The sequence below is a fragment of the Lotus japonicus genome, chromosome 1 (assembly GCF_012489685.1).
Source record: "Lotus japonicus ecotype B-129 chromosome 1, LjGifu_v1.2".
NCBI lineage: Eukaryota > Viridiplantae > Streptophyta > Magnoliopsida > Fabales > Fabaceae > Lotus > Lotus japonicus.
In genome coordinates, this window is record NC_080041.1 from 85,308,150 (window position 1) to 85,369,097 (window position 60,948).

Consider the following 60,948-nt stretch of genomic DNA (forward strand, 5'->3'; position numbering starts at 1 on the left):
TAGTTTGCTGTCTAATTTTCTGCAGGAATATATGTCTATTTTTCTTAAACTCACAAACTCTTAGAATTTCTTAACATAGTAACTCTGAAGAAATACTAACATTAAATTAAAAATAGTGGCATGATGACAATACCAGTATAAAAAACTAAATAAAATTGTTAATGTCAAGAGGCTATTCAACTATCTACATTAAATAAATAAAAAATAAAATGTATTATATTGAACCATGCATCTATTATATCTCTATATAAACAAACCAGTGAAATCACTCACAAACTCATATCTATATCTATGTATATAAGTAAAGCACACTTGAACCATTACATTAAATACATTAGTAAAGATTACATGTATTATAATGCATTAAGTAATAATAAATTAACTTTGTAATAAATATATTAAATAATAAAATTAAAAACTTAAAAAAGAATTGTATTATCAAAAGCTATTCAACTACCTACATTAAATATTCACAAAAATACCTATATTAAATAATAATAGTTATAATTTTAAAAAAATAACTTGAGTTGACAAATATTAAGAATTAAAATTAATTAATTATAAAGGCTTAATAGCTCTTTTGGTCCCTCACTTATCACAATTTTGCGCTTTTGGTCCCCAATAAAAAAATTAGCACTTTTGATCCTCAACATTGCTTAATTCTTTGCAAAAATATCCCTATTTGAGACTAAAGCGGCAAAAGTGTGTAATTGTGAGGGACTAATTTTACTAATTTTTTTCTAAAGGGACCTAAAGCGCAAAATCGTGATAAGTGAGGGACTAAGCGAGCTATTAAGCCAATTATAAATAATATTTATAATTAATCTATCTATCTATCTATCTATCTATCTATCTATCTATCTATCTATCTATCTATCTATCTATAAATCTATATAAAAGTGAAGTTTTTGCAACTTTGAGGGTAAGATGGGAATTCAATAAATTAATGCACATGAGTGAATATTTTTCCATGGGCATATATGTAAATTTGTGAGTAATTAATTATGAAATCAATCTTGACCGTTGATTGCTTCTAATCCTAGCCTTGCATCATTTTCTTATGAAATACTTTGAGTAACCTTTTCATATTCTTGGTTTTTTTTTGTTACTTTTGTAACTCTTGATTGTGGTTACAAATATCAGCAAGAATCTCTTCATTTTTCTCCCATAAATTTTATTAAGTTTTGAGTCTTTCCATTTCCTTTCAAAATATTTTCATCTTTCCCATCTTGATCTCCCTAACCTCTATTTATATGCAAGAAATCTCTCCCTCTGGATTCTCCAACAGCACCATTTCTGCGCAAGAAGATCTTCCATCAGGTTAGAAAAAATTCTTCTTCATCAACCACTTCTTCTTAGGCGTTAATGTTCTTCTCCATCATCATCGTCCATCCGGTAAGAGCCCACTTTTCTCCTTTTATCTCCCTTTTGATTTATTTATTCTGATTTCATAATCATTTCTTCTTCACATTTCGTTCTCAAGCTACATTCTTCTCAACTGATCTTCATTTTTCCATTTATTCTTCTCCTTCCTCATCTTTCACTGCGATCAGATTCAGTGTTTATTCGTAATATGCATACAGTTATCACTAATTCAATCGGTAGAAATTACCCATTTTACTGTACTTTTGTCATTGATGCATGTTTTGTTCTTATTCTATGAATTATTAACATTATTATGATCTTTTCTTTTCTTATATTCCATTTTTAAAGTAAACTTCCTTTACTTCCATTGGTAACAATAAACTGTTAAAGTCGTCTCATTTTAATTTACTTCAGTTAATGTAAGTTTCGTGCTTTTTAATTTTCATTGTTTTACTATCAACTAAATCAACCAAATGATTGTCTTTTCATCTAATCTAATACATTGTAGCCTTTGTTCTCCTTTTACATGTAACTGATTTCGTTTCAATTTGTTCTTCTTTCAGATTTTGCCTCTATTGTTTCCATTCTTCCAATGTACTATCTTGAATATATGTAAGTTTCTTGCATTTTATGTACTTTTTTATTGTTTCATTGTCTCCTAAAAATGACTCTTTAGGTAAGCACAATTTTATTTTACTTTCTGCTGTTGATTGCGGAGAGGAAGCAGAGGTTTTGTCTCCCAACATATCCGTCTCGAGAAAACGAAGCGAAAAGGAAGAAAACGGTGAAGGGCAAGCTCGCTCTCTCCAACTATGGTAAGAACAATTCTTCTAATTTTTCTACCATTTGTTTTGTGGAAAACGAAGCGAGAGGGAAGAAATCCACAAAGAGCAAGATCGTTCTCTCCAACTGTGGTAAGAACTTTTTTTTTTCCCTTCTTTCTGCATTTTGACTTCAGAGATCAGACTTATTTTTCTACAATTTATTTTTCACATTAGGTTGTTGTCTTCTTTATTCTCATTTCTCCTCTTCCACTCCAGTAAGATACAGTCTTTATTCCTCAATTAAATTTTTTTCACATTAGGTTTCTATCTTCTTTATTTTATTCCTCATATGGGTGCAGTGGATTTCAAAAATGAAGTATCCCCGGGCTCAAGAAGTTCCTCAATATTATAATTCATTTTATTCTCTCCTCATACTTTTATCTCAATTGATTCTCTCCTAATTATTTACTAAACATCTCTTCTACTTTCTATTAAAAAGATATTCATTTTAATTTTTTATGGCCAAGAATTGCCACTCATACATTTACAAGTTTCAATGCCCTCATTTTGGAAGAGCTCTCTAATAAGGTCAAATGTGACATCTTTTTCATTTATATGTGGTTATTGAGGAATTTAGTGGTTACATATTAGTAATTAATGTCAGTTAGGAAATTCCAGAGGGCATGATTAGTTAGTTAGGATATATACAAGACATTAATCCTAAATAAGTTGACAGTTTAAACATTAAATTTGACATCAATGCCAATAAAAACTTTCCACTAACCCTTTCCACTACAACAATTACAAGTACTAACTTTCCACTAACTCTCTTATAAGTCTAACTATTTTTCTTCTCTATTTGTGGCCATTCAATACACAAGTTGATTTTATTGTTGAATGCATATATTGACAAGAGTGAGAAAGGGAAAGACCTAAGTCAGGTTGTACAACGCCTATTGAAGAGGACGAAGATGGGGGAAGAGTTTGAAGAGGAAGAAGAAGAAAAGGATGATTCTGAGCAGTAGGACAACAATAGTGTCGTAAATGACTTTTCTTTTTCCTCAACTTTCTTGATATGTTGTTTTCAAGTGTTGTTTGCTATACTTAATTTAAGGGTATGCTATGAACATCATGTTATTGCATCAGAAAGTTTAAGCTTTCTCAATTTTTGTCTAGCCAACATTACAATGTATCAATTATATTCAATATTAATTGCGTTATTCATGGTGAATAGACAAAGACACAACTTTATTATTGAAGAGAGATTTGTTTTTTTATAAATTGAAAGACAGATTTTATCATACTCTAAGAGGGTAACGGTAAATTATATCATTTTTAATAAGTGATTAATTAGTTGGTTAAATGGTATTAGTTTATGGTTAATTATAAGGATAGAGTGGTTAAATTAATTTGATGTTTGAAGATAAAAGATACTCTTTTTGCTTCATCGGAAAACAAGAATAGTACATCGTACCCTAATAAAAATTTAGTATTTTTCTATTGTAACATCTATCTATCAATAAACTATATAAAAGTGAAGTTTTTGCAACTTTGAGGGTAAGATGGGAATTTAATAAATCAATGCACATGCAACAATAAAAAATTTACTAACCCTTGCGCTTCCACTTAGTTTTTTTGTAACTGTTTAGTTAATATTATTTACACATCAGATAAAAATAAAATATTAGTTAAGAAATTCCAAAAGACATGATAAATTTTCTTGAGGATTATAATATCGGTTACAGAATTTCACAAGACGTCGAAAATTATTATCAAATTTATACAATACATAAATAAATATTAATATTATTCTTTAGCAATTAATTTTGAGATTTTAAAATTAAATTTGATATGAATTTCATAAGATATTTTATTGGTGTTTAGTTAATATTATTTACATACTAATTAAAATGTTTAATATCAGTTACGGAAATCCATAGAATATGTATTATAATTTTATTAGGATTATAGAATATAATAAATAATATTATTATTATTAATCTATAAAAAAATTGTTACAACAAAAAGAGTTGTAACCTTCCTAATCCATGTAGTTAATGAATGAGAAAATTAAATTAATAAATACAAAACAAATCCAAATATATTTATCCCATTATACTAATTATTGTCTTATTCTATTTTTTTCTTATATTTCGGGAAAGCCAGAGGGTCAATCAAAATGTCAAGTTACATTCTCAATGTTGTAATCATTTTATTTGCAAAAAAAATATTAGTATAATCATTACTTATTCAATTTCTTTTATCAGCTCATATATAATATGAGAAAATGGAAGATACACCGTTGGTGTAAACATTTTTTTACACAAACATTCAATTGTTTTCTGTCACATCAGAAACTATAATTGTAATTTAATTAAAATAAATGAAAAATATAATCATTTATCCCACGTGGCATACAATAATTGGGTAACATTGAAAATGCACATCCATTAAACTCATATAACATTTCATCTCACTAAAATAAAAAATTAAATTGTTATATAAAAGACCAAATTAAATAGTTCAACATTGGGGTGGGATGGGTAGCTCACTTGATGAGCTAAGGAAAATGATGGGTATTGAAGGGTGAAGGGCTAGAGGCGAACCCTGATGAAAGAACTAATTTACTAACAATTAACAACTAACATTTTCCTATCAAAAAAAAAGTTCAACATTAAAATAAACGCAAAAAACATAAATTAGTATAATTATTACATTACTACAAAACAAATACAAACACATGTGACACACAAAAAAACACTACAACATTTAAGTTAACTTACATCTAAAATTAATTTTAATTTTTTAATTCATAACTTTGTTTTTATAAACCTAATAAAGATAACATTACTTTATTAAATTTTAACTCAATAAACATAAAGAATACCCCGTGCAACGCAGGGAAACAAAAGAAATTTTTTCCTCTAAGAAACTAAATTAGATAGTGCAACATTAAACACAAAGGCCAAGAATAAATAAAATAGTTGTTCTTCTATAAAATAAAAGCAAACACATTCTTCATTGAAAACAATTAAAAATTCGTGTTTTTATATAATCAAAATTATTTTTGTCTTTTTAATTCATAAATTATTTTTAAATAAACATAACACAAATTTAAAATTTTCGTACAATAAATAAGAATTAAAATCTCCCGTGCATCGCACGGGTAAAAGGACTAGTATATAAGTAAAGCACACTTGAACCATTACATTAAATACATTAGTAAAGATTACATGTATTATAATGCATTAAGTAATAAAAAATTATCTTTGTAATAAATATATTAAATAATAAGATTAAAAACTGAAAAAAAATTTATATTGTCAAAAGCTATTCAACTACCTACATTAAATATTCACAAAAATAAAAATATTAAATAATAATAGTTATAATTTTAAAAATAACTTGAATTGACAAATATTAAGAATTAAAATTAATTGATTATAAATAATATTTATAATTAATTAATTTAGATAAAATATATTTAAAATTAATAAATATTTTTATTAAATAATTATTGGTAGTTAAAATTATCATAGAGTAATTTTTGTATTTAACTACATATATGATGATAAATAAATTAAATATGTTAAAAACTAAGTTAATTAAATTAGGAGATATATATTAAATATGTTATGCATGACATGTTAGTTATCAAAGATAATAGAATAGCTTAGTTAAATTTATTTGTCAAAATAGTTTAATTTAAAATTTTTGGTCGATTATAGTTATAATTTTGATTTAAAATATGTTTTCTACTAATATTTAATATGAGTTTATAACCTCCTATGAGGTTTATCATTGTTATACAATAGACTAAAAATGTAGTATACAATGAAGTATTTAATAAACTTCCTAAATAAAATTATATTTGATATAGCTACAATATTTCTTCTCAAGTGTTAACTAAGTCCTTATAATAAGTAGTATGCAATGTAATATGCAATATTTGATGTAGTATGCAATGTAGTATATTTCATGTAGTATGCAATATTTCTTCTTAAGAATCTTTTTAACTAAGTCCTTATAATTTATTTGTGTTAACCATATGTATCCTCTACTATGGGAATCATGTACTACTCAAGTGTAGTGAAAGTTAAAGGTCTATTATAAAGTTCATTCCTTAAGAACGGAATCTCAGGTTGAACGATTTGTGTTTTCAAATTGTCTTATGAGGTTTTATAATTTTTTACTTTCTATAAAACTATAAAAATTTATGGAATAAGATAAATTATTATCTTAATTCATAATTAAGTTAAAAAATATATGCTCTTACAAACTACATATTAACTAATTAAATACTCATTATGCAATAAATAGTATAATTTTTATATGTGTCACTAAGAATATGTTCGACATTAAACTTTCATTAGCACACTTCTCATAAAATTTCAACTGAAAACACTACTTTCATGGCTAAAACATGAAAGCAAGAGATAAATACCACTTTATAAAAGTCTTTTTACCTTTATAGATGATTTTACACAAACACAGACTAAATTATTAAGCTCTAATTATATATTTTCATCATTTTAATTACTTAATATTGACAGTGCATCATCACTATTTAAACATATAATCACCAAATAAATTGAAAATAATTTTTATTAAACAAACATAAAATATAAAACATGTGCGTGAGGAGCTTAGTTGACAACGCAGGCTGAGTGTGCGTGAAGAGCTCTCGCGTTCGATCCCTACACAATACACTTTGGGGAGGGATGAGAATCCTTAATTGTGACTAAATCTCGAATCTGTCGGTATATCCAAAGAGTGACCGGTACCAAATGTTTATACAAAAAAAATACTAAAAAATTAGTGTACAATAAATTCTTTATTGAGCTTCATTAATGTAAGTACATTACATATGTTTATCATATTCTTAATTATCTACTATTCTATAATTTTTCATATTATCTAAATTATTTTTACAAATATTAGACACATAACTTAAAAATAAACTCGTGCAACGCACGGGCTTAATTTCTAGTATATATAGTAGGACAGTTCTATTGTGGATCTATGTTAAAAACTGATTTACTAATGGACCATGTCTTACAACAACATTTATTATATATCTTATTTGTAATTCTTATATGCTAAAACCAATTAACAAATGGGTCATGAGTACTATTGAGTCATATTCTTTTTGATAATACAAAATCAATCATATATACTATGAGATTGTTCTTTTACCAACAAGGCTTGGCAAATAATTAAGGTTTAATTGCACTTTTGGTCTCCCAACTTTGGTCTTCCTGCGAAAATCGTCTCCAAATTTTAAAATTAGCAAAAAACGTCCCTAACGTTTACACCCGGTTGCAAAATTGGTTTTCCGTCCAATTCCATCCAAAAACTAACGGAATATTCCTCAAAAATTTAATCTATGAAACATTCATCATCTTCATATTTAAAACCCAAAAATTCATAATCTTCATCTCATTTTTCCTTCATCTTCATATAAATGAGTAAATCAAAATTAAGTTTTCTCATCTAAAAATATTATCCAAAAAAACAAAAATCTTCTCTCTCATGTAGTCACGCTCTCTCCCTCTTGCACAAAACTGAAACAAATTTCTCCACAAATATCATTATTCTCCAAAACTTGCAAATTGACAAACCAGATCTTGAAAAATACCCACTTCTCCATTAAAATTCTCTCACTTCTCTATGCATCTAGGTCTGGAAAAACTTCAGAGGCATCACAGACCCAACAGATCTGGAAAAATACCCACTTCTCCAAGTTTTCGTATGCATCACAAGTGAGGACTGAGGAGGAATTTCGTGAATTGATGATTTTACTCAACTCTGAGTCTCTGATTAGGTGAAGGTGAGGGACGAATCTTCATCAATTCCAATTCCAGATCTAGGGCCCAAATTGAAAAACCACCATTGAAAGAGAGAGAAGGTTGAATATGAAAACTGTCGATTTCATCAAATCCCAGGAACAAAACTCAATCTTGTGGAATCTGGAAAGGTGAAGGCCGAGTATTGGGTTTGCTGTGTTAAAAAGCTTCAAGTTTTAATATTTCTTATTTGATTTGGGTTGAAAAGCTTGAAGCTTTTGTTTCTGTGTTTGAAGGAAAAGAGAAGTGAGAAGGTAGAAGGAATGAAGACCGGATCTGCTTTGGGGTTTTGGGGTTCTATGGGTTTTGTTGGTGGTTGGGGTACGGTGGTGGCTCGGTGTGGGTGAGGTTGGGGGTGGTGGCTCTGTTGTTGCTTCTTCATTATTTATGGGTTGCTTGGTTCTTTGAAGAAGATGAACATTCATCAATTTCTAGGTTTTTGTTTTATTTTCTTATTTTTTTTAAATTTTTATCCCAGAATTCGTTAAATATTTGATGGAATTGGACGGAAAACAATTTTGTAACCGAGTGTAAACATTAGGAACGTTTTTGCTACTTTTAAAGTTTGGGGACAATTTTCACATGAAGGCCAAAGTTGGGGATTAAAAGTGCAATTAAGCCAATAATTAACCACATAATTATGTGCATCAAGTTTGTTGATTCCGTGGGCTAGCTCAAGACATGTGTAGGAGCTAGCAATGGTGATTAATTGAGGACGAAGTCTTCCGTGTAGCAATGGGTAAAGTGACACACCGTATGTCACTGAAAAACTATAAAAATTAACCTATGACAACAGGTCAATTACCGGGTATGTATAAACTGATAATTGCTATTAAATCCATAGTATAATTTTTTGATATTTACACATTAGTTCAATTAACAATGTTACTGTGCACTTGTATCTCTCTCCATTTCATTTCGACATTTCCCCTCTTTCGATCCTTTCTTCTTCTCGATCGAAATTAGGGTTTACGCACCACCACCACCTCCATCTCCATCACCTTCTTCATCCAGATTCGCTCGATTTCCAGATCCACGAAGCTTCTGCTACTGCTGCTTCTGCTTCTTCCACCTTCCCCTTTCTTTGGTTTAAAAGGGGAACAATGAAGGGTGTGGCCCGTCTCTTACAAGACTGTGCAGTGCATTCAATTATTTACATTGCTTCCTGAAGCTTAGCTTATTGGAGCTTAGAATCATACCTCTGTTGTCTGGTGATGAATTCTTTGATGACGTAGTGGACTTAATCGGAATAGCTGGGCAATTGTTTGAGGTACGAATTGTGAGAAATTTATTTTGAACTCGGTAACGTTAATTCCAAAAACAGAATTTATGCGGTGTGTGTGGGAAGTAGTAGTTCAGCGGGTATTGGTTAAGGGCATTCTTGAGGGGGGAAAATGATTTGCAAGAATATTTCGTTTCTACAGCTGAGTTATAGGGTTTTGATTTAGGGGTTCAGTAGGTGGGTGTTCATTTAGGGTTTTCGAAAGGTGATTATCTCTGTTTTCTTAGCTGGCTGTCTCTCCCCTTGTTGCTGTTGACTTGTGGCTCTTAATCTGCAGCTTTTCAAGAATGAAAGTGCTTCGTGGGGTTCTGTCTTATTTTAGTGGAGTAGGATTGTTTTAAGAGGTGGAGGTTTTGGGATGTATATGTGAATCTGCCATTTTGATAGCAGGTGGAGCAGCTAGCTCTTTGGCATGTGAAGTTTTTTGAAGTTTTTTGCTCCCCTGGATTTTGTTTTACTGATTCAATTCTTTGTTGCTGCAATTTCTTTTTTTTTTCTTCTCTTTTTTAATGGGTTGGGACATCTATTATGCTCTCGGTTATTTCATTTGCTTATAGAAAAAAGATTGTTGTTTGAGCAGAACAACCAGAACATTTGAGCTATTTGAGCAGCTTTCCTAGCAAATGGAGGGCAGCCACTGCCCACCAGGATGCAGTGAATACTGTCAAAATTGTTGATCATTTTGTTATTGAACGAACTGAAAAGAATGACAGTGTTACTGCTACAGCAGCTAACGGGCCAGTTCAATGATTTGTTGATTTGGTTATTCTAGTTGTAACATAATTTAGAACCCATAATTTAGGTAGCTATTCAAAGAAATGAAAAGGAAAAAAAAAGCAGTTTCCTCTAGTTATTACAATCTATGTCCTACAGCTTCACCACTTGTGTAGTTTACTATGCATATATGCTATTTTTTACTTTCTCCTAAGATAGACCGAAGCTGGGGAGTGCAAAGTTTATAGTTTAATTGTGATGGTATAATATGCATCTGGCCCTGATGGAGGTGCTGGTGAGAGTGACTCTAGAAAACCAAATGTAGGATAACTCTTGAATAGAGTGTAGGTTAACTCATGAGTAGGTGAGCAATTAACAGAAGCACTGTTGAATTGGAAGTTTATAGACCCAAGCTTAAACCCCCAAGCTTCCTCAACGATGGACTTGAGAGTAGCCTTGACACTCGATGTGCCAGGGTATCACATTCTTGCCGTCCCTGTTACTATTGCTTTGGTGAACTTGTGAACTTTATTTTTCAATTAGATTATTTTAATTTTAGCTAGCTCTTATCAAATTGTGACTGAGCTTTGAGATAAGTGCCTAGTGATGGGAGGGTCATTTTTTATACCTAAAAAAAAACATTGTTCTTTTATAAGCATACCACTTGACCAGAAGCAAAATTTATGATACACGTTTCGAGTATATCTGGCATCATATTTAAAGCGTCTGTGAGTGGGAATTGTGCTCAATTGGAATCCTATTTTGCAGATTTAGTACAAGAATTTGGGAATTGTGATTAATTGGGTCGTGTAAGCTGGCTAGCTTTTGGCTGTATGAAATCTGGTCTCAAATTAGGTGGCTTTGCTTGGTTTAAGTTATTGGTTGATAGAAGAAATTTGGAAGTAAGAGGCACAATTAGTTAGCATGTGTTGGCTATGTCTGCTACACTGTATTGTTGGGTTTTAGTCCAAGAGTGCTAACTGCTATTTGTTTTTGTTTATTCTCGTTTCTTTGCCAATGTCTGCTTTCTTCCCTTTGATTTTGTGTAAAATGGCAGAGGCTAAATAAAGGGACGATAGTATGTTTTTTGTGAATTTTTTTGTTGACAATTTATTGCTGATCTAGTTATAATCCATTGATCTTCTTCTCTTTTTGTCATGCAGTCAATGATAACTAAACGGAGAATGTCTCTAAAGATTTAATGTCTTCTAATACTGAAGTGATGTTGGAGGTAAGTTATATACAATATTCACTATAATATTGTTAGATTTGTGTTTTTTTTATCATTCTTTAGATAAATTGTGCTAATTAGAATAATAAATCCACAGGGTTCTATTAATGAAGATGGAAGGGATTTGTATGACGGTGCAACAGAAGATATGGAATATTCATGTGATGATAACAATGTAGAGCAATCTGAAAGTGAATCTTATGATGAGGAGGGAGATGATGAAGATCCAGGGACTGATGATGCATCGGTTTCAGATGAGTCCATTCGTGATATGGATTATGAACAAAATGATACTGATTGTTACGATGATTTGGAGGAACCATATGGGGATTACCAAGATGAAGATATGTCCAACAATGTTGAAGATCGTGTTGCGATTAATTCACTGAATGACATACTTGCTATGGACCTGAAGAATTTAGTACCCGTTGATATGATTAACTATGATTTTCTTGATAGTGATGTTGCATATCTATTCTACCACTGGTACGGGAGAGCAAATGGCTTTGCTGTCAGAAAAAGTAGAAAGGTACACAGTAGTATAGATGGCATTCTTTTGCAACAGAATTATGTGTGTCACAGGGAAGGAAAGCGTGAGGACAGGGGTGTTACAATGGAAAACCGTAAGCAGAAACAAAGAGTGGATTTTAGGTGCGGGTGCAATGCTAAATTTAGAGTCCATATTGATGCTGAGACGCAACGCTGGTATGTGAAGCTGTTTAACGATGAACACACTCATGAACTTGTTGAAGATGAAACATGTGGGATGATTGCGGCTTATAGGAAAATGACTGATACTGATATATTGCACATGAACAACATGTTAAAAGTTGGTATAAGGACCCCCCAAATCCATAGCTCACTCGCTAGTCAGACGGGTGGCTACATGAAGGTCAGCTGTTCCAAGAAAGGAATGTATAATGTACAAGCACGCGAAAGACGGGTGCATGCTACTGATGCTGGAGGTGCATGCAAGAGGACATCGTGGTTAGCAAGCAAGATTTATTGCGTCACGTATGTCAGAATCTAGGATTGCAAGCACCATCGTGGTCGCGGTATGACTCGAAAGAAAGAAATGGGGTTTCGTTTTACAAGTACACCGTATCTGTGGCATGTGGTTATCCCGGGAAACCAATAGTCATGTTCAGCAAGTATTGCGCCTCACATGAGGATGCTTGTGAGTCTGTTTCATTTAAGATGTTGCAGTTCGTGCTTCGTATGCATGGAAAGAAGGTGAAAGACTACAATTACCATTTCTTGAAGGACATGGATGCATTGTTGAAACATAAGGATGACCAAATCGCATGCATGCTTAATGAGATTGAAGTTCTGGCTGAAGAGAATAAAACTCTCAAAACATGTCTTGGATTAGGGAGATAGTGTGGTATGTTGTGTAGCCATGTTTGTGCTTTGGATGATCTAAATATTTTGTTTTATCCTGCCGGTCTTACTTTAGTTGTGATGTTGTTTTACCATCCCATACGTGTATGGCTTCATGCATGCAGTTATGTTGCATCATTTTGGCTTTTGTTATGATCTATGAATGATATGCAAATTGGATCTAACTTCTTATTCTTTATTTGGATCTGCAACTTATTATTATAGTACTTGGAAAATTTTGTCACCCAAAGCACAAACAAAAAAAGTGATTGATTTTATACTATATTACTGCATTTGAACTTCATAATGACCCTCAATATATGAACCCATTTTTGATCATGAGGGAATTTTTTTTTGCAGTAAAGATGTACTTTATAAGTTTTTGATGGTTTAAATTAATTGATCTCAACCATAATGATGAACGTGTGATATTTCTGCCAAATTGAAACTGCAGAAAGTGTGATTTAGGATCCCCCGGCAACACAGTAGAAAATCCAAGCCATTTGACACACGCACACCAAACGTCATGGACTACAAGTGCAAATTACGTCCACAAGCAATGAGGAGGATACAAATAAAACAGATAAAATCCAACCAAATCCTTCGTGGCACGGTTCCATACTTTCTGAGCCCATTAATTAGGTTCCCTCCAAGCATGCAATTGGATTTCATACCCATTCATAGAAATTGAAGGGCCAAAATTCTGCAATTTGGTAACTCATCATCTAAGACAATGAAGAAAGCTACCGAACCAAATGGAGAAAAGCAATTCTAAAACATGTAGCAACTCATCATCTTCCATCATTAATCATTTCTGCACATAACATGCCAAGAATACCACCCACAACACAGAGAAACCAATCACGATGATATAGCTGTTCCCCACCATGTTCCAGTCAATATATTGCAGAAGGAGCAAAGTATTTCTTGAGCAAAATCCCAAACCATGTCCCATACCAAAAGAAAAATAGAACCCACCCACTTGAATTCATTGCAGAAAATTGCCTAGCAATTTTAAATCAAATTATTTGGTCCTGCTTAATCACAATCTATACATAAGACAACAACACTGCAAACACTAGCCAACATCTTTATCAAACATCAGCATTGTACGCAATCACGGATGCACAAACGCACAACAGTTTAAACAAAACGAAGGCACAACTGTTACAAATGCCCAACAAACGCACATCAAATTTCGATAGCCTAAGGGGAAAACATTACAACGTTCAGATCTCGCCAAACGTTAAAACACAAAGCTCCTTCAAACACAATTCATCAACATAAACATAAAAAGCTCCTTACAAAGTTCTGCTGCAATGCAAATCTACTACATATCCTAAACATAAAAAATACAAGAAATCCTAAACACAGTCTGCAACAAAGCCTACCATCTTCTGGATTATCTAGTGCCGTTGTTGCGCTCGAAACTATAACGCCGCTACGACAAACAATTCAAGTAACGTAACCATGCAGAATTTGCGTCCTGTCTGGAAACAAAAGCACAATATGCAGCTCCAGTATAACCATGGATTTGTGCATGACACTCAACCCAGGTCGAATACAGGCCCGGCTGTCGGCCTTTAAAGACCACATATGTCTTGCTTGGCCTTGGTGTTCGAATTGCTACAAAGTTGGACGAGTCAGACATGATAGTGTTAATTTTAAGTTCTTCTAAATCAATGTGATGGTGCACTAGATGTGAGTGCACTTCATGACCTACTTATAGTGGACAATCCTGTAAAGAGCTATACAAGCAAGTTTATTGTTGGTAGGTGTGAACATATACACAAACATTTACACTCTCAACCACCAAACTCAACTAACATCTTAAGAATTCACATCACAGCAAATGTGAGCCACATGTAGCTCCTGACAAAAATTGAAGCCACTTATTCTCCCAACCCAAATCCGTGGCCTAATTCCCTCTTTCCCCAGTTCTGGTAATGAATTATATTTCTTAATTAAGTAATATTTAAACAATTTTTTTTTACATAAACCCAAAATGTGGCTCCTGACAAAAAAGAATAACAAAAAACCAATGCTGCAAGACCAACCTTTTTCTTTTATTTCCTCCCCTCTACCCTCCCCTGGGTCTTATATAATGGTAACCCTCTATCCTAATCAAATGAACTCAGATAATTAAGGCATTCACTAGTAAGTACAACTGTTGCACTATTAATTCAGCCACATGGCTTCCTTCAAACTAGGTCTCTACCTTCTTGTGTCTGTCTTTGCCCTCCACCTGCTTCCAAGTCCAGTCATGTGTGGAGGTAATACAAAAACCGGTCCCTGTTTATTTAATATTTGTCATATTACTTTGTCTCTAGCTAGATTTATATTTTTGCTATGTTAATTTGAGACCACTTGATACAAAATATTACCTGATCTGCGCCTTACAAAGGCATTGGTCCTTCAATTTTGATGCTTGGAAGCAAAGAGAATGGACACCATTACAAAGCTGATCTGAAAAAGCAACATGTTAGATAAGTAAGAGTGTGTTTGGATGAACGAACTTTCATCTTAGCTTACGAGAAAAATACTTTTACTTTTTATTTAGAAGTATCTGTTAATATCTGTTGGTGAAGCTCTCTTTGCCTGTTAGTCCACAGATTGCTTCAGCTGGATCGTGTTGTCTTCTCGTTGCCATTTCGAATAATCTGTTGTATATTGCGAACCTTGGAGACTCTATTTCCACCATTTCCTTCATTCTCTTTCTCATCATCTTATTCAAGTTACTTAAAAGATCAACTTCTAGCAACTTTACAAATTAAAGAATCTGGTTTAACAGAAGTTCCTACTGTTATAAAAAATGCTCCTGTCATATAACCTCCACTAACACCCATACACAAACTAACAAGGAAATGGAGAAAGCTCTTGTTCATGTTTTACTCAATTTTGTTTTTGAGTATATATAACTTTCAGCAGCAACACTAGAATCCGGTTCTAGAATCCCCTTACTATATCCCCCTGATCAATTAATTTATTAATTATCAGATTGAATTCACATATTTCACTTTGATAGATGGTTATAATTAATGAAAAAACTCCAAGCTATCAAATCTTTTATTTTGTGTAAAATAATCAAATATACCACACAAAAGATTCAAAAAAAATTGCTTCATCATGATTTATACAAATTAACGAAATCATAGATCTAAAATTAAATATCTGAAAGCAAATATTACCCAAACCAAAGAGACGAACCAAAGATCAATGAATCTGGTATAGCTTGGTGAAGATCTTCCCAGGGCGCTTGTTCCCATCAACAAAGGAACAATCTTCACCTCTTCCATGCTTCATCAAACCCCTCGTATAGCTCATATCCAAGCTCACATACTTCACCAACCCCAATTTCTGAATCTCCTCAACCACCCCCAATTCCCCGATCGAAACCACACTGAAGTCAGTCGGATACTTCGCCGCCGGGTTCCGCCGCTCGATCCACAGCCACCCTTTGGAGCATAGACGAGATTCCAAATAGGCGCGGTTGTGGCGAGGGATTTGGGGTTAGGGTTCGGAAGAGGGTGATGAAGAGAATGAGGAGGGAGAAGAGGGAGCTCCGGTGGTCGACGACAGCTTCACCTTATGCTTCCCCCACCGTGGTTCAATCCTCAGGTTACAATTTCAAAACCATTTTACAAAATGGTTCTTTCCAGTTTCTGGTTTGATGAGTTCCAAAAAAAAAGAGTTTCTGATTTGATAAGTTTGATAAATAATAGACCCAAATAATACACCTTACTTAGATTGAAGCTAGGGGTTAATTTGCAATATTATACATTCTGTTGAAACCTGAAGTACAATTCTGAAGCCTTTACCCGGTAACAGATCTACACCATCCATTTTTATATTTATTTATCCAAGGGCTACTATTCAACTGTACCATGGTGGTGCACCACCGAAGCCAAAACCTTAATTGAGAGTGTTTTTTTGGTACAGATTAATTGAGAGTGTGATATGAAATGAGAATCGAAATGATGAAAGAAAAGGAAAATAGGAGCAGCTTTGTTTCCACTTTGCCCACATTTCTTATTCTTCTTTATCCCTGATTGATAACTGTTGCTGGCAACTTTCATTATCGAACAACACAGTATATAGTGCGCTTTCACTGTGTCCTTAGATGGACAGGAAGGGACCCAATATCCCACATTCCAAGGTGCCTCTTCTCAATTTTTAGATAATTCATTTGTTGTTTTTTTCTTCAGATATATAGAAATATGTGAAAATATTACATCAGCCAGTCAGAGACATGCTTTTCTAGGTGTACTATTATTTTAAATATTGAAAACAGAATCGATATTAAAATTATATTTTAATTTTGGAATATGCATGATTTTACATTTTATTTAAATATTTTTTTATAGAGTTTTTTTATTGGTTTTATAGATAAATGTTAGTAATTAGAAATGTTAGTAAATTAATTTTCATCCTGAAAATCAAGATATAACTAAAATATAATATTTAATAAATGATTTTCATTATGGTCTTCATTATTTTGATTCGCCGTTTGGTGAATGTCACTCCATTTTTAGGAAGGATAGTTGTCTCGCTTTTGATCGGCCTATGAATCCTTCGTAGTTTTGTCCGGGTCTTTTTTTCCCTCATTCTAACCAAAAAAATAAAAATAAAATAAATGAAAGTTAAAAACGAAAGTTCCTTATTTATTATTTTTTAAACAAAAACAGAACTTTCCTCTTACGTTTAAAACGAAATAGAGAAAATGCTGGGAATTATATCTAAATAGGCAACTGATGTCAACAAAAAAATATCTACATAATTATTATCTTAAGCCCCACATTGTTCAAAAGTGCAAATTGTCCCCAAATGGCACCATTATTTATAGAACGAGTAACGAGTAACAAGCACAAACATAAGCTCTAATGGATGCTCATCCTCCCCCACGAAAAAATGCCCCCTCTATCCTTGTAGATAACTCAAGATTAAAGATAGGATATTTTTTCATAATCAAATTTATATTTGATATAATTTTATGACATAATATTATAGTATATTCCTTTCTTGTAAACTTTAAACAGTATTTCAAAAGTTTAACATAATTTTATTTACTTTTTTTAATCTATTTAAGCAACATACATAATTTTTCTCTTTATCTTCACTTCTCTATTTGGTTGCATTTTTCCTTACTTATTTTAGAGAAAAAAGATGACACACCGACGGTGTAAAATTTTTTTACATCGTCAACCAATCAAATTTTAAGGATTTGTCACGTCAATTAATGAAATTAAATAAAAAGAGATATTTTCTCACATCCTTAAAATCTGATTGGTGATGGTGTAAAAAAACTTTACACCGTCAGGGCATAGAAATTAAACTCCTTCTTTTATCATTATGAAAATTTAAATTTTTTTTAATGAAAATGGCCATTGTATTCTCTTATTTTCTTTTTTTTTTTTGGTGAAAACCATTGTATTCTCTTTCAATTTTCATTATCATTAACTTTTGTGGTCTTTATTATTGTATTGCGCACGGATAACTGATTCAAGGGTCAAGGTACCCTACCGTACTGCCCTTGCCCTGCAAACTCATAACTTACAACAACAAAACGGTGCCAAGTCCGTGACTCAATTCAGTAGGCCAACAATAAAAAGAACCCACTTTACGGTCTTTACCCCCTCTTTTCTCCCCATTTTTCGCTGTTATAAATCAACATTGATAAGTACATACATTTCATTTCCACCCATTTTTATTTCTATCTCTCTTCTTTTATCATGTATCAACTCTTATAATTTCTCTTTCTTACTTTTTCTTTTGTTCTTATTTCTCATCCTCCACCTCTTTCCACCTCAAAGATGAGGTGTGAAGGAATAATTATTCGTTATCAATTTAGGTCTGCAAAAACAATTTGAATTTCTACCGTTCACAAATTAAGTGGTTCGGGATTTGATTTGATTACTAATTCTTATGAATGAAAAAAAATATTAAACAATTTTTTACCACTTTGTGCATTGACAACGAAACAAGTGATTAGTCAAACAATTAAGGGTTGTGACCCTTAGTTGTTCGACTAATTACACAACATTTTATTTATACGATAAAAACATAAATAAAAACTTGAAATGATTATGTATTTTTTGTTTATCAAGGTATATACATAACTGATAGTCATGAGATTAATATTTTTAAGAGTCAAAAATTTCATTAATTGTGTAAATTTCTTTCAATAAATCCTTATATTACGCACAACATGGATCAAACTCTGAATTATGTGCTTAAAAGAGTTTAGTTATCTACCCACTCTGCTTAGACTTTGTTGGTGAATGATATTTTGTTATTGCTAGTTTTTTTTTCCACTTTACTTTTTGGATCATATTATTTAATCTTGAATAAAAATGATGTTGTACTATATGCCCAAAACAGTAAATAATTGTATCAAAATTATTTTAACAACCTTCATTAAACTTGCTCTAATTTCTCCTATAAATACCCAGCCACACCTCTCATCTCATCCATACCCACCAAACTCACATTGTTCACTTTCTTTCTCTCTACCCCAAGTCCCCAACAAACAAAACAACACCTTCTTCTCCCACCAATTCAGTGTTAAAGCAAGCAACCATGAGAACCATCTCCACCACAACCACTACTACACTAGCACCCGAAGCCACCGCATCATTGATGCGCTCATCATGGCACTCTCCGATTCCGTACCTGTTCGGTGGCCTCGCTGCTATGCTTGGTCTCATAGCTTTTGCTCTGTTGATATTGGCTTGCTCTTATTGGAAACTCTCAAGTCATTTACAGAGTGAAGAAAATGAAAACAGAGACTTGGAAAACGGTGAGAAAGAGTGTGATTCTGCTGGTGAAAAGAAGGTCTATGAGGAGAAGATTCTGGTAATCATGGCCGGAGATCAGAACCCGACATTCCTGGCCACCCCTGTTTACCCCAAGTCGTTATCTTTCTCTGATGGGGTGAAGACCCATCTTGAGGAAACCCCCCAAAATCATGAAGCTTCTGAGAAAACGCAGAAAGAAATGGAAAACCATCTTCAACCTGCAACACAACAACCACAAGAACAAGAAACCCAACAACAAAGCTAGCTAGCTAGTTGATATATTTATCAATTGGCTTGCAAATTTAACATAGGCTAGATTTGAGTAACAGAGTGTCTTTTGCTCTGTTTCTCACTGATTATTCCCTCTTGTTCTTTTTGCTTTGCTTTTTTGTCTTGGTTTTTGAGCTTGTTGGATGGTTTGTCTTCCACTTTGAATCGGGAAGTGTAAATTGAAGCTGAGATGAATTGGAATTGAGGGAATTTTGTTTCTATCTAAATCTAAGGGTAAAGCCAAGTTTGGCGTAATCTTCAGTGTTACTGAAAGTACTTTTTTCGATTAATGGTTACTCCATTATGATGCTTAGTTGCTTACAGCTTGAGAGGCAAGCAACAACTTCTGAGTGTGTCTTTTCATTTAATATTTTTTAAATAAAAAATGGTAAAATTAGTGAAATTTGATTCTCAAACTCTAAAAGAAAAAAAATTTGATTAGCTATATACTGCTTAGCGCGCTAACTGTGGGATGATGATTAATCTCAATGCTATTAACTCTATGATACCATGATTGAGATTATTATTTTTTAATCAAAGTTAGTTGAAAAAATGAATTATTTTTCTTTATACATCGGAAAATTGACAAAAACAAGAACAAACTACCCAACCCAGAGGGAAAACCTCAAGAGAAGGACTTCCAGCTCTGGAGGCGGAAACTCGACTATCTGGAAATCTAGAACTGGAAGCGTGGAGCCATTCCTAGCTAACCAATCTGTTGTTGTATTCCCCTCTCGCCTGCACCAAGAGAGATCCACCTGCCAACCACCATTGAGCACCTCGCGAATCTCCATCACAACACCATCATGGACTTGGTCTTGGATGCTCATAGGGTCAGACAAGATACGAACCATATCTTGATTATCAGATGTACTAATTAACCTTCTAAACCCATGATCCCAAGCCAACCTAGGGCTATCGAGAAGAGCCTTTGCTTCAGCACAAAACAAGCTACCACCCTTCTCTTGGAACATGAAGCCAGTAACCCATTTACCTGTATGATCTCGTAGCAAACCTCCACCCCCCATAAATCCTTCCTCCTGACGGTAGCTGCCATCCACTTCAAGCTTCATGAACCCTTTCGGTGGAGCCTTCCATCCCACATTCAAAAGACCAGTGTTTTCATGCAGCAAATCTGGTTGCAGAAAACGAATAAAGTCATCGTGTTCATATTGCAACTTTCGCCAAGCACTCTCCAACGTCCAAGGTTGAGGATCAAGAGCCATGTTGCACCTCCATTTCCAAACCCCCCAAAGTCCAGCAAGGAATCGAGTAGCATGGTTGCTAGTAGCATGCTCCTTTATCCAAGCTCGAAATTCCAAAGTCCATAAATTCTGCTAGCTCCAAGCTCCCAGTTTAGCCCACAACTGGCGGGAATGAGGGCAATCTCTTAGCCCATGCATGCAATCTTCCCTTGGTGAAAAGCACCGCGCACATCCCTCCGACACAACCAACCTACACTTGAAGCTATTCGAATTAACCGGGATCGCTTCATGAAGACACAACCAAACAGACATACGAACCTTCTCCGAAATTTTTAACTTCCAAACCCAAGCCCAACTTTGCTCTTCCTCCTGCACTATCATTTTCCCACAGAGCCAACTATACCCTTCACTAACGGTGTACAGACCAGTGTTAGAATTCTCCCAAGTCCAAGCATCCCTGCTCGCTGGGTCTAGGCGCGGTTCCACATTGGAGAACATGCCTTCCACCTCCTCCAGAACCATAGTTGCCAACCGATCCAACCTCTAGTTCTCGTGGTCAATTAAATCCCGAAGATAAAGCCTTGTGTCGGATATATTCACGAATGGAATTTTTCTCTCCTATTTTTCCAACTCCAGACCAATTGAAATACCACACAGATGAATCACTCGGTCCCATCCTAAATTTAAAACCATTTGGGAGTTGATCCCTCGCCTCCAGGATGCCCTTCCAAACAGGGGAGGCATTATTCTGATGCGTTACACTCAAGATTGACGGCCCCCTAAGGTACTTGTACTGGAAAACCTGCACCTACAGCTTATCAGAATTAGAGAGGAGATTCCAAACCGCTTTCGCTAGCAATATCGTATTGTGGTCCGTCGTATCCCTCATCCCAAGTCCACCAAGCTCCTTATCTCGAGTAATTTTTCTCCAATTAACTAAGTGCCAGCCTCTTTGACCATTGGCCTTCACCCAATTGAAGCTTCTCATGCATTGGTTCATGCTATTGTTGATACTTCTAGGCAACCAAAAAAACCTGCATGGTGTATGTTGGAATTGCTGCTATTGCAGATTTTGCAAGACACACCCTCCGAGCAAGGTTGAGGAGATTAGTCTTCCAAAAAAGGAATTGTTCTTATTGGTAATGGGTCTTATAGTGTTACCAGTGAGGTAGATATTCTCCAAATGGAGCTTTCTGCAATTTTTCATAAGTTGTTGGTGGCTTGGAGCCATTGGTACCGGAGTGTGAGTTGCTACTTTCATTCTCTTCATGCAACGACGTACGATGTTGGTCCTTAACCCTTGTCTAGGTTCCATACTTGTTGATTGAAAACATTAGGGATTTGCTTCATAGGTAATCCAATGCTCATTTACCCCATACTTTTCGTGTGGGTTATGCGTGTGCAGAACATCATAGGGTGTAATATGGTAACTTCTCATCTCGTTTTGAAATCATGAAGTTAGGTTTGACTCTCACTCATTGAATAAAACACATGTTGCGATCAATTGCTTATTGCTTAATGGAGTACCGACAATGATGATATTTGCAATTATATCGGATGTTACCTGATCTAAAAAAATTAATCCTTGCGGGCTCTAGCATAAATTGTCTTTCTAATATACTTTTTTTTAGTGCGTCGGAAAGATAACAACACAAAACAAAAAACTAAAGCAAACCTAGGGAGTATTTCTTATAAATTAGTAGTAAAATAAAATCATTGGTCAACATTTTACTGCTTATTACATTAAGAGCGAGACGAGTGATTGTCGAACAACTAACAATTGTTGGGATACCTCATTTAATAATAATAATAATAATAATAATTTTATACAACATTTCATCAATGGATTTTACAATTTAATTTCACAATATTATCCTACAAAATTATTTTTTATTGCTCATTTTATCTTAGTCAATTGTGACAACGCTAGTCCAAACAAACACTAAATACTTTGAATTAATATGTATTTTTTTGTTTTTGAGAGTATTCACATAAGTGACACTCATGAGATTAATTTTCTTGAAATTTGAAGATCACATTTTGTGTATAAGTGTCTTCCAACTAGAGCTGTCAATATGGGCTGGCCCGACCCATACGGGCCAGCCCGTCACGGGTTGGGTTGGAAACGGGTTGGGTCAGGCCAACCCATATTTTGACGAGCTAGAGAAATATGAACCCAACCCGACTCACGAGTTGGCTCGTTTGTTATGTTTCATAAATAAATAAAATCTAAAAAATTGGATAAAAATATTTCAAAAAAGAAAATGTTATAAAAAATAGTTATTAAAATACTGTATTAACACATAAACAAGTAAATGAAGTAATACTAGTGGTAGTGGATTTGAATTAACAATACTAGTTTAACACATTATAGGTCAAGTTCAAACTAGCTATAAATTGAAAACTAGCTACAGGCACCAAAAACACGCATGGGAAAAGGAAAATACAAATCTCATTCCTAATAATCCAAGAAACCATCACCCCCTCTAATTGCTACATGTAGCAAAAGATAAACTCAAAATAATCATTCCTTGTGCTCCACCTCCTCTCTTTGGAAAGCCTTATCACAACAAATACCAACAGTACAGTAGGAGACGAAGAATTCCTCTAGCCAAAAGAAATAGCAACATAATAGGTAGTGATAGAGAGTAGAGACCACTCATACCGTTGATCAGAAACAAGGAAGCAAGGAGAAACGGGTTTGAGCCGCCGGTGAAGGAGAACAAGCCACCGCAGAAGGAGGATGAGCCGTCGGTGATGGACGAGCGAGACAAGGGGAAAAAGAACTTGACCTGTGGAGTGAAATGTGAGGCCAGGAGATTTTTGTGATTTGGATAAGGTTTCTTTAATTTAAATTTAAAAAAGATTTATCTCCTTTTCTCTTAAAAAAACTAATTGGGATTTGGGCTTATCCAAACAAAACATTTAAAAAAAAAGTTAAAAAGCACTTGACTCGCGGGCTGACCCGTTCAACCCACGGGCTGACCAGTTTAACCCGCGGGTTAAACGAGCCGGGTTGTGCTGGCCCAGGTTCCATATGGGTTGATATTTGCCCAACCCAACCCTGTCACGAGCCGGGTTGGGTTGGGCTAGCTCGCGGGTTCCAACCCATATTGACAACTCTACTTCCAACAAATCCTTATATATACACACTACTTAGAGATCAGACTCTAGATTAAATGCTCAAGAAGTTCTCAGCTATCTACCCGCTATGCTTACACAAAAAAGCATAATGAAAAGAAATTTGTGATATAATAAAGTAGTGTGGTTGAATAGAAAAGAGAGATAAGCGAAGAATATATGAAAATGACAAATAAGAAAAAGAAAAGTGTGAACATATCAAAATTAATCAACGAATTCTGTTTCAAAAAAAAGTTCACCAATGAATGGTTTTATGTTGCTGGTTTTCATTTAGTGTTCCACTTTACTTTTTAATCATATAAGATATTTAAACTTACATAAAAAAAATGTTGTACTATACACCCTCCGATCACTATTATAAGGAAAAAAATAAATTTTTAAATTCATTCTGTAAATGATGTATCTCGTCTATAATAATGACTAGATACATCATTTATTCAATGAATCCAAAATGTTGTTTTTTCCTTATAATAGTAACTGGAGGGTGTAGACACAAAACAATACAGAATTGTGTCAAAAATAATTTAACATCCTGCATTAAGCTTGCTTTAATTTCTCTTATAAATACCCTTCCACCCCGAGAGCTAGATTTGCCACCCCAACCATTAGATTTCACACCCCCAATTTTCGGATTTTCAAGTTCCGAATTATTTCGGAATCTTAGATTCCGAAATTAATTCGTGATTTTTAGTTCAAAATACATCTAACACCACACTTTTGAGTAAAAAACCACACTTTTGAGTAAAAAACTGCTTCGGAAACCTTATTTCCGAAATATTTCGGAAACTGAGTTTCCGTAAGTGGGGTGACATTTCTAATGATTGGGTGCCAAATCTAATGATCTTCCACCCCTCTCATCCATTCACCAAACTCACATGGTTCACTTTCTTTCTCTCTACCCCAACAACAACGACACCTTCTTACCCCTCCAATTTCAGTATTAATTGAAAGCAACCATGAGAACCCTCCCCACCACTACCACAACTTCACTAGCACCCACAGCCACCGCATCATTGATGCGCTCGTCGTGGCACTCTCCGATACCGTACCTCTTCGGCGGGCTTGCTGCTATGTTAGGTCTCATAGTTTTTGCTCTGTTGATCTTGGCTTGCTCTTTTTGGAAACTCTCTGGTCATTTACGGAGCGAAGAAAATGAAAACAGGGACATGGAAAACGGTGAGAAAGAGTGTGATTCTGCAACTGAAAACAAGGTCTACGAGGAGAAGATTCTGGTAATCATGGCCGGAGATCAAAACCCAACATTCTTGGCCACCCCTGTTTTCCCCAAGTTGTTATCTCTCTCTGATGGGGTGAAGACCCAGCTTGAGGAAAACACCGAAAATCACGAAGCTTCTGAGAAATCGCAGAAAGAAATGGAAAACCATCTTCAACCTGCAACACAACAACCACAAGAACAAGAAACCCAACAACAAAGCTAGCTAGCTAGTTGATATATTTATCAATTGGCTTGCAAATTTAACATAGGCTAGATTTGAGGAACAGAGTGTCTTTTGCTCTGTTTCTCACTGATTATTCCCTCTTGTTCTTTTTGCTTTGCTTTTTTGTCTTGGTTTTTGAGCTTGTTGGATGGTTTGTCTTCCACTTTGAATCGGGAAGTGTAAATGGAAGCTGAGATGAATTGGAATTGAGGGAATTTTGATTTGTTTCTAAGTACAGCTAAGTTTGGCGTAGTCTTCAGTGTTACTGTAACACCTTTTTTTTCGGTTAATGTTTGCTCCATTATGACATGGTTAATGCTTAGTTCTTTACAGCTTGAGAGGCAAGCAACAATTTCTGAGCGTGTCTTTCATTTAAAATTAAAAATGGTTAAATTAAAGTTTAGTGAAATTAGTTTGTTAAACTTTTATGAACGAACTAAAAAAAATCATCCGTCAACTAATTCATCCTCCCTCCGTTCTTGACATTTTGTTGTTTAAGGTTATGCACATTGTTTAAGAGTGCAATCATTGATAATTTTGTTGATATAAACACCCTTATTTAATGTTGAGATAAAGTGAAGAGAGAGAGTGATAGTTATTGGTTAAGAAACTTATTATGATTTTGATTGGTAAAAATAAGAGGTGGTTGGTGAGAGATATAGTAATAAATGAGGGTATACATGAAAAAAATTGAGAAAAAATGCATTGGGTTTGTAAAACAACAAAAGTTTTAGAAATTAAGTTAAAAGTTAAAACAACAAAAGATCTGGAACAGAGGGAGTACTATTTAGTAGGCTAACCATGAGTGATGATAATTAGTCTCATAATTATCAACTCTGTGATACCATGGTTGAATTTTTTTTCTTCATGAAAGTCAGATAAAAAAAAGAATTATTTTTAATGGTAATGGGTTTTATCTAGTGATGCAGATATTCTTCAAGTGAAGCTCGTTGCAGTGTGAGTTGTTATTATGATTGACATTGCTTCTCGATCCCTTTTGGGTTCCATGCTTATGGTGTCTTGATTGAAAACATTATGAATTTGTTTCACAAACAGTGAGATGTTAATTTACTCCACACATTTTTTCTCTTTTGTTAATCTCTTGTATGTAAAAAAAGTAAGGAATAAAAATGTATTTTTCAAGATAAAGTTATTAAAATAGATATAAGATTATGGATATATCTTCAATGTAATTTTTTTTTTGGTTACAATTGGAATGAAAAACAACTTAAAGCTAAATAACTATATCATTGCACAAGAGGGGCACCACCGTTGAAGGCGGGAGCTTCCAAACCTTCCAATCCCATCCTTCACGAACCGCTAACTTCGCCAAAGCATCCGTAACCGAATTCATTTCCTTGGGGATGAGGGCAACTGTGACATTTTATTTCTGAAAATTTTAAATAACATAACTTAAGTATAATGAGGTGTAATAATAATTTTCCTTGGGAATTTAAATAATTTTATAATCAAATTGAATAGTGTCAAACTGTCAATAATTTTATTTTAAAGGGATAATTAAGCTCTTCATTAAGCTCATATAAGACTCGTATTGGAGAATAGGTTATCCCTTGTGTTGTTGTATTAAAAATAGCTAGTATTGTGTTTTATTGTCATTTTTTAAGGAGAGAATGTTATACTTATAAACTTCCCAAGGCTAGTGCCACATCGTTATTTTAAGGGTTTTAGTCTATAAGGTGAGTCCCCAGGTCCTCATGAAGGACTGGGGATGATACGCTATGGTATAGGCTAGACTTGAAGCCCATTGAGCAAGTATAAGGCTGATGACGGGGCATATCCAGGATTTTTTTATTGGGGGTGAAATATAAGACTAAAAAAAGCTTCATTAAATATTATATAAATTTTAAATAATAAAAAATTATTTGAATATAACTCTTCGTTCTTTCATAATACTAAATTTATCTATTATTGTATCAATAGAGATTTTTTCAGCAATTTCTCTCTCGATATACACAACTAATAAATTTTTGAGAAGATCATCTTCAATTTTGTTGCGAAACCGAGTCTTAACAACTTTCATTGCAGAAAAGATTGCTCTATAGATACTGTTGAAACATGGAGTATCAAAATAAGACATACCAATCTAGTAACAAGTGGAAATATTGTTGATTTTCCAGTTTCAACTAACTTCTGGTAAAACTCAGATAAACTGGAAATTTTTCCTAAATTAGGATCTCGGGAAACATCTGAACGATAATGTCTTAGTTGGAACGACAAATTCCTTCTTTCTAGATCGAAAAAATACCTACAGTCGGTGAACATTTCAAAATTCTTGGGGGGGGGGGCGATGACCCCTGTCAGCCCTCCCTAAATACGCCCTTGTCTGATGATGTAATAAGACAAATTTTCTTTTTTGCTCATAAACGACAACACAAACCTTAGATCTGTAATCCCTAGGTCATTCCAAGAACATTTTGGCGCCCACTATGGGATCCAATAATCCAATCCCTCTGCCTTGAGTGTTGAGAGCCCTGGCTGGTTTTACTAGGTCAACTAGGGCAATGAGAACGTCAAATCAAGCAGAGCGATTTCCAATGGCGACGAGCAACATGCAAAACCTGTTGATGCAAACCATACTCAGATTTGATGGGATGTAGCGAGTAAATGAAACCTTGCAAGCATAAGGTGTGATATGGTAATTGCTCATCTCGTTCTTTAATTATGATATCAAAGTATGATTCCTACTCATTAACTGAAGCACATTTATTGATCAACCATTTATTACTTGATGCAAACACCAACACCGATGAGATTGGTCAATTCTATCAATGGTGAATACATGATCTAACAGAAACAATCATGTGCAATTCTTGCGAGCTCTAGAATAAACTGTCTTTCTAGTATACTTTTTGTTGTTACGTACTTTAAAATGATAACAAACACAATTAAAAAGAATAAGACACACCTAGGAAGTCTTTCTTTTTTTTTGGTCAAATATTCATAGTTCATTGATAACCCAAGGGTTGTCTAACGACACTTACAACATGCGAGAATAAATCTCAACGAGCGATATCGCAATGGAAAACATGAGCAATTTAAGTACAAGAAGCATGCACACTCAAACATAAAGCTGAAACATCCAACATAAAACATGATGTAAAAACCCTAAGGGCCATTCAAAAGCCCCTAAACCCCAAAATACCAAAGAGCCTGATTGACTTCTGAGCGGAGAAGTTTCAATCTTCAGTTTTAACCCGGCGCTCCCCAAACACAACTCACTTGGCTCTGTCGTAGTTGCAAACAGTCCGCTATCAGGAAAGTCCAAGAACGGCTTCAGCGGCACCAACACGGGGACAATCCAGCATCTCTGAGAAGTGAGGGGATAAAAGGGAATGAAACAAAATAGACTTTTTTTGGTTTATTATTTTTGGTTAAATTTGGGTCGAGTAGATCCAATTGGGTTTAGTACGGTTTGCAATGCGTGACCTTTCTTCTTTTTATGCTTCGGAAAATATTGCGTGGCCTTTCTTTTCCAATGTAATCTTTATAAAACGTGGAAGAAACAAAAACTCGGCCTCCACAACACAATGGAGGCCCAATTAAATGGAATATTATTCCAAGCCTTGTAGTTTTGGCACTATTTATGGGCATGACATTGTGCCACCAGCTTAGTCCATAGCATAGTCCAATTAACTCTGCTCATTGTTCAAATCCAATTTGTGTAACTCTTAGTTAACAATCCGAGGTATATTCATAAAAGTGTTTAAGCTATAACCTGTATTGGTTTAGTAAAACTTACCTTCAGATACGTGTATTACTGAACACATACATTTGGGGCATCATTTGTTTTTTCTTTATCATCTCATTATTTCGATCACATCACATATTTATATTTATAGTGAAATATTGTATAATAAGTTGTGGAATAATACCATGAAGATGGAAAAAAGATTACATGTGGCACTGCACTGGTCAGCAAGTCAGCCCTAGGGAAAAGAAACAAGATGTAATTAAGTGGGGTCCATTTAGAAAAGCACAAGACACGCAAGGCGTTGGAATATGGCATGGCACCGCACCGCACCGCCCCGCCCCAACCATACCCTCCTTTCCCCTTTCGGCCTTTTCCACCAAAACTAATGTGAAGTTTTTAGCACCTTCAAAATTGAAATAAAATTTCTTTGAATTTGAATAATTAACATAGAAAAAGAAAAAAAACGAATTCTACATGGCTCAAAAACGGTGGAGTATAAGGTGCAATAGTCATCATGTCATGCACCGGTGCAATACATCTTTAGAACCACAAAAATGAAATATTCCTTTAAGATGCTATATCTGCAACCTATTGGACCTGTTATTTAACATTTGTAATTTATTATAATTTTAATTTGTCTTTTACATTAAAGCCTTTGTATTGCCTTACTCCTTCAACCTTTCTTAGACCTCCGGCCACCACCTCAGCGACCACCACCTCCGGCTCCGGCTACCAGTTTTGTTCACACGCTCCAAATCAATCGCAACAACAACAAACAACCCATTTTGATTTCAATGTCTTTCATCCCCGACCCCCATCGAGCAGATTTTGCAGTTCATAAAACAAGCTGGAAGGCTTCTCATTTCTCAACCTGATTATGAAAATCCATCAGTCCAAAACCCAAAAATGGCTTCTCCTTTTCCGGTGCGGTGGTCTCTGATTCAACTCCAGCCCGTGCCCAAACCAAAACCTGCGCCCAAGGACCCCAACCAAAATCTGACTCAAAATTCCATCCTTCAAGCGCCGCCAAGCTTTGTCTCCTTCTGCTTATCTGGGTTTTGATGAGCAGAAGGCGTGAGGGACATGGAGATGGGTTTGTTGGTCTCCAAATGAACCAGATCTGGGTCTGTATATCTCTCAGTGTATTTCGATTTCAAACCAGAGCTGATTTTGATGATGGCCCGAGGGGTGTGGTGACCGGAGGGGTGGAAGCGGGTAGGTTGCGTGTTGGAGGTTGTTGGTCGTTTGAATGGGAAGGTGGATGGAGAGGTGGCCAGAGGAGGTAGAGTTCTGGGTTTTTGGAGGGCCATCGCCATGAAGCGCCGGTGGTTGCAGCCTCAATCACCATCTGTCACCGGTAACTTCCATCGTTGTCATTCCCCGCCGCGCCGGAAGCCACCATCGGTCTGCAGGTGAGAAGGAAGAGACAGAGGAGGGAGAAAGGAGAGGTTGAGAGATAAGGGACAAGAATATTTGTGTAAATTTCAATTATTTATTTATTTATTAGCAGGTCATTAAACCTGTTATAATAGGTCATTTTTGCTCTTGCATGATGCAAGACCTAGAGTGCACTTGCACCCTAGAAGCCACCCTATAAAACTGTCAAATAGCTACAGAATTTTTTTAATTGTAAGATTGTGAGTTAACCCTAAGTAAGTTTGTAAGTGTGAGTAGTGTTTCGTCTCTTAAATATAAGATTGAGAGTTAAGTCCTCACCCACAAAAATAAAATGCACATTATAACAAATCAATTAATGTAAACACCCCCAACGAGAAAATTAGCCATTGCTTATACCCCGAAACCAAGCCAAACATATATCTCTAAGAAATTTACAAGATTAGACAAAATTAATTAATTAATTTTTTTGGTTTAATTTCAATTGACTCCAACATGCATTCTTACATCAATTCAAAAATTCACTGAGCTGTAAATTTTGCATTTGGGTAAGCCTGATCCACGTGGCAGTCTCTCAATGGCCATTCATGAGATATCCGGGTCCCAGCAGATAGACTTGGACTATGACTTGGTGACTTGGCTTGTTTGTCCCCACCCACCTTTTCACGCAAACAATCAATCACTCTCTCACTCATTCACTCACGTTTCTTGTCATCTCCTCCATTCCACTCTCCAAACCATCAACATCACCATTCAGCAATGGCTTCCAAGCTCTGCGACTCATGCAAATCCGCCACCGCCACCCTCTACTGCCGCCCGGACTCCGCCTTCCTCTGCGCCCCCTGCGACTCCAAAGTCCACGCCGCCAACAAGCTCGCCTCCCGCCATCCACGTGTCACTCTCTGCGAAGTCTGCGAGCAAGCCCCCGCTAGCCTCACATGCAAGGCCGATGCCGCCAACCTCTGCCTCTCCTGCGACCATGACATCCACTCCGCCAACCCCCTCGCCGCCCGCCACGAACGTTCCCCCGTCACTCCCTTCTTCCACTCCCCCGCCGCCAACTTCCTCGACCACCAACACTTGTTCACAGATGCAAAACCAGAACCAGAAGCAGAAGCAGCAGAAGAAGAGGAAGAGGCTGAAGCTGCTTCCTGGTTGCTCCCGACTCCCAAGGAAGCAGATCTGTTCTCCGAATCAGATCCACTCCATTTCCTAGATCTGGAACAGAAAATCAGCGACTGCGTTGTTCCGGTGAACAGCAATTTGAACCATATCCTTCCATCACAGTCACATTCACAATCGCAGAGTGTAAGAGCGATCTCATGATTCTGCTTAATATTTTTTGTGTGTGTGAGTGATTGTTTGTGTGTTTGTTTGTTCAGGTATCGTCGTGTTCGATGGAGGTAGGGGTTGTACCGGAAGGGAGCACGAGCGCGAGCACGGTGGTGTCGGAGATATCGAACGGTGGCGGTGGTTACGAGAGAGCGGTGGATAGGGAAGCGAAGGTGATGAGGTACAGGGAGAAGAGGAAGAATAGAAGGTTCGAGAAGACGATACGTTACGCTTCGAGGAAAGCGTATGCGGAAAGCAGACCGAGGATCAAAGGCAGGTTTGCAAAACGCTCTGATGATAACAACAATGCTGATCTTCCAGCTGCAGCTCTTGTTCCAACTTGTTGATTCACTCACTCACTCACAACAACCCTTGCATTTGTGTATATGTAATTAAATTTCTTTCTTGTTTCCTTAATTTTCTCTCTTTGTCTTTCTTTTTGGTTGCTGTTTTGTTTTGTATATAGTTTCATGTTCTATTGCAGTTTAAGTTGTGCAAAATGTAAGTTGCTTGAATGAATGTTGTTGGTTTCTGTGGTAGCATTGCACTTCCTCTTATGGCTATGGCTGCTGTATCAAAATCTGGAATGCTAAGTATGGTTTGTTTATTCACAAATCATATTTTTAAATCATATCTAGTCCTAAAAAGTGTTCCATTTCTTACATGTGCGGATTATCTACTACATCACTTTCTAGTCGATCCACCTTTGATTTATGTTATAAAATAACAAGTTTATATTTTATAATTGAGTTAGGTGTGTTTTAAAGGCTGGTTTAGCAACAAACTTTAAGTTCCACTCACAAATAAAACAAAGAGTTACATGATGTGATGATGAAGATATTTCCACCTCGAACGTGATTCTTGGAGAGAAGACAAGGATGTAAGAGATGTGACAATGATATCATTAAAAGAGAAGTGAGATATACACATAAACGAAGTGAGAGTGAGAGTGAGAGTGAGAGTGAAGTCAATTATAACTTTTTTTCTGCCAAGGTATTTTTACAACCGACAATCATGAGATGTGTCAGTCGAGGTTCTGAGATCATGTTAAATGGGTAGGTCTTTACTAATAAATTATTTTTCATACGCACTATTTTTTTTTATTTGATAGGCAAATGTTAGTGGTTAATTGTTAGTAAATTAGAAAATCCCTTCAAAATTTCCTTCCAGGATTCAAACCCTGGACCTTCCCCTCCCCACCCTTATGTCCCCTAGCTCTTTTCATACGCACTATGCCGGGTCGAACTATCTACTAGTTGTGTTAGACCTTGTTGATGAATGAATTAGCTTGTGTTAGACCTTGTTGTGAATGGATTAGCTCGTAACAACTGCATGCACTGAAGTTATTTTGCAATGTGGGATCTTGGTCTTCTATTTTCTTTAATAAGTAATCAATTAAAAATAACTCTTGAAACAGCGCTTATTAGTTATTAGTCTTATCTCGCTTAATCAATGTTGTTGTTTGCTTTTTTCTTTTTAACGCGGAATGCTATTTACTCGGTCTACACTTTCAGTTAGTAAAACCCGATTGGATAGTCACCCAAACCGCAGGACCAACATCAATACCAAACCAGCTGAAAATGCTTCTATCACCAGCCATTGGTAGCAATTTCAGATTTAGCGTGAGGAGCTTGTCAATTTCTCCAACCACCTGAGCACGTTGAAGAAGGCAGAAGCTCCCTATATACACACACCACACCTCAAATCAGATTCATTAATTGAAGTGAAGAACATGCCTGGGAATGAAGGCAGTAACATTGTGAGTGAATGGCAGAAGTCAAGATGCCTTGCGCTAACACCATGCATAGAGGGTCCTGCGATCGGAATTGACCTCGGAACTACGTACTCATGCGTTGGTATTTGGCTGCATGATCATGTTGAAATCATAGCCAATGATCAGGGTAACAGGACTACCCCGTCCTATGTGGCATTCACCGATACTGAACGATTGATCGGCAGTGCTGCCATGAACCAGGCCGCTATGAACCCAATGAACACCGTTTTCGGTAAGTCTCGAGTTCACTAATTCCACTGATTCTCTTAACTTTTTTCTGAAAATGTGTTTGATTGTTAGTAAAAATTGTTGTTATACTTAGATTTTATTATTGCAGGAGAACATTGTTTGTGCGTAGCAATTGATATGGTTTTGTGTATCTTTCGGTGTGGCGTGTGCAGATGCTAAGCGTTTGATGGGTAGGAGGTTTATGGATGATTTGGTGCAGAATGACATTAAATCGTGGCCGTTCAAGGTGATGCCTGGCCCTGGTTACAGGCCAATGATTGTAGTGAATTACAAGGGGGAGGTGAAGCGGTTTTCTCCGGAGGAGATATCTTCCATGGTTCTCACGAAGATGAGAGAGATTGCGGAGGCCTATCTTGGTACCACTGTAAAGAATGCGGTGATTAGTGTGCCCGCTTACTTCAATGACTCTCAGCGTCAGGCTACCAAGGATGCCGGCGTCATTTCTGGCCTCAATGTGATGCGAATCATCAATGAGCCTACTGCGGCTGCCATTGCCTATGGACTCGAACTCGACAAGAAAGGCATTGCCACCAGCGCTAAGAGGAACGTTCTCATTTTCGACCTTGGTGGTGGGGCTTTTGATGTCTCGCTTGTTACCATGGCGGAAGGTAGCTTCGAGGTGAAAGCCACCGCGGGTGACACTCACTTTGGGGGTGAGGAATTTGACAACAGAATTGTGAACCATTTTGTTGAGGAATTCAGGTGGAAGAACAATAAGGACATTAGCGGAGATGCCACCGCTGTTAGGAAGTTGAAGACCGCATGGGAGAAGGCGAAGAGGATACTATCATTCACTGATGAAACCACCATTGAGATTGATTCTCTGTATGAAGGCATTGAGTTTTCCACAAACATCTCTCGTGCGCGGTTCGAAGAGCTGAACAAGGACTTGTTCAGGATGTGTATGGAGCGTGTAGTGATGTGTTTGAAAGATGCAAAGATGGAAAAGAGAAAGGTGGACGATGTTGTTCTTGTTGGCGGATCCACGAGGATGCCAAAGGTTCAGCAGTTATTGCAAGAGTTCTTCAATGGCAAGGAAGTTTGCAAGAGCATCATTAACCCTGAGGAGGCTGTTGCCTATGGTGCTTCTGTCCAGGCTGCAATTTTGAGTGGAAAAAAGGGACTGCAGGCTCTTAAATTGCTTGATGTAACTCCACTCTGCATTGGATTTGAGACTGGTGATGGGGATATGCAAGTGTTGATTCCCAGAAATACTAAAATCCCCATTAGGAAGGAGGAGGTTTTTACAACCTCCGCCGATAACCAACCCGGTGTGCTGATTCCGGTTTTTGAGGAGGGTGACCGGATAGTTAGAACTCATGGTCGTCACTACAACAACTTGCTTGGCAAGTTTGTGGTGTCCGGACTCCCTTATTTACCAAAGGGTGCTCCAAAGCTCAATGTTTGCTTCGACATCAATGCTGATGGTATCTTGAGTGTCTCCGCAGAGGACAGAACCATAGGAATGAAGAACATGCTGACCAGAGAGAGGAACAAGATTAGAATCAGCAACGACAAGGTGAGGCTTTCGAAGGAGGCGATAGAGAAGATGGTGAAGGAAGGTGAGAAGTACAGAGAGAGAGTAGAGGCGAAGAATGCTCTAGAGAATTATGCGGATAACGTGAGGAAGATGATCAAGGATTATGATATGATTGGCTCAGAGTTTTCAGCTGATGATAAGAAGAGGATTGAAGATGCAATTGAGCAGGCTATGCAATGGCTTGATGGGAACAAACTTGCCAAGACTAATGAATTTAAGGAGAGGAAGAAGGAGGTGGAGAGTATCTGCAACCCCATCATCTTAGCTAAGATGAATCAAATGTTTGATTAAGCAGACAGAACATCGATCACATCAGCGTTTGATTTTGCAAGACACATTTGGTTTGGGATTAAATACTAGCTACATCATGTCTATATATAGCATACTTTTTCTCTGTTTTTTCAGTATACTGTACATCGTTGTTTCACCAATTACTCAAATAAAAAAGTTTAGATTCTTATTTCTGAACTGTCTAGACTCTTGATACATACATGATTTCCAGACATATTCTCTTGGGGCTATTCATGATGTTATAAAGAGAATTTAGGTTTACCAAAATCCTAAACCTGCATGGGAGTGTTAGCATAACTCATTTCTAAACACACTTATTTGGTTTTAAATTTATACAATTCACATGGAACAAAATCACGCTAATTCTCTTGTGACTTCTCTTCACTCCAATCAATTTTAAAGAGGATGCTATGATAAAGTTTGGACCACACTTCAGATAGTTGGTGGGCAGCTTCACAAGAAATGCAAAAATCAATTTTGTTTACATTGTGTAGGAGATACACCAATTGTACTTTATTCAGGGTTTAATACTAGACTTTCATATTTTTGGCATGGTTAAAGAAACAATCAAGATTAAAAAAAGCATCTAATTGTGGGGTTCAAAATCATGAGAATGATCCAAATGAAAGTACTAATGAAACTTTGTGATGGTTCATAACCATTAGTAATGGTATCGAAAGTAAACCATGTTTTCAAATTGCAGCAGCGTTTGCCGCAGCTAAAGATGTTGTTGTAAATGTTGTATTTTACAATTGTGGGTGCCTGAGAAGGCCACTAATGTCTTAGATCTCAAAACTGCTTAGTGGCCGTGGTAAGTGCGGCGCTTTCAGAAATCGCAGTAAAAAGCAAACTGCAGCAATTTAAATAGCTTTAAACTGCAACAATTTCAATAATGCTACATGGCTCGAAAGAGCATTAATGAAACCTCACGAATGCATAGGTGTCTAGATCTAATACCATTGATTAGTCTCTCTCCATTTTAATCCTCCCTGTGATTTCCATTAAAAGAAATTAATGTGTTAATAGCTGTCGTTGCTCTTCGTTTTGTACCATGAATCACTGCTCGCACCTGTTTTCTTAGAGTGTGCAAGAATTGAGTCAAACATAAACTCATTAATTTTTTGTTTTTAAATTATCTTCTGGTAAAGAACATATATTTTCTGCATTGTAAAAATAAGAAGAATAAATATTATGCAGATAGAAGCACTCGCTTGGACAAAAATTTCATACTCTTAGATATATACCAACTTAATTGATGTGAAACTTTGAAAACATTTACTCTAGCTAAATATATATATGTAAAAATTGCGAGCTAAATATATATATGTAAAATAACAAGGTATGAGAACTTTGAAAACATTTACAAGAGAATTATACAACTCAATTTCCTTTTGATCAATTTTTGCAGGTAAATTTTATGAAGCATTTTTTTTTAGTTTAATTTACTTTATTTGCGAAATGTTTTTTTTTGTACAACACAAAGGTTGTTGTTACAAGTATCATTTATACGTGACCACTAAATGATTTTTATTTTGAATAATTAGGTATTTAAAACGCTGAAAAAAACTTAATAATGATAAATATTACATATATTAAATTGCATATAGATCATAATCAAATACAAAATTTGGTTCAGAAATGTAATTGAGCTTTAAAATCAATCTAAAATAAAACTTGGCTTGTGCTTTGCTAATACTCAGATTAAATAAGATTATGTTTATAGTTTGTTCCTAGCTTATCATTTGACTTAACTATTATATTTCCCAAGCTAGCTATTAGAACATTTGATATAATGTATATGAAGATGACTTGGTAAAAGATTCATTTCCTTGTCTAATACATGACTTGATACGCAAGGTATGGATTTACATGATACATTATATAATCTACAAGTATATTAAACCATAAAATAGATGCGAACTTAAGCTCCACTTTATATAAATTAAGTTTTGGCTTGCCATTCCATTTTATTCATTTATCCTATAATGCTCTAGTTAAAATTTAAAGCAACTGCTCTAAAGTCCTCTCCCCTTTTCTTCTCCCTTTCCCATCATGTTTTTCTTTCGACAATTAATTCATTATGTTTTTTTGTTACATATATGAAAAATTATTCATTATGTTTCTTCAAAAATAAAAATGTATTACATATTTTAATTTTTCTTTTGTGATTAAAATGGAGATGAATTGAGGACAATGAAGATAACACTTCGGTTCTCTCTCGTACGTAAGAGCTAATTGCTTTGTCGACAACATGTTCTCTGAGTCCAATATATCTCCAATATATGTTGTTGAAGTATAGTATTTTGAATTTACATTCTTATATATATATATATATATATATATATATATTTATTGAAATTTAATCAATTGTAAAGCCCTTTATATTATATTTATCATAAGTACATTTTCCTTTTTGATTTTTTTCCATCTAAGGATTGATTTTAGTCTTGGATTGCTAAAGATAACTTGTTGAGTTTGGTGATATAATTTTTCAGTCTAGTTTGTTTAGTTTGGATTGTCTTATTAAATTCCTTAGTTTTGTCTATAGTTTTTATTTTTATTGGACTTTTTCAGTGCTTAAATTAGTGTGGGTTATTGCATTTATGTGAAAAAATTGTGTTTTTGACTTGTGATTAACTTAAGCGGAAAGCAACCATGAAGACGAGCTTATCTGACTTCAGCTCATCAAGTTGGAAGGAAAATCAAAGAAGGAGAATTGATATTCAAAAGAAGTCTTAGGTGCACCCAAATGTAAGACTCAATATAAGTTTAATATTCGTACTAATTGTTGTTTCTATTCCAAAAACAGGGATATCCTTGTTAAATGCATGGTAAGAGGACAAAGTGCTTTGAACACCATGGTGATTAGAGATAATGAGAGCATTACTAGTTAAGAGTCCTCTTCAAAGTATTCTAAACCTAGTATATAAGGACAAAAGTGAATGCTAAGCTTTGGCTCTGGAAGGTGCTTTGCTCATGGTGAGAAGATTGCCCGTGGACCGTCATGGATTTCTTAGCCGGTCAGATACTAAGCCCACTAGTGGATCTCATGAAAATGTCCAAGACAGACCCAACCCAATCTTAGCAGGGAGCGCACACGTTGATATGAGTCGGCCGCCCGTATGAAGAAACGTTCAAATTCACTCTCATTTTGCCTCATCAATAGGGTTGCCCAAATCTTCCCCCCCCCCCCTAAATGTATTCGTTTGATTTCCTCCTCCCTGTAAACACAGTTAGTGGATCGCTTCATTCCCGCACCCTCTTTATGTGTTAGTCTGATCCTCTCCATCACTTTAATTGTAGCAAAAGAGATTTGATTATATAATTTCTGTAAACAGTTATGAAGCCATTGTTAAGGAGCACGATGGAAGTCAAAAGAAAAACATCCTCCGTGAATATTTGTTCCATGATTATTGAGGGGGGAGCTGTACAAATGTGGCCTACACTAGGTTGATATCTAAACTCAACCTAAAGGCCAAACCCCACGTCCAACTTAAAAACTACAATGTATTAGTAAGGATGGTTAAATTTTGGTGAGCTAATATGTTTGTGATTGGATTTTCTATTGAAAAAAAAGAGAGGATAATGATGTTTGTAATGTAGTACATATAGAGGCTAGCCACATTCTTAGGCTATAACAAGTAAATAGGAAATACCATTATGATGGTTTCACTTATAAGTTATCTTTTGTATATAATAATCACAAGGTTACACTTGTACCTTTATTCACTAAGGGAAGTTTGTGAGGAATATGTAAAATTGACGATGAAAAAAGAAAATGAGACAGGATTTGAGTGAAAAAGAGAAAATATATGAAAAGAAAAAGAAATGATTTTCAACTATGCCTAAAAGACAGTAACACACCTCCTTATGTAAGAACAAGTCCAATTTCCAAAGTGTATTATTCTAGTAGTTTTTATGTCCAAAAAAACAAGCTATTCTTACAAACATAATTCAAGTTAAGTGTTGCATTGGACTGAAACAACTAACAATGAAAATGGGGTGGACAAACAAAACCATGCATACAGGCAGCAGGTGCAATTAGAAAGAACTCTGGCTAATCTCCTTCCACACATTCAATTGTTTTTTCCTAGCTAGTTACAAATTGTGGAACCGAGAAAGTGAGAATAGTTCTATGCAATTATTTTTCTATTCTTTCATGATACACAGCAATGAGATTGCCTTATGACCAAACCATAAACAGATTTTTTGACATGTCTCCCCAGTTTGGATCCACCACTCATCAATGCACAACCTCGGAGCTACCTTGAGAAGGAACGTCTTTGTTCATCGAGAAACGAACAACAACACATGTGATATTGTCAGCACTACCTCTATGATATGCTTCTTGCATCAGTCTCTTTGCTGCCTCCTCTGCATCCTCAATCGGTTTAATCATAGCAACAGCTTCCTGAATAGGATAAGGTTTTAAAAGAATCAGAAAAATAAGACAAAGCATTTGCCTTTATTTGTTTTGCAATTGAAACCAAAGTATTTTGCACATATAGAAGGCATTGACATAGCCAACACATGGCATTGAGATCCTATACAATCCCAACTCTTCCCAGCAGAGATTAATTCGTCAGAATTTTAGTGGTTATCATGGAGATGTGTTGTTGTAGTCATCAGAGAGAAGAAAGGGGAAGAAATTAACATGATTGCAAACCTCATTTGAGACAACATCCCATAGCCCATCACTAGCCAAGATAAGAAACTCAAGAGAAGTGTCAACTTTTTCTTCCTGCAAGATCCACAAACATGAAGAGGCAGGCAGCACATAAGATTTGAGTTCACATAAACCAGAATAAGAATCAAGACAGAGAACATCAACATCTGTTTTACATCCATTATAGTACACAATTGTTGTCAGTTAGTGGCATGATCGTCTTTAACTAGAAGAAATTCAAAAAATGCTCCTGGATAATGTTATTGTGGACTAGGAATAAATAATAAAATAAGATTTATTGCTTCATCATACTGTTTCATAACATAACTTTGGGAATTTCAAAACATTGTCAGACCAATGTGCAAACAATTACAAATGCATGCATGGTCAAGTGTTAATGCAAATTTTTCACATTTCTTTTGACATAGCAATTCTGAGTTCAAGAAACAGTGATAACCTCATTCTAAGAAGCTCTTTCTATGTTGTCTATTATTCATTCACTAAGTGAATTCTGTCTTTGGCTCATTTTTTATCTCCATTTACGCTACACTTAAACTAGAATGCCCACAATGCGAACTTGTACATTAACACCATGCACTGTATACAGGCACACGTTGAGATGAATCTATAACAATATGAAATATCTAAGAATGGATGTCACTAAACATGGTAGATGCAGACCTGGATTTCTGGATCAGCAACAACATATTGCTTCAGTAGTCTATCGCCAAATGCACGAGAAACAGCAAGAACACCTCCGACTCTCCAAGTTCCTGAAAAAGACATTTATCAATAGTGACAAACAAGATAAATATTTTAAATTAAATATAATTGTATTATAAATTTACCAGCCCACATAACAAAGCCTCCTGCATCTTCAATCCTTTGCCTCTCATCAGTTTGGTCTGGCTTGTGATCTCGCGAAACAGCAATTGCTAGAGGAAACCACAATTGAAAGGAAAATGTTAGTAATCATTCTACAGAGGGTAATCAGCTGAATAATACATCGTACTGCATGTTCTTTCTGTATTTATTTTTCTGATTCTGGTCCAGTTCTATGATAAAAGAAACTATGTCAAGTCATATTATATCATAGTACAATCAATAATTTACCACATGCATCTAAGAATGTGTGTGTGTGTGCCCATATATCTGTGCATAAAGTTAGTATCCTTACCGTTACCGCCCCTGCATATAACAGCCCTGGAGTCCCCAACATTTGCAACAAGCAACCGGTCACCAACTAGAATGGCAGTGGAAGCAGTAGAGCCAGCATCTCTACTATGAGTACTATTTTCCGATTTCAGAAATTCAGAGTCGGTATGGTTATATGCATCAGCTGTGGAAAAGTATATGTTTGGAAGGAAAAAAAACGTTATTCTCTGGAAATAACAAATTGCATAACATCAGGCGTATAAGTGACAGGTAGGAGATAGCATACCTATTGCAGATTTGGTGTCAGAAATGAAGTTTGGGTGACTGATCAAATTACTAAACAGATTTTTCTTCACATACTCAGCAGCACGAGCCCCACCATGACCTGAGAGTTTAAAACAAGAAAGTTTCTACTTTTCAGGACAGATAAGAATACCATCAACATCAAGTTCACGCATAGGTTATATATAGATATAGACATATAGTCAATAGGAAATCATTCCTGCAAGCTTAAACTTTTTAGGGGGGGGGGGAAATTCTCATGCTAAACAAAGAAACACTCTACACTAAAACCTTGCTCATATAGGAAATAAATGAAGATTCAAATGTCACAACAAAGAATACTACAAAGACAACTTTGAGTTCAAGAGTAGAAAGATGAAGCATCCAGAAATTATGCGGACAGAATGACTGTAAATTGGTAACTTTCAAAGAAATTCTGTCATAGTGTGCAGAAAACAATATATTACCCTTACATAACAGACTAATAAAACCATCAACAATCAGGGTGATAGGATCAAAGATGAGATGAGACCACAAATTTAAAATTCCCTCCTTGTGTTTATGAATATTTGAGAAAATAGAAGCAGAAAGCTGATAAGGCTGAAAATGGAGTACAAAAATGCAAAATCTAGCTTGTTAATACAAGTACAGAAGTACACAAGCATCTGCATATAGCATCAATAAGTTCCATTGAATAATTAATCTCCCAATATTTTATGAAATGGAAAATCCAGAAAAGAAACAGAGTCAAGAAATATTTGTGCATAATTCTAATTAGTGTACAGCCAGGAGACAGAGATGAGAGAAAGATGTAAGTATACCATCAAAAACTCCAAAAAGGCCAACAATTTCACCATCAACACCATCAATTCTTGTCTCATAAAAATCTTCCATCGAAGCTCTCTTGCCAACAGAGCTAGCATACCCATAGCTGAATTTGCCATTGTGACTATAGATACAAATCAAATCAGATTGTGTCACAATCATCTCATGTAGTCCTATTCTTTAGTATTTTTTTCCAAAAGGAAATAATGCCACCAACTTTTTCGGCATCAAATTTCAATGCAATATTAAAGTGAGAGATCACCTTTGTTTTCTAATCAATTAATCAAATCAGTAATGCATAAAATCCACAGCTCATACATGAGATGGAGAACAAAACTAACTCTGCTAACAATGAAAGAAATGCATCCTCAAACCTATGTCCCAACTACGCGACTGATATGGGCTGCATTTGAAAAACTTATTTGAGGTTATCTTATAGCGTAAATACTTATGCAAGTGTCTGGGTGAACATGTGAGAATAACTTATTACCTACGTATAAGTTGTTTTGAGTTTATTTTAAGAAACTGCTCTAATTAACTTATGAATAAGTGCGTATGCTTACTTTTACTTATAGCTATTTTTATGTGCTAACAATCAAGGGAGAAGAAAGAATTTTGCTGCAAGGTAAATCCATCATAATTCCAAGTCTAACACAAATGTTCAGGAATAAAATATGTAAATTTCATTGGAAAATAAGAACAACCCATGATGCATAAAATCAACCAATAACAATTAAGCAGAAGAACAGGTAAAAAAAAGGATTATAATTAAGAAAATACCCAATTATTGATCCAAAGAAAGATGGATTGTGAAGGAAAAAAAAGTTGACCTGAGACCACCGCCGCTGACCGGAGCATCATCGGCGGAATGAACCTGGCTTGAAGATGACAAAACTGAATTGAGATAGCCCATTTTACACCTAGAAAGAGGGTGATTCTTCAACCAAAATGAAGAAAGAACAGAACTTTAACGTATGATTTCCTTCCAAGCAATCATAACATTTGTGGGGTCATTTTGAAATCATTCAATTCCATCATGTTTTACCCTGCATACAGAACAATGAAGAATTAATTTCTCAATAGTTGACAAGAATTTGTACAAAAAAGATGTCAACTTTGTACATAGGTTTTGCTAAGGGCATAAATATGTTGAACAAGGATGGAAATTGGGAAGAATTATTGAACAAGGGAGAAGGAGAGAGAGAACCTGAGGAAGGAGAGAGAGAGAGAGAGAGAGAGAGAGAGAGAGAGAGAGAGTTGGGAAAGAAATGAGTGGGTCTTGTGTTTAATTTTAGTTGAAGGCAACTCATTGTTTGTTCAACAATTGAGACAATTTTAGCACCAAGAAGTAATTAAGACAATTCAAACACATCATATAGTCAGTCTACCCAAACGGATGCCGATTATAATGGTAAAAAGTAGTAACTGTTTAAACTTCTAGATTGAGAGTTTGATTCTTAAGAATCTTGATCATACCCGTATCAAATTGTGAGAACAATTAAAAAAACACGCCATAATCTTCTTCCAAACATTTAATGGTATTTCTTTAAAAAACATTGGGTTAATATGAACTAAACAAAAGAATAAAAAATTGACTCATAATTTATTAATTAAATAAAATAGTTAGACAATTTTTTTTTTTAGTTTTAGGTAAATGTGACAATGGTGTGAAATATGATGAGTTGAGATAGGCGCTATTTAAATAAGTCTAACGTATTTAAAATCTTAAGGCCTGAGTCTAGTATGCTACTTGTTATAGATTTTATTTTTTTCGAAATTGACTTGACCTGGTTGAAAGCATGACTTCTTCACCTATTTAAATATATATTTCATAATAAGACTTATTCTTATTAACAAACTTATATGTTAAGGCTTAAGAAGCTACCAAACTTATAGGTGTATGAGTAAATTTTTTATTTGAAAAGTATGAGTTAAATTATACTAAAAGAAATCTTTCTATAAACAAATAATATTATATAAGTTACCGGGTAGAGGAAAGAAAAATAGATTGCATTAGATGTTTTAGGTTCTTAAAATTTATTTTAAAATTATACTTCATATCAAAATATTTAAAAAAGTCAAAAACATATTTTTAAGTAGACTTATATAATTTTCTTAAATATAAAACTGTAAATAAATAAATAAATAAATAATGTAAAGATATTATAATAAATTTCTAATGTAAGAACAATAGTAATAGTAAAATATATTTATATTAATTATATTTATATTAATTATATTTATTTTAAGAGAAAAAGTTTAATGCACCGACGGTGTAAAGTTTTTTTACACCGTCAATCAATTTCGATTTTTCAAATGTGGGAAATATGAATTTTTAATTAAATTAAATTGAGTGACATGACAAATCTTTACGATGTAAACAAAATGATGCATTAAAATTAAACTCTTATTTTAATGTGCTAACTTATTAGGTTTGGAAGGCTTTTTTTAATGATATGATTAATCTAGATATAGCTTTTATAACTAAGTAACTTTTAGTAAAAAATGAAGACCTATTTTCCATTCCTGAAAGGTAAAGATGAGAGATTGATTTGGCAGGGCAATTAAAGAAATAAATAATGGTTTATTGATTGTGTGTTAAAAATAGTTGGTGAGTTCCGTTGCATACGCGTCGTTGAATGAGGGGCTAAGCTTTCGATGGGACCGAGTCAATTCTAAGAAAATAAGAGAAAACTGTTTTTTGACAAACAAGTTTCCTCTACTCATCCAATGGGCATGACACGTGTGAACTATGTGCTTTGCATGCAAAAACCATATGCACACGACACCTCTTTGTTATTTTTAAGGAAAATGTTTGGTAGCCCTAGACGTGAAAGAAAGAGAACGAGTAAACGGCCATTTTGGTCCTTGATTGTGTTCACTTATGATGAACCAGTCCTCATATTTTGGAAATGGTCTTTTTTCATCCCTGAATTTGTCGTCGTCGGTCAAATTAGTCCTTGATTAAGTTTTCCGTTGGTCCCTCAGACGGAAAAGTCCAAATATCACCATTTTTGCCACATTGGCTTGACACATCATCAATGACTCACATCTTATTATGTCAATTTAGTCCCCTAAAAAATAAAAATAAAAAAATTGAATTTATTAATTCAAATTACAGAAAGTCACTTAATCATCAATTCATCATCTTCAACCTCATCTTCGTCTTCATCCTCAATCTCACCTTTTTTTCATCATTTCCAAAAAACAAACACAAAATCCCCAAATGTTCATCCTCCATCTTCTTATTCTTCATCTTCTATAATTCTAAATCTTAAAAAACCCAAACCCGGAAATTTAAAAAGCCAAACCCAACCTAACCCAGAAATAAAAAACCCACCCCTAACCTAAATCCCAACTCCATAATACATGGCCACCCCCATCCATGGATCCAGTGACGAGAGTTTGAGATTGAAATTGAGGAGACGCATAGCCACCTTATTTCTTTACATTATAATTTTCTTCACAAAATAAAAAGTCTGCAATTGTGCATACATGTAGTCATTGTAAGAGAATCTGGGTGTAAATTTTGGATAATTTGAATTCTGGGTCTGGGTAAAGTTTCGATCTTTTGTGATCTAGATGATGTCTTCTGGGACATCTTCGTATTGGTGCTACGGGTACAGTCAGTTTATGAGGGTGTGGAGACAGGACACGGTGGCTTGCCCCGATTGCGACGGTGGGTTCATTGAAGAGGTTGAGCATCCGGCGGCGCGTTCTGCCCACGCGTGATTCTTCTTCCCTTTGATGTCGACGACGGCACCAGCAGTGTCCTCTCCTCTGCGGTTCCAAACGGAGCCAAGGTCGCTCTATTCTCAGCGATGGCCACAGTTCCAAACGGGTTTACTCCTTTCAGCAATGACGTCGTTGTACTCTTCCAGCGACGGCGGCGATGTACTCCTCCTTGGACGTCGTCGACAAAAACGGCACCAAGTTAGCCCTTTTCTCCCCTCGGCGACAACGGTGATTCCTCTCACTACCTTTCACCACCACAGTTCTCATACACGCCCACCACACTGGTCTCTTTCCCCTTCTACTTTTCCACCTTTTTCTGTTCTTCTATCACTGGGTTGTTGGGTTTGATAGGGTTGGGGGTGGCTGGATCTGAGTGCTTCGATCTGAATGGGGCTGGGTTTGAATTTGTTAAAAATGATTTGTTTTTGGAAAAATTAATCTTCTATCATCTGTTGTATGTGTTTCATTCCTCATAGATTCACATTCTTAGCCTTTAATTTTCATCAAATTTTACGTTGGCACACTGTTCTTCTTCCACTGTGATTGTTAGCTTCTAATTTCATTAATTTCTATCAATAATCTGATTGTTATGCACACTAGCCTTTGCTTGATTTTTCCCATTTTTATTGGTTTTCATATTGTTGTACCGTTCTTGGTCATGCGTTCTTGGTTTGTTATTGATTTTTTTAGAATTTCTTTACTGAATGGTTATGATGAAGATGTTGTGAATGAAGGTGATGAAGATGTTGTGAATTTATTAATTCAAATTTCAGAGTTTTTATTTTCTAAGGGGACTAAATTGACTAAGGTTACAATCTGAGTCATTGACCACGTGTCAAGCCATGTGGCAAAAATGGTGACATTTGGACTTTTCCGTTTAAGGGACCAACGGAAAACTCAATCAAGGACTAACTTGACCGACGACAACAAATTCAGGGACGAAAAAAGACCATTTTCAAAGTATGAGGACTAGTCCATCATAAGTGAACACAATCAAGGACCAAAATGGCTGTTTACTCGAAAGAGAACTAATAGTGTTTAACTCCCTCCGTTCCCTATTATAAGTCACATTTTTTTAAAAAAACTTGTTACAAAATATAAGTCACTTTCTAATATCTAGGAAGCATTAAATAAGTTTTTCCAAGTTCACCCTCATATTTAATATGAAAGAGATGATAAACTTTAGAAGTATTAACTTGGAGAGAGAAAATCATAGGAAAGCAAATCATTTTTTTTATAAATTTATTACTAATAACTACTTTTCTTAATCTAAGATATTTAGTTATTTGTGACTTATATATAGGAACGGAGGGAGTATATGATATGATGATAACTGAAAGAGAAAAAGAAAAATATGATGTGTAAAGAGTGTTTTCAATGGTAGTAGCAAGTATAAAGATAGTCACACACTTCGAACTCGCTTACACACAAAAAATAAGACAAAAGAAAAACAAATTAGTAATATGATAGATACAGAAATAAGTATGTGAATATTAGATGGGAAATAAAATAAGGTGTGAGTAAAATCTTTTATTTAGTATTTAACAGATATTATCATATTTCGGAGAACAATTGTATGTATCTTTTTATAAATGTTTTTTTCAATATTCAAACTTGTGTTTTATTCGTTATGGGTGTCTAACTTGATTACCACTAAACCAACAGATTAATTGAATATAAAAAGTTAAAAACTACCCATTGAAACAAATGAAAAAAAGTTGAATATAAAAAACTTGCTGCATTTTCATCATTTCCACAATTGCTTGGACATTTATGATAAGACATTGGGAATACTAGTTTTGTGACCATTTCAACCACCGCCAAATGTGTTTGTTTTAAAAATGCAAAATGTATTTATAAGGGCTCGAAACTGCTAAACTGCTATAAGTATAGTATATATTTTACATATGAGAAACCGTCACAATTACGTTTTACATTTCTTAACTAAATACTAGTTGTGAAGGTTAAAACCCCATAAGATTTGTGTGTCACTTGGAAGTCATGATTGTGCGAAAATTCACAAATCATTTTCATTTGACAAGAGAGAGGTGTTTTCATATATGGAAAAAATCTCTCGTAGGACTAGGAGGATGACATTGCTGCTAGAGAGAACACGTCGTCTTATAGGAACAAACTCCATCCTGATGATGTTTTTCATTAAGAAGAGGAAGATGAGGATTTGGTGGAGAACCGTTGGTACAAGGATGAAGAAGAAGACGACTATGAAAAACCTTTTGATCGGTGCCCAGATCCTGTGTCTAAGCAGGAGTTTGATGGGGAGTGCCAGTCGTGGAAACAAGTGTTGGTAGTGAAACTGTTGGAGTTAAATGTGTTGATGCGTGGGATGGAATCTTGCCTTACCTACGTGAGGAATTGTAGATAGTTGACATGCCACAAAATTACTATTTGATACACTTCTCGAATGAGGAATATTACAATCATGCTCTGTTTGAGGGTCCTTGGATGGTGGCAAACCATTATTTAATCTAGAGTATGAAAGTTTGCATAAGAATTGTTTCCACTGCAGCAGATTTGAAATAGTACTGCTCTTAGGAAATTTGCTGGTTTTAATCGTCAGACTATGAATCTAACACACTTGATTTATTGATGGTACGTTCATAGTGATTGCATTTCTGAAACATGCGGTGCTATTTGACCCGAAAATGTTTTCGTTGAAAAGTTACGAACCAATCAGAAATCGGCTAGCAAGTAATATGGCAACACGGCAGTAATTTGTCAAATTGTTTAGGAACTTAAAAAAAACCTGAAATGCGTAAAACTCTATGACAATAAAAATGGAACCTTCCTGCTTTGATTATGTAGAGGAAACATTTTATCATTTCTTTGTCAAAGGTTGTTTTTCTACATCAATTTGACAGTTTGTGAAGAAGTCTTGACAAATAGAGCCAAGAAGCTACCTGCAATTTGTGGCTAGAATGCAAAGCTAAAGCTGAAATAATGTCAAAAGTAAATTTGTGAACCTCCGGCTTCACTGCCATCCGAATAAGCATCCCTGTCCACTCCTCTGGCGCCAACTTCACCACGTCACGAAGGTATTGAAAACCTTTTCCAATCCTAGAAAGCATAGCACGTTCCTGCAACATACAAAAATGAAAATCTTCAACATGCAGGCAACTCCATTTGACGGAGCAAAATCATTTAGTTTTAGGTATTCAGTATACAATCATGCGCAACGATACACATTTGGACCACCGTAGTTTAGTTTTTCCCCAAGAAGAGGTGAGAAACTAGGTACACACACATAATAGATAAAATTTAACAAGAAGACAATACCTCAAAGAGCAGTATCCTATGGCCTTGTGGTTTCTCATTTAACGTGGGATCAATCACTTCATCTTGCAAAAATATATCAGCTGCTTCTACTATATCCCGTAGAAGGAAAAGACGCACTCTGCGACCCTTCTCAGATAATATGAATGATAGAAGATCTTCTGTGGAATCAACAACTGCATGCATGTCAAATAATTTCCAAACAGAAGGACTCGAGTCCTTTGCAGAACTAGGGTCTCCAGTTTGCTCAGAAGCCTGTTCAGATATTGCTGCTATCTGAAACAAGAATGGAAAATAGTTGAATATATTCCAAAGTTGTACAATAATTCCATCCACATGAGTATCAAATCTTAGTGCAGAAATAAGCGTTACCCGCATTTGCAATGCTCCAAATAATTAGTACAGAGGGTTAGCGAGCATAACTCTTGATAAAGCATGTTAAGTAGAAATTAAAGGGAAAACATACAATGTAGTCTATAAATTTATCTCGTGAAACAGAAATGTCAAATAGCAATTGCTTCTATTTGAGAAGTTATGATCCATTATCCATTCTAAACAGTAATACTTCATCTTTGCGAATTTCCATTTTAAACAAGAGAGCTTCTTTCACAAAATACTTGAACTGGAACGAATATATGACATATCCACATATTAACTACATTATATGGCAGAGTGAAAAAAAGCTGAGATAGATCATACCAGGCGCTCTAGTCGGCCCCACCTTATGGATCCATCATTACGAATTAGAAGTTCCCTCAATATTTTTCTCATATCAGGACTTGGATCTGCTATAAGTCTCCCAATGACAAAAGGATATGCACTCTGGATGACTTTAAAATCAGGATCCAGAACTTTCGCTGTCCCTTCAAGTGATCCCAATGACCTTATAACAAGAGCATAGTCTGGTGGGAGGGAGAAGTTAAATTCATACATGACATCATATAGTTGGTTCATAATTCCCTGAAATCCAAAGCAAGGTAAAACTATTAATAAGTGCCATGATGTCCTGTAGAGAGAAAAAAGGCTGGATGTTGAAGATATTATGAGAAATGGATCCGTAAAATGTTGGAAATTATTTTAAGGTTTCGAAGCCCCGCCGCCCCGGCACCAAGAAATAAAGTAAATGAAGATTTTACAAAAATATGTGATATAGATGTAACAGAAGTTGTCAAACTAAAAGCCTAAAATTCAAAATGATGGATCTCTGCCAGTAGTAGTTGGAGGCCCCTTTGTGTACATGGAAACTGAAAAAGTATCAAAAGAGAAACACGTACAGAAACATAGAATAATACATCCTCCTAATTTAATTTTCAAAAAAGAACAGAGGAACCCAAGAATAAGGCTGAAAAGCTGGTTAACTAATTGTCACTGAAGAGCTGCATATTTGGGTTCAACCGATAGAATCCTCTGAAATAGTCATCAGCTGAAAACCTTAAAGATGCTGAGAGAAAAATTAATCCCAAAGCGGAGATTGCATTGCAGTTATCCTTGAAAAATTGACCATTCCTATCTAACGATAAGCACCAAATAATTGAAGAATAAATTGTGCATTGCTGATCTTTCACCGTGTACTCGTGAAGTCCCCCCCCCCCACAAAAAAAAACCTCTTAATTGACATGTGAAAATTCTTCCAACTCTCGCTTTTAGGATATTAAGGCTGATGTCCAAAATATCAACACCCGACACAGATATTACCCAGCAATCAATTGGTCCATAGAAGCAGGGTAAAACACAAACAAACCTGGAAATCTTGAGATTCACTGTTCCGGTCGGCAAATGATGCTCGCAGCGCATCAGCAACCGGATGTATATCAACCCCTTCAGGAAGAAATCCCAAGGAAAGGAAGTCATTTCCCAAGCTCAGAGAGTCGCGATTAACAAAGTGTACGATCTGAAAGAGAGAAAAACTTAGTACTAGGCAGACAACTTTAGGAATTGTGTAGCTCTAAATGGTGCAATGTTATGAAGAGAAGAAACTTCAACAAAAAATACATAGCCATTGCATGTAAAGGGGAATTTCATCCTTGAGAAACAAATATATCAGATATCTGAATCCAATGAATAAAAGGATTTCTCATATTTAATAACATCATCTAAATAATCATCATAGAACAAATTTCCTATAAATATGCAGTACATTTTCTTGTAAACTATGTAACAATTAATTGAATTCTTTCAATAAAGGCTTCTCAGACGTAGAGACAGCTTCTGAGAGAGATCATGAATAAGTCATTTGCAAATGATAATAAGGAGCTCATTAGATAGCCAAAATCAATTGTATCCATTGGCTCTTCTCCAGCATCACCACAAATAGGAAGACAATAGACTAAGTGGACAAAAAGCACCCACGTTGAATATTTAAATGTAAAACCCTAGAATATAAGGATAATACATCTATCAAGAGAAAGGCATGATAACAATGTCAAATGTCAATTAGACATCTCTAACATCCTTAATGCAATTTGACGCTTTCAAACGTATTTTTAGCATTAAGAAACTGCCATCAAATGTGGTTGAATTTATATTGAACTAATCAATTCAAGTTACAACCACTATATAGTAAGTAATATTTTAAACACTTCTTACAATTTGAATAAGTCCAATACGATAATGTCTAGGAATATCCCCCATCATTCCAAAGTCAAAATACGCTAGTGATCCATCATTTGTTGCAACGAGGTTTCCGGGATGAGGATCAGCATGGAAATAACCAACCTCAAGCAGTTGCCTTAAAGAGCAGTTTAATCCCTACAAAGTCATGAGAGAGGCAATAGCCATCAATTGACAGTTTTAAGCATCTTAAGTAATTATGTGGTTTTTATATGGCCAAAAAAGTGTAACAATATTTTTAATTCCTGAGTACATGTAAGCATACACAAAGGCAAAGAAAAGTAATGGCATAAAAGAGATAAACGTATTATATGTAAACCGACAAAGTATGTGACCAAGAAAACTTATGTGCTTTATACCTGGTCAATGAGTTCCCTTCTGCTCAAAGAAGCTTTTCTCAACCCTGTTTCATCTGTAAGCTTAATTCCATCTAACCACTCCATGGTCAGAACAGTTGGACATGTATAGTCCCAATATATTTTTGGAGCCTTGATGGACTTCACTCGTCTGTGTTTAATATCATCACTACCTGCATTTTTGTGGCCCTGTTCATTATCATCTCTTAAAAGAGTCACCAATATAAATTGCATGCTAAAGAGACATTTAATCAAGTTAACAAACAAAAATGTTTGGCCCATTATCAAGCACATGCCCAATACTCTCTCATATTTGAGGAACAAAATTATTAGCACTAAATACCAGCAAGGATCATCACATTAGAATTGCTCCAAAGCTATTATATAATTCTAGGGATAATGCCTTGAGTAACAGCATCTGGATAAGCATTGAACATAATCTAAAAAATTAAATATGGGAATAAAATAAATAGTTGGATTATGGACATTCTAGAAACTATCATCATAAGAACAGCAAATTGAATTTTTGGCACAAATGTTCAACTTACTTGCAGGCGAACAGTAGAGAGACGTAAAGCGCTCTGCATTTTTTCCCTCGAGGACATAATCAATTTCATCAAACATGTGCCTGACCTGTTGCATTAATCCACAATGACTAATATATAACGCAATTGCAACGTAAAATGAAATAAAACTGTCCCCATAATAATCAGTTGGTATAATGATCACACAAACACAGGTTAAATGTCATCTTCTGAAGTGGGAGTCATATGTTAGTTTGTCAATGTTTGGAGAAAATAGGTCATATACAAAGCAAAAAAGAGATCTATGTGCTTTATACTGAAGGAACTCACCATTTCATTTACTGCTACCAAAAGATCTTTGCGAGCTTTAGCAAACCGTTTTAGTTGGTCCCCGATCATGTGAAATAACAACGCATCAAGGGTCAATGAAAGTGACATGCCAGGCCTCTGTACTTTTACAGCTACGAGCTCTCCAGATCGCAGGTGAGCTGCAAAACTTGAAGCAACAAAAGTAAACACTTCAATCTTCCTCAAACATGTCAATATTACTCTAAAAATCTCAATTTAAGAGCAATTAGCCAAACCAAAATTCAAAATCGAAAAAAATAAAAAGGTTATTTTTGCTGGCAACTACCTTTATAAACTTGTCCTAAGGATGCTGCTGCAATAGGTTCTGGGCTAATGTCACTAAAAATTTCATCAATAGAAGCACCCAACTGGGTTTCAATAGATCTCATTGCAACATCAGTTGGAAATGGGGGTATTTGATCCTAGCATAAATAACAAAATCATAGCATCAATACAAGTTAACAGGAGTATGAGAATGGTCCAGATGCATCTGCAGTATTTGATTAATTCACTGAAGTGTAGTGGAAGAAGCCATTGTACCTGTAACTCAGCAAGTTCTTGACAATATATGGTTGGTAATACGTCAGGCCTAGTGCTCAATGCCTGCCCAAGCTGTAATCATGAGTAGACTAAGTCAATCAAAAGAACTATATTAAAAATTTTAGTACAAGTATTAATTCTCGTTCCTTGCAGTGTGAATAATGATGATATACCAAAAAAGGAGCACAAAGAGAAAAGCTTCTTATCGTTATTCAAAGGCTTCCAAAAAAGAAAAGAGAAAACCTCAAAAAAAAATCTAATAAAAGAAAAGACCGTACGAGCTAAGCTCTGGTAGCATGACTTTTGCATTTCTCAGAGTAAAGGAAAAAGTGTATATAAAGCCCTTGAATCAGTCACTTAGTCTATTTTACAATAGAAATCAGACAAAAAATTAATTTGAATTATGAGCAGAATAAGTTTGAATGACAAAGAAAATAATGCTAATATAAAGTGCATATCTCAAACTAACTCCAGCACAGAACATTGTTGCATAAAAAGAGCAAAGCAAAGAATGAAGGACACAGATAAAAGCAGAAACCAATAGGAAATAACCTGTGAAAGAAACTTGCCTTAATGTAGAAAGGACCCAAGCGTATTAGAGTTTCACGAAACTGCAAAAAATTGTATTGACATCACTGTTCATTCCTGTCAGTTTTCCGGTAACAAGTATAAAAAGAATGAATCCACACACTATTGCTGGGAGAATTATCAATGGAGGAAATATAAGTAATTTAAGAATTCTTATAATGCTTAAATACACTGTTACACTTGAAAGCACATCAGGTAACAAATAATAGAAGGTCAGGCGGTTTAAAAAATACCTGTAATGCACACTGAAACTTCAAATGACCAAATAAAAAATGACAACCAAAACAAGCATGCACACACAATCTTACATGTTAACGAAGAAGGAAATATCAGCATATAATTGATTTGGCAATATGGAATTCATCTCAGAGCAAAGGAAACTATCATCAACGTCAGTCTATAAACAAACACTTCTATCCTTGAGACAGACAACAACCACTAAACCCATTTCCCACTGGATAAAGTTGACTACATAGATCAAACAATGTCATAATGTCCGGTCATGAATCTTGCTCACTTCACACTGTACTTGAGTGACAGAGAGTATTATTTATTTATGGAATACTACCGAACAATATCATCTTTCTCTAGGCTTGGGACCAACTATGGAATGTAATGGAGTTATACTTGAGACAGACGCCATAACAAATCATAAGCATAAATAAGATAACATATAGGTTGAGTTGAGTGACAAAAGAAGTGGCAACAGTATTGTCTTTGATGCATTACTTATAGTTCCATTTTACTTTCTTTTCTTTCCCTAACTTCTACAATGTTCCCAGAGTATAATGAGCTGCCTTGATAGTTCTTATTTGATCGCCTTGTTTTAATCGTCCTCAGTAGTTACTTAATTTGTGTATTAACATACAGCGATTAATTATGGATCAAATACATGAAAAATTGAACAAATTAACCTATTATCCTAAACCAGCACGTTCATTCCCTAATTAAACCAGCAAAAGTGTATCAAAATAAAGCATAAGCACAAGATAATGTTACCTTAATCGCTCGTTTCTTTTCATCTTGAACGAAAAACTGCCATATTGTTAGCCTTAACACGTGAAATGAAATAATTGCTGCCCTGTACAAAGCCAAAAAGGGACCGAACCGGTATACAGCTTTGAAACTCTTGGAGCTATAATTTCCAAGAGCAAGCCCGAATTTATTTTCCAGTGATTCCCTCCTCCTCTTAGCATACTCAGAAGAGGGAGTTTCCCCATGCACACTGGTAAATCCAGTTGAATATCTGCACCACCAGCATCCCCAAATCCAATGAACAAAATTTTGAAGATCACACAATCACAGAACACAGATACAACCAAAAAAACCATCTTAAACTAATCAGATCAAGTGTAAAGTGGCGAAATCAACTCACGAATTTCTCCGCAACAAGCAAAACGGGGATGAGCAATTCAGTCTCGTGACAACCTCAACACGATTCAAATAATCCAGTGGCACGCATTTGCGTAAGATAATTTCAGAATCTGCAAGAAAAATGAACTCTCAAACTCAATCTGTAAATCCACACCATTCAATTCTAATACAATGTCCACAGTAATAGCAACAAAAACCTAACAACTGAGTGCATTCAATTCTAATCGTTTCAGCAAGCAGAACTAAATCGAAAACATGCAACGAAAATCACATAAACGTGTGATTTGAGAATGAATTGGCGGAAATTTTCTAGGGCGGGAGTTTACTTACTTGCGTAGATAGGAGTGGCGGCGCGGTGGCGGTGACGGTGGAGAGCGGCGAAGGCATTCCTCCTCATTGATATGGTGTCAATGGCGGTGAATTGACGATGAGAGGGAAGCGTGGGGAAACGATGAGCACCAACTGTTTGAGAAAATGCATAGCCGAAGCAGCGGAGAAGAAGCCATTCGATTTCGATGTGTGAGAAGTCGTGAGAGTGTGTGTTTTTCTTTCTCGCGAAGGTGAGTGCCACGTGTGGTGTGAATAAGAAGCCACGTGTGGCCTTGAGCGGAAGCCACGTTGCACTTGTTAGAAGGCGAACAACCTTCACCTCTTTGGAGTTCGGAAAATAAGTATCTTTTAGTTACTTTTAGTTATTAGTTATTATTAGTTATTAGTTATTAGTTATAGTTAAGTTATTAGTTATAGTTAAGTTATTATTATTATTATTATTATTATTATTATTTTTTACCGATAATTATATCTTCACACCTCAAAAGTGAGGTGTGGATGGGTAGAAGAAGAGAGAGGAGATAGGAAGAAAGGAGAGAGAAAGTAAAGATGTGATATGTGATTTGATTGATAAAAAAGAGAAAAATAAAGAAAATTGAGGTGGAAAAGAAGTTGAGAGATGTGTATATATCATAACTCATTTTTTACCTTTTCAAAGTACTGAAACTTTTAAGAATATATTATATATTATTATAGAGAAAACATGACTAAAAGGTAAAGAACCCTCCACTTTTAAAGGGTACCAAATAAATTGTCTTTATTAATTAATATGTAAAACTTAAAGCATCTCCAATGGAGTGTTTCACACTAAAAAGACTCTCCCACTAATGTCTCACACCATTGGAGAGAAATTGTTCTTTCACCTTGTCTAATTTGGGTGTGGTAGTGTAGACACTTCTCTCTCATAAATATGTTTATATAAAATATTATTATATTTGCTTATCATTTAATCACCCAAAGTATGTAGTTGATTGTGGGGTCTACAAGAGAAATTTTTAAGAGTTTTTTTATTAGAGTAAAAAATTAGTAAGTGGTTTAGATGATGTGACACTATGAAAAATTGTAAAAAATGAAGTGTAGACACTCTAGTGAATGTGATGGATAAAGATGCTCTTAGATCATCTTTAACGAAGATCAAGATCTTAAAATAAGATGTTAATCTAATAAGATTTTGTCATTACAATTTTCCTACATGACATGAGATATGAGATCTTAGTTGATCCGTGCCTTAGGCATTATTTGTTAGAAAGAGAGTTGTGAAGAGAGAAATGGAGAAGAGAGGGTTACAATAGAGTATATATCATCTCCTTTCCTTGTTTGGTTTGCATAAAGAAGAGAGAAGTGTGGAATGATGTGGGTTACATCCACATTTTATGGTCTTCTCAATTAAGGAGAAATGAGAGGGTGCATCAACTTTTTCCCATGGACCATATTGTCCTTGCAAATAAAACTAATAAAATAATTTAAAATTTTAAAAAATTAATTATAAAAATGAATCATAATAAGAAATTATATATAAAAAAAGGTAAAATAAATGTGCATCTAAAAAGATTAATTTTTTTTATTGTTTATTTTGAGAGTAAAAAAGACATTTTAATCAAATAGCAACACTCTCTCTTCTTATCTTCTATTCAACCAACCGAGAAAGAGAGAAGTCATGTCATTATTTCTCTTATTTCTCTATTCTCTTTTTTATCATATCAAACAACCTCTACTCTATCACTTACACTTTTCTCTTTACTTAACTTCTCTATCAAATAAAGCGTTAAATCCTATGTTGCAGTACGAGCCCACAAAAGTGAGTTAAGTCTCATATTAAAATTATCTAATCGCGTATCAACGAAATATCTTTTGTCCCACATATTATATAATGTATTACTATATTTAAACTCATACATACACAATTCACTTAATTATAAATAAAAAATATAATATTTTCTAAAAATTTGATAAGCCATTTTTTTAATCCAATTTAATACTTTATTATAATAATTTAATTTTACCAATATATATATTTTCCTTCCGGCATGTCGAATCATAAAGTATTTATTTGAAAAATTTATTTATATATAACTCTAAACCCTGGGATAAAAGATTGGGGAATGAATCTGTGTTTGAAGTTGAGGAAAATCGAAACAGTGCTTGTTTAGCAATGGCGCGCGAGCAACACTCATCATCGAATTCGAAGGGACCTTTGTTTCTCGACGCAGTACCTTTGTTCGTCGTGATTCTAATAGCCGCTCATGTCCTCGCCGTGGTGATTTTCCTCTCTTTCTTTCTTTATTATCATTGCAAGTAACAAATTATTCACAAACTCACTCACTCTGTGATTTGATTGTTACTCTGATTCATTGCAGGTATATTGGATTTCTAGATTAGCCACCCAGAAACAGTCACAGAGGCGAAAGTCTCACTGATGGATGAGGTTGGTCATTGATTCATTCATGGCTGAAAACTGAAACCCTAAATTCATCAAAATTGACAGTCTTGCCCCTTCTACATAGGCTTTGTAATTTGAATTGATGCAAATAGATTGTTGATTGGTTAAGCATTTTAATTTTTGCTTTATCATCATATGATTCTGCACTTGGTTATATTATTTGGAATATTAGTTTATGATGTCTTGTTATGTTACAGAACTTTTAAATTAAGGAAATTTATTGATTTTTACCCCCTTTACTAGTTCCCCATGACCCAAAAGTAAAGAAGTGCAAGTTTTTCTGCTGAATAAGCCTGGAGTAAGTTTTTCTTTACCGACTAGCCGACTACTTCTTTGGCAATGCAGATCCGGGGAAGGGTCCGACCTCTTGGTCTAGTGCATAGAGCATTACCTCGTTTTTTACACAAGAGGTTGTTTCCAGTACATTTAACTAAAGTAATTTTCAGAATCCGTCTTCTGTGCCGATACATATTAGGTTTACATGACTGTGTAACGTTTAATGACTTGAAGCATTGTGTGGTGGATATTGAAATCCTAAACTATAGACAGGGTATGCTATTAGGTGATTTGAACAAGTTTGAAATAGGATTCAATTTAGTTAGGATCGATGTTATTAATAAAACTTGCAAGTTGCAACAGAAGTGCGATGTGACTTATGTATGATGCAGGTATGCAGCAATACCTTTCTCTAATAAAAGAAGAAAGTTTTATTAAAGAAATATCAATGAAAGGGTACATTCATGGCGGATAGATATTATTGAGTTATGAGTACTATTTAAGAATTAGGCTTTTTGAGTGTATCAACATTGAGTACATTGAAGTTCTTTTGATGCAATTCTGTAGGTAGTGATTTCAATTGTCCCAAAAGGAAATTTTCTCCATGGAATATGTTGCAACTGAACTCTGGCTTTATTAAGCATTAAGTATTGAAGTTCCAGATTGTGCTAGAGAAATATTCTGGCTCGTTATCATGATTTTTCAAGCAACTTGTTGATAAAAGATGCCAAACATTATCACTCAAGAAGTAGGCAATGAAAATGAGCTGTGAATGTGCAATAGTAGTGGCAAAATGAAGTCGGTTTATGAAGCACAAACACCTCTCCATTTTGAGGTGTTGGATTGACCGGTACTTTTCCAACACACGACACCGTTATGGTTAGTCAGTAGAATAGTTAATTAAAGGGAGTGGGTTAGAGAATAAGTGATGAGAAGTTATAAATGTGAGGGAGGAGGGATAGGTAGGGCCTCTCGATTGTAATCAAGGTCTTGTGAGGAGAATCTTGGTCTCTCAAATACTGGTACGAGTTGCTTCACTAGTAAAGGTTAATTTATGTGCCCCATCTGATCTAGTTTCTATCAACTGGTATCAGAGCTTTGGTCCTAAAATTGTGGGCATTGAATCTTGAAAGATTTAGGAGTTGTTATGCCTTTAGAAAGAAAGGAGCGCATTCTTAACCTTATTGAAGAAATGGTAAAGGAGATCAAAAGTCACTGGATCAAAAGATGGTGGGATATGTTCCTTATGTGGTGGTGAATGGATTAAATATGCAGATCACCTACGCTTAAACTGTTACTACACTTGGAAATTATGGAGTTAAATTCTAAGGAAATAAGGTTTGTCTTGGGTATGCCCTCAATTCATTATTAGTTTGTTGTTCATTTGGAACGAGTGTAGGATTTCTAGGGATAAAACTCTATGGAGCCCGATTCCATATTCCCTCTGTTGGTCGATTTGGCTAGCCTGCAATGAGCTGTTGTTCAGCAAACTTAGGTTGGCCTTATGGATTAAAGCGCCCCTAGAAGGGACAGTTTTATTTTGCTGACCAACTTATGCTAATCTTGAAGCCATCAATTTTCCTATTTCTCCATCAAATAACAAATCAGATAAGTGGAACCCTGCTTCTCAGCTGCTGAAATTCAATGTTGAAGAGGCTTTCAAAAGGAAATCCATGTGATAGTGGGGTTAGAGGAGTTGAGGGATCACGGGTGAAAGATACTAGAGTTTTTTTTTCTTAAAAAAATTCTACTAGTCATCCTTGGGCTTTTGAAGGAGAGATCCTAACCGATCAAAATGTTTTGTCTTTCTTCCAGGAATTCGATTTTAAGAGTGTTGCTAATTTTAGGAGTATTATTCTAAAGAGAAACTCTGCTCTTACTGGA

At 35.2% G+C, this 60,948-nt stretch overlaps 7 protein-coding genes and 2 long non-coding RNA genes across 10 annotated transcripts; 6 read left to right on the top strand and 3 right to left on the bottom strand.

Annotated features, from left to right (window-relative positions):
* Nucleotides 1-8,853: 8,853 nt before the first annotated feature.
* On the top strand, nt 8,854-12,781 carry LOC130725686 (putative protein FAR1-RELATED SEQUENCE 10). Its single transcript, XM_057576895.1, has 3 exons — nt 8,854-9,245; nt 11,135-11,202; nt 11,300-12,781. Exons 2-3 carry the CDS (start codon nt 11,173-11,175, stop codon nt 12,230-12,232), a joined length of 963 nt encoding a protein of 320 aa, XP_057432878.1. The 5' UTR covers nt 8,854-9,245; nt 11,135-11,172; the 3' UTR covers nt 12,233-12,781.
* Nucleotides 12,782-13,842: 1,061 nt separating this feature from the next.
* Nucleotides 13,843-16,811, bottom strand: LOC130725693 (uncharacterized). Of its 2 annotated transcripts, XR_009014624.1 has the most exons (4): nt 15,771-16,811; nt 15,132-15,552; nt 14,967-15,048; nt 13,843-14,874 (listed from the first exon to the last, which is right to left on the bottom strand). It is a non-coding gene; the product is annotated as an uncharacterized LOC130725693 (long non-coding RNA). The 2 variants fall into 2 exon arrangements; XR_009014623.1 differs by having other exon boundaries at nt 15,132-16,769.
* Nucleotides 16,812-19,037: 2,226 nt separating this feature from the next.
* Nucleotides 19,038-19,865, top strand: LOC130725712 (protein GLUTAMINE DUMPER 5-like). The gene has a single exon (XM_057576919.1). It carries the CDS (start codon nt 19,159-19,161, stop codon nt 19,639-19,641), a length of 483 nt encoding a protein of 160 aa, XP_057432902.1. The 5' UTR covers nt 19,038-19,158; the 3' UTR covers nt 19,642-19,865.
* Nucleotides 19,866-24,422: 4,557 nt separating this feature from the next.
* On the top strand, nt 24,423-25,654 carry LOC130725723 (protein GLUTAMINE DUMPER 5-like). The gene has a single exon (XM_057576930.1). It carries the CDS (start codon nt 24,949-24,951, stop codon nt 25,429-25,431), a length of 483 nt encoding a protein of 160 aa, XP_057432913.1. The 5' UTR covers nt 24,423-24,948; the 3' UTR covers nt 25,432-25,654.
* Nucleotides 25,655-31,197: 5,543 nt separating this feature from the next.
* Nucleotides 31,198-32,409, top strand: LOC130725741 (zinc finger protein CONSTANS-LIKE 4). The gene is made up of 2 exons (XM_057576945.1): nt 31,198-31,846; nt 31,921-32,409. The coding sequence occupies exons 1-2, from the start codon at nt 31,298-31,300 to the stop codon at nt 32,215-32,217; spliced, it is 846 nt and encodes a 281-aa protein (XP_057432928.1). The 5' UTR covers nt 31,198-31,297; the 3' UTR covers nt 32,218-32,409.
* A 727-nt stretch (nt 32,410-33,136) lies between these two features.
* LOC130725755 (heat shock cognate 70 kDa protein 2-like) lies at nt 33,137-35,858 on the top strand. The gene is made up of 2 exons (XM_057576954.1): nt 33,137-33,876; nt 34,046-35,858. Exons 1-2 carry the CDS (start codon nt 33,603-33,605, stop codon nt 35,722-35,724), a joined length of 1,953 nt encoding a protein of 650 aa, XP_057432937.1. The 5' UTR covers nt 33,137-33,602; the 3' UTR covers nt 35,725-35,858.
* Nucleotides 35,859-39,637: 3,779 nt separating this feature from the next.
* On the bottom strand, nt 39,638-43,993 carry LOC130725761 (probable protein phosphatase 2C 59). The gene is made up of 9 exons (XM_057576958.1): nt 43,860-43,993; nt 43,483-43,698; nt 42,649-42,776; nt 41,832-41,930; nt 41,568-41,729; nt 41,239-41,325; nt 41,072-41,163; nt 40,391-40,465; nt 39,638-40,135 (listed from the first exon to the last, which is right to left on the bottom strand). The coding sequence occupies exons 2-9, from the start codon at nt 43,563-43,565 to the stop codon at nt 39,968-39,970; spliced, it is 894 nt and encodes a 297-aa protein (XP_057432941.1). The 5' UTR covers nt 43,566-43,698; nt 43,860-43,993; the 3' UTR covers nt 39,638-39,967.
* Nucleotides 43,994-49,171: 5,178 nt separating this feature from the next.
* LOC130725788 (uncharacterized) lies at nt 49,172-56,558 on the bottom strand. Its single transcript, XM_057576982.1, has 14 exons — nt 56,349-56,558; nt 56,020-56,128; nt 55,644-55,890; nt 54,626-54,667; nt 54,057-54,128; nt 53,803-53,938; nt 53,499-53,656; nt 53,193-53,277; nt 52,648-52,817; nt 52,265-52,426; nt 51,420-51,569; nt 50,378-50,638; nt 49,682-49,954; nt 49,172-49,482 (listed from the first exon to the last, which is right to left on the bottom strand). The coding sequence occupies exons 1-14, from the start codon at nt 56,413-56,415 to the stop codon at nt 49,255-49,257; spliced, it is 2,160 nt and encodes a 719-aa protein (XP_057432965.1). The 5' UTR covers nt 56,416-56,558; the 3' UTR covers nt 49,172-49,254.
* Nucleotides 56,559-58,406: 1,848 nt separating this feature from the next.
* Nucleotides 58,407-59,021, top strand: LOC130732153 (uncharacterized). The gene is made up of 2 exons (XR_009016950.1): nt 58,407-58,605; nt 58,706-59,021. It is a non-coding gene; the product is annotated as an uncharacterized LOC130732153 (long non-coding RNA).
* The last annotated feature ends 1,927 nt before the right edge of the window (nt 59,022-60,948 follow it).

Bases quoted from the DNA above. Each gene is read 5' to 3' on its own strand.
- LOC130725761 (XM_057576958.1), bottom strand. From the start codon at position 43,565: ATGGGCTATCTCAATTCAGTTTTGTCATCTTCAAGCCAGGTTCATTCC. The intron at 42,777-43,482 runs GTCAACTTTTTT...TTGTATCTATAG, and splicing joins GTCAGCGGCGGTGGTCTCAG to TCACAATGGCAAATTCAGCT. The intron at 41,326-41,567 runs GTAAGGATACTA...GGTTTCCTCTAG, and splicing joins TATATGCAGGGGCGGTAACG to CAATTGCTGTTTCGCGAGAT.
- LOC130725686 (XM_057576895.1), top strand. From the start codon at position 11,173: ATGTCTTCTAATACTGAAGTGATGTTGGAG. The intron at 11,203-11,299 runs GTAAGTTATATA...ATAAATCCACAG, and splicing joins ATACTGAAGTGATGTTGGAG to GGTTCTATTAATGAAGATGG.
- LOC130725712 (XM_057576919.1), top strand. From the start codon at position 19,159: ATGAGAACCATCTCCACCACAACCACTACTACACTAGCACCCGAAGCC.
- LOC130725723 (XM_057576930.1), top strand. From the start codon at position 24,949: ATGAGAACCCTCCCCACCACTACCACAACTTCACTAGCACCCACAGCC.
- LOC130725755 (XM_057576954.1), top strand. From the start codon at position 33,603: ATGCCTGGGAATGAAGGCAGTAACATTGTGAGTGAATGGCAGAAGTCA. The intron at 33,877-34,045 runs GTAAGTCTCGAG...TGGCGTGTGCAG, and splicing joins CCCAATGAACACCGTTTTCG to ATGCTAAGCGTTTGATGGGT.
- LOC130725741 (XM_057576945.1), top strand. From the start codon at position 31,298: ATGGCTTCCAAGCTCTGCGACTCATGCAAATCCGCCACCGCCACCCTC. The intron at 31,847-31,920 runs GTAAGAGCGATC...TTGTTTGTTCAG, and splicing joins CACATTCACAATCGCAGAGT to GTATCGTCGTGTTCGATGGA.
- LOC130725788 (XM_057576982.1), bottom strand. From the start codon at position 56,415: ATGAGGAGGAATGCCTTCGCCGCTCTCCACCGTCACCGCCACCGCGCC. The intron at 52,818-53,192 runs GTAAGTTGAACA...ACAAAAATGCAG, and splicing joins TCTCTACTGTTCGCCTGCAA to GTAGTGATGATATTAAACAC. The intron at 49,483-49,681 runs GTATTGTCTTCT...TGTATGTTGCAG, and splicing joins ATAGGATACTGCTCTTTGAG to GAACGTGCTATGCTTTCTAG.